Source organism: Ricinus communis, chromosome 10 (genome assembly GCF_019578655.1).
Source record: "Ricinus communis isolate WT05 ecotype wild-type chromosome 10, ASM1957865v1, whole genome shotgun sequence".
Lineage (NCBI taxonomy): Eukaryota > Viridiplantae > Streptophyta > Magnoliopsida > Malpighiales > Euphorbiaceae > Ricinus > Ricinus communis.
The window spans coordinates 19,802,705-19,874,793 of NC_063265.1; the positions used below are offsets into that span (position 1 = coordinate 19,802,705).

Here is a 72,089-nt window from a genome sequence, read left to right on the forward strand (position 1 = left end):
CAAAGGCTGCCAACTATTTCTTTATTCTATATCTCATGGTAACCCCAAAAAAAAAAAAGGGACAAAATAGTAATTAAATGAATAAAAAAGAAAAATTACTAAAAAAAATTATTCTCTTAATAAAATATTCATGTGTCTTTTTCATTCCGTCGAAAGTCAATTTTACGGTACAATAATTGTTATTTCCCTATATATCACTATGCTTCGATTAAAAAAAATTGATATTCCAAACTTTTATCACGAAAATAAATTTTTATCTTAAAATGAAATGAAAATATATTAAATAATAAATTTATCTTGAGAAAAAATTGTTAAATTCTTCCTATAATTAAAGGTAAATTTGAAAAAGAATAAAATGAACAAAAAATTAAAGCATCATTTTAAGTGCAAGTTGACATCTATTTGTGCTGCGAGGGACTCAATTCAAGCATTGAGCAAAGCATTTCCACTATAAAATTCTGATTACTTCTTTTTCTCCCCCTTATTTTGTGGAGGATTGGAGCATTGAGGAGCCAACCCTACAATAGTAGGCATAAATATACTAATAGAAATTGAATGAAATTAAAGTTCCGAATCTCAACACAAGTGTATATATATATACCAAAATCCAGAGGTCATTCAATTATTACTAGATTTAACATTTTTTATAGGGTGAGACCATTTTTGAAGTGAACATTGAATTCAAACTCATTAATCTTTAAATCAACTTTTGAATTTTTTTTTCAACACAAAAATTAACAATATTAGTTATATTTGCTATTAGTTTTTTTTTTTTCTAATAAGATATCAACCTTTTCTGTCCAAAAAATATAAGATATCAAATTTTAGAATAAAGTAATGAATATTTTTGAACTCTGTGGGGGTGAGAATGTCTTTGCACAATAAAGTAATTATAAAGGAACAGGACTAAAATTTCATTCTTTATTGACATTGTATATTATGTTGATTACAGCCCCCCTGTTAATATGATCTTAAATTTCTTTAGATAAACTTAATTATCAAAAGAAAATATTATATTTCGTATTTGTTATCAAATTTAGTACATAATATTTAAATTTTAAATTTTAATATTATATTTTAATAATAATTTTAATTTTGGCCTTTAATAAGATTATCATTCAAATTTATTGACGTGGTATGAACTCCAATAATAAAAAGAAAAAAAATTAAATTAGCAATAGCATTACTAAAATTTTACCATTTAAAAATAATAAATTAATTTTATGTGATTAAATGATAATATTTTAATAATATAATGAATTAATAATTTTAATATTAATTCAATTTCTTAATATTAACTCAAATTCTAATAATGAGTTAATAATTTTAATATTAATTCAATTTGTTTAATATTAACTCAAATTTTAATAATTTTAATATTAACTCAATTTTTTTTGCCGGAAAATAATTAAATAAAAAATTTTGGATAAAATTTCTACTGAAGACAAATATTAAAATATAGTATTAAAATTAAAAAAATAAAAATTATGTGCTAGAATTAATAAAAATACAAAATATAAAACTTTTTTAGCAATTAAGCTTATCTTTTTAATAGACAATGCCAAACAATGTCCCTATAATTAGAATTAGACATTCGTTGCCTAACTTAAATTATAAGAGCATCTTGCTATTGGAAAAAGAAGTTTTGAATTTTATATGCAATATCACATATATCATGAATGTAAGAAAGTAATAATTTATAATTCATAATTATAAAATACATTGCCTTGTCATTAAATAGAGTAAATTAAAATACATAGATCCAAACAATTTCTTCCATTTTCTCGCCAACTAAACAATGAAAGAATTTATAACTTCCCTTTATTATCTCACTACTAAAACATTTTTTAAAGAAAAATCTAACTTTTCTTCATTTTCTCATAAACCAAACATTAAGAAGAAAAGTATTAATCCATTCATACTAAACCAATTCCATTCAACAAATTTTAAATAAATTTCCATCAATGTAGCTCCACCATGTTATTATGATTTATGGCTTCAAATTTTGTATTAGAAAAAAATAGTGAAATAGTAATCAGAATTTGAGAATGAGGTGTTTCCCATGAATTTTCGTGTTTATAAAAAATATAAAAAAAATAATTATTTTTAGTTATATAATTTATAGTCAGTTGATAATATGAATAATTACTAAATTTTATATTTTATTTATTTTATTTATGAAATCAAGTTTATTTTATTTTAAGCTTATTTAATCTTTAATTATTCTGTCAGTGGAAAAGAAAATTCAGTTGAAAAAGAAGAATGGCATCGTTGATTTTCAAAGACGTAACAAAAGCAAATAATTGAAGAAAATGTAAATCTCAATTAAATTTTGGCAAAAAAGAATTGTGATTGGGCGGTGAGATAGACGCAAATAGAAGTACGGGTGGGCGTGAGATTCTTCCCGACCTAACAGGAAAACAGGATCTGACGGGAGAGATTGCGTAAAGATTGATGGGTCAGAAGAAATGAAGAAGGGAGGAGAGGAGAGGATCACTAGATTCTATTCTATTTTTTTATTTTACAATTTTTCGACGGTGGATCTCAATCAAAGACACCAAATGGAAGTTTCCAATGAAATGCGAAATTGAACACGTGGGTTCTTTCTCTTCTTCCTTTTTTGGTTCAATTTAAAGTCTTTTATTAAGTTTAAATTAATTGAAAGGGCAGCTCCAGAGTTTTGACGTGTGTTGTACAGTTCTATTGTACCCAACCCAGCAGTACTTCACGTTGGCTTCGTCCCTATCTAACATTGGGAACAGCGACTGGTGTTGGCTGTGGAGCAGAACTGGGGGAGCTGCGTATGTCTCCCCCTGCTTTTAATGGATCTGGATGGACACTGCATTGACTATTTTTATAGATCCGGTTTAGTTGTCACCAAAACAATTGGTTTCATTTAGGGGTGTAAACCAATTGAGCTGAGTAAATAAATAATTGAGTTTCACCTTTGAAAAATTTTAAAAAAAATTAAATTTTTTAAATTGAGTTCAAATTTAATAAAGTTTAAATAATAATTTTAATTTTTATAAATTTTTTTATTCATATGTTATAAATAAAGTTTATTTAATTTTTTTTTAAAAGATATATTTTGTCTCCTTGAGTGACCATGGTTTGATTTCTAACCCAAAATTCAGTTGCAATCTTAGCCGGTCTCCAAATGTGACCTTTCCGCCCCATTAAGTAACCAGTCTTTTATGGTTTCAGATTCAGTTCTGCATTATTTAGTAAAATATTTTTATTGAATTAATTAAGATAAAAATAGTAAGTTGGTAGACTTTGTTGATTTGAGTTACACAGATTGAAAACAAAAATATATAAATTCATATGAAACAACAATAATAATAAATGTTTAATAAAAGTGAGCGTCCCGAAATGCTGCCTTTTAGCAAATTGTGCGACTTTCTCAACTAAAATAATCGGTGCTTGTCACATTATCTCATTCTCAATAACTACGATATACTCAGGGGCCGTTCAGTGAATTCTTATAATATGGACCACTGCATGGTACAGTTCAACTGATATGTTTTTCTTAAAATATTTTTTATTTATTAAATTTATATTAAATATTTATTAACTTATTTTATTAAATATATACAGAATATTTATTGTTTAATTGTTAAATATTATAATTTTATTGAAAAGATTACGTGTACTGCAATATAAATTTTTATAGTATAATTTTAGCTTCATTTTTTATTTTTATTTATTAATTTTACGTTATGTCTATATATACAAGTTTGAATGAATTAATGACAAATATTTATTAATAAATTGATAAAAATTATGCTTACAAATGATGAATATTTATATTAATTATAAAAATATTTCAATATGTATCACAAAAATAATAAAAAGTTTCATAAAGAACTAATATTTCTTTTAAAAATATTGAAAAGCATTATATATATACATCAATGAACATGGTAGTATGATATAATAAACACTAGTATTAACATCGATTAATAATGTATAAAATAAAATGAATATAAATATTGACTGTAATAAATATTAAGTTTATGGATAATGAGTATTAAATATAAAAAATTAATTATTATAAGATATTACATCTAATGAACATTATACATATAGACAATAAACATTCTAATACACATGTAAATGAACAAAAACATTAATTTATATCCGTCCAATAAGAACTCTTTGACATGTGTTACTATATTTTGACAATAAGATTTTTATTTTGACACATGTATTTATCATCAATACATCAAATTAAAATTTATGTATATTTTTATAGTTTTTTATTAATTTATTGATAATTTTTATATTATTGTACTAATAAAATCTTAAAATATAAAAAATTATAAAATTTTTAACTTATTATTATTTAAAAAAACAAAAATTATAAAATGTTAAAAATTCTATTTGATTTATATAAATTTAATTTATATTATTATTTATAATTAAAGTAATTACAACAGTTATCATAGGCGGTTAAATGTCTAGTTTTCATAAAATTCATAAGAATATTTATTTAAGATATGATTTTAATATAATTTAAATTTTATAAATTTATTTTATTATAATATAAAAATAAAAATCTCATATGTTAAAAATAAGTTTACATATCAAAATAAAAATCTTCAAAATAGTGACATGTTAAAAAAAATTAGCTCAGAAAATATATATATATATATATATATGGAATTAGAATGAATCAAATTGAATTGAATTAGAACGGAAAATGACAATGAAAAATAATTATTTTTTATTATTACTTGTAATCAAAATTATTATGACTGTCATACAATACATATATAAACGACTAATTTTTTTAAATATATAAAAGTTTATTTAATATATAATATTTTAATATAATTAATTTTTATAAATTTATTTTATGATAATTTTAAAAAATAAATTAAAGAAGCAGAAAAAAAACCCACACGTATAATTTAAGAAAAAAAATATTAAAAAGTAAATTATATTCAGAGTGGCTTAACATTTAAAATATAATTTATATATAAAAATAAATTATATTCTTAATAATTCAATATCATATAAAGTCAATTTGTAACTTAATATATAAATCTTTCATTAATAGTTGTTAAAAATCACTTCACTTGAAACAATTTTTTAGATTCTAAATGAGCCTGATTATATAAACATCATCAACAATCTTTTTATTACTTCCAAAAAAAGAAAAAAAAAATTGAACAGCTCCCACACATATAATAGAGATAAACAAAACTTCGAGAAAGAAAAAAATATAAATTTTCACTTAGAATGATATAAAAAATAATATAACGTAATAATAACATATTATAAAAAAAATTATATATAAAAATAGAAAGAAATAAAAAAAAAATTTAAAAAAAAAAAGAGAGAGAGAACATGGGAGTGGCTACCACCGGTAGTGGAAGCCTATATAAAATTAAAAAAAAAAAAAAAAAAGCAATGAAGAATTAAGAAGGAGAAGAAGAAAAAATCCGCACTATCAAGTTATAATGCCCAGAGAGAAAACAAATAAAAATACCACTTGCATCGTTCTAAGATCCTCCACATTCATTTTTCTTCTCTTCCCATGATATGTTTATTATTTTTATTTTATTTTTGTGTGACACGTGTAACTTAACCTTAGTACTTACAAAATGAAGCCAAACTAGATTATGATTGAAAAATCGGTGGATAAATTGGCGAGCTGGTATTAATCATTTGGACCATATTTTAAATTTATATCATTATTTTAATTTGAATTTAATTGGTACCCAAATTACACAAAAATATATCAATTTAAGGCAGCTCTCCAATTTCCGACCAATTGATGTTGATTTGACAATATGATAAGGTATATTCTATTTGATCTCTTGCCTCAATTTGTGCCATGTCCCTAACTTTCTCTAATGACATGGCACATGACGAGAATCAAACGACATGTATTTTCTTAGATTGTTAAATCAGCATCAATTGGCCGGAAATTAAAAAACTGCCCTAAATTGATATACTTTCATGTAGTTTGAATACCAATTAGATTCAAATTTAAATACTGGTATCAATTTGAAATATAGTCCAAATGATTGGTACCAACCGAATAACTTACCCAAAATTGGTAGATGATAAGAGTCAAGAAGATTACGTGGCCTTAAAAAGAGTAGATTTTTTGAACATCGATCTTAAGCATAATAAAGCAAAAGGGGTATGTATCACTGAATGCTATGGTAGGGACATCATGTTCTTGTCTTTGCGAGTCCCATCTTCGCCTACCATAAATATATATAATGGAATGCCTCATGCGCTGGATTATTTAAGAATATTTATTTTTGTCATATGGTACTTTTCTTCTGTAGTCATTATCATAACATAATTACTTATTTCTATTTATTGTGAGTTTTCGCTTTAACGCTCATATTACTTATTTATATTATCAGAAATTATTTTTTTAATTTAGTAATTAATCTAAAATATATTGATAAAATGCTACTTAAAAAAATTCAATGCAACATAATTAAGGCTCAGATAAAAGTTCTAAACAATATCAAAGGTCTTAAATACAAAACCTGAATTTATGATATAATAGTACCCTTCAGCTGTGATGAGGGTCGTCCAAAGTGGTAGAGATTTCCGCTCATTGACCAAGGACCAGTGATCCTTTTGCTCATCTATTGTATAATCCAACAAACACAGATGCTGTTGCTGGCAAGCATTTTCTTTTCTTGACAATGTCCAATTCAGAATCATGTTTCTCATCTGCACAGAACAAGTTCTAAATGAAAAGTCAAGGAGTGCCCAGCTTTCAATGGAGGCTTAATTCAATTATATAGCCAGTGAGGGGAGCCTCCATAATCCGTTTTGGTGAAGAGATAGTGCTAGATACAGGAAGGAAATTTAGAAACGAACAAGTTATAAATAGATGGCAGCCTCAGAATGAGAATGATGTTAAAACTAAATGCAGATACCTCCTTCTCCCTCCCTGCCTTGATGCCTCAAACAAGCATGTAGTGATTTTATTTGCAGATATCAACAGCAAAGTCATGCAACTCTAAATTTGGGATGGGAGCGGAGTCCCTTGCCCTTAGGGAGGCAGCACAGTTTGTGAAGAACCGTAGTCCTTGCACTGCCAGGTTCGAACCAGACAACCAACTCCTTGGAGATTGATTCAGCAAATAGAGGAGATACCTGTTTTATTAAGCTCAAAGCTTAGAGTGACTGAATTGTCCATTCCACTGGATTCCCAAGCCTGGATACATAGCCATTTATATGTGAGTTGCTGATAGCCTGGTTGGTGGACTAGTCCGCAACCAGAGTTATTATTACTTGATATATAGACATCAATGAAGCTAATCATTTTTCCAAACATAATTATCAACCATAAAACTCCATCCCCACGAGTTGAGAATCCCTATCATTTATCATAGGACAAATATTCAAAAATCAATTTTTTTACATGGCCAAGGGCTGCAACCCAATCAAACCATCTCACTTGTATCAGCAAGATATGTAAGGTGATTGATAACCTCCTTTAATTCCTGACCCAAAAGATGATGATATGATCTGTGGCTAAACAGTTTAAACTGGAAAAGAAAAATAAAATACTTGTGGCTAACCAGTATAAACCTCATATAATCACAGACATGAAAATTTTCCATACAACTGACATGGAATTTGTCCTGCCTATGAAGATTATCTATAGTCTATCCATCTAACAAGAATAACCAAGTCAAAATTCTCAAGTTGTTTATTACATTGAATATCGTAATCAACTAAGTGGAAAGAGATTTAGTGAAGAATGCAATAAAATAAAATAAAAAGATAAAGATAGCATGAGCAAATTCAATGGGCACTAACTCTTCTATTGTAGTAGCTCTTACCTTATTCCCTGCAGATAGAATATAACCAGGATCTGCTGTCAATAAGCTGAGCTGCAAAGTTACTGTAAAAACCTCTTAGTTCAGCATCTTGATTATCGTATCTGGGTAGGAGAACAGAGTAACCCTGAAGCATCTGCCCCAACAACAGCAAGATCACAAACAGAACATAACTGCCCTTCCTGGCTTGGCACAAATCGTGAACTACAATATGGGCAAGAGACATCTTTTTGTCCTCTGTAAATTGGAACATATGTTGCACCACATGTAACAAATGGGTTTCTAAAATCGTAATTTAGCTCAGAGGCATCTGTCATATTCCTTTCTGCAGCCTGCAACACTTGCCTGGCCGGCTTTGCCTGATGCTCACTTGTGGGGTTCGTCTCCAGTAGCCGCCTAGCAAAGGTAGCTGCAGTAGCAAGGTTCTTTGCCTTGAAACAAACGGTCATCGCATTTAGAAGAGCAAGCCTCAAATGAGGTATTTGAAGGTTGCAGTGAGTAAAATAGGCAGCTAGCTCCTGTTGGCGTATTGGATTATCTTTCATTTCCCTCCTTTTGAGCTCCATCTGCAAACCCAGAACATATTCTTTGACTATAATAATCAACTCTTTGACTTCATCAACCTCCCTCCTTGAGTCAACCACAATAAATGGAATTGTTTGAAGAATGCTGAGAAATTGTCGAAGTGCCTCTGTGAATTTCCCAGCTGTTGTGGCTTTGTAGCCAGCCTTGAGCTTCTCTTCCAATTGAGAGAAATTGAACACCAGTGCTGGAGGGCCCCCTACATTTGGGCTAGCAGATTCATTCCACCCTCGTTCAACAGCCAGAGATATCACAGGAGTCGATGACAATGCACGTAAATAGGTCTGGCTACCTGTATGAAGGTCAAGAAACATAGATCTCAATGGACTAAAGTTTCGGATCCCAAGTTGCCTGTTGAGCAATCGCATAGCAGTATCAAAATTGCCAGCTGCAGCATGTTCAGCAGCAAGTGATGATCTCTGGATCAAAATCTGACTTACAGGCACACCAAGAGTTGGAGCCACAAAAACAGAAGATCGAGCACTTGTAGAAGCCCTTGGTGTGTCTGCCTCAGGGGGAAGCTCCAAGTCTTCAAGGTCCCATCCTACCTCTCCATTTTCGTCAGCCACTTCCTCATCCTCCAATATTGCTGAAACATACCCATTTTGTAAGCCATCTATATCCTCCGTATCCAGATCCCCTCCCCAATCACCTTCAGGAGTCTCTTCATCTTCATCAACACCACCTCTACCGATATCCTCCAGTCCACCTTGAAATATGCCTAGCAAGACTCTTAGAAGCGGCCAATCACTGCCACACAAAATGGGAGCAGGAGGCATCAGAAGGGAGGGCACTTTACCCTCTGGCAATGATGGAACATCATCTCCTAACTCAGCAGCTAGACGTTCAGCTATATCCTCTAGCCCGTGGACTTTAGCAGTTGTATATGCAAGTGGCAGATGACCAGCATTCTCTAAAATCTTGACACGTTCTTGAATTTCACCCAAATACAGGGCATTATGAAACTGACCCATGACATCATTTTTAACCTCAGCAATTTTCAGCATTTTGGAAAGCTTTTCCAGATTCCCAGTTATGAGATAAAGGAAAGATAACCTCTCGAAATTCTTGGTCCTCTGGTAGGCATATTCAACAATACCCGCATTACCTTGCCGAAGTGCTTCCACTCCCAATCTATACCAGTGATCTTTCTCGTCAATTTCCTTTGCCGAAGCAACAGCAATCTGAATATTTCCACTCTCTAGAGCCAAATTAAATCTACTTCTCTCATCCTTCACAAAATGCAGAGCAACTTCAGGAAAACCCTTCTGTTGCAAATAAGCAATCATTGCCTGCCCGCAAAGCTGAGAGTTCCTAATCATACTCATAACATGGTCATACTTCTTCCTCAAAAGACAAAGTTTAAACATGTATTCTGTCGCATCAATGTCAATATGTTTGCTCTTCCCATCTCGATCCAAGTAAAATATGGTATTTTTAGCAATCTTAGTAATGTAAATCGGGACATCAAGAGTTCTAATCGTGCCGCTATCCCCACTAGGAAGGCAGTATTTAATGTGATTTAAAGTTGTATAGATGAAAACACCATTATCATCCCAGGCTCCACTCTTTACACGGATTGTCTCATGGAGAGTGCACTGATGAACAAGCTTCTTGCTAGCAATGATGATGGCATGTTTGCTGAGCAAGGCAACAGTTTCCATGTCATTAGACCAAACAACATACTTGATCAATGGTGTTTGAAGATCCCCAAGAACAATCCTTTGCTGGAGGTCAAATATGACTACTCTATCCTCTGCCCTGCAAAGCAAGTTACCAGTCCCAGCATAGAATATTGCATCTGCAGCAACAGGGAGGCCGCTCTTTTTAACAACCTCATTCTTCAGGTTTTTGACCAAGACTTGGTTGCTACTCTTTTCAAGCACAGCAAATCTATTCCGAGCCACAAAGACAGCTGATCCCCCAGCACCACCCTTTGCCTCCGGCACAGTGTCACCCCTACCAGTGTTGTCTTGGGGTATGACATACAACTCGTAAGTTCCACCTTCCACATCAGAGCAAATAAGAACAGCATTCTCAGTAGGACTATAAGAAAGTGTCCTTGGACTTTGATTCAGGCTGGTGGTACCAGGTCGCCGGATGGGAATTACTTGAGTATCTCTTTGAGTTGAAAACTGAAAAAACCGCAAAAAGCGTTCTTTGACATAGAACAAATAATCACCACTGACTGCAAAGGCTGGCCTTTCTCTCTCTAACTTAAAGACAATCATGCCACTATCATGACCTGCGGCTAGGAGATTCATCTCAGGGTGAGATGCAAGGATCCAGAACCGATCATGCTCTCGACGGAAATTCTGAATTCCCATTCGTTTAGTTACATCCCAGACACGAATGCTTTTATCCTCTGAATTTGAAACAATGATATCCTGTTTGGCGTGGAACATCACACATGACACATTATTCATATGTCCTCTCAATGCATCCACTTCCCAAGCCTTTGTGTCTGAATGAATAACAGAATATTTAATTAATCAAACATTAAGAACAAGGGGATATATAGAGGTTTCACATTTTGGGCTCCAACATATGGATGCAACTAGTATTTCAATAAGCCAATATACAAACACAACAGAAAGCAATTTACAAGAAATATGAAGATGCATAATTGGTTAACAATGAATCATAAAGGTGAATGGGAGTTAAGAAACATGGTTGCCAACTAACCATTCATGCGCCACAATTTCACTTGACGATCATCTGCTCCTGAGACAATCAAGGGAAGAGTGGGGTGGAATGACGCCCAATTGACTCCTCGGTCATGGCCTTCCAAGACATACTTAACAACAGCATCAACTCCACCAAAAATATCTGTATTCATCTGACTCAACCGCAGAATGTCATCAGCAGGGGACACTGTTTTCTTTCTCAGGGCACCAATATCCCAAACACGAACTGTCTGATCCAGAGAGGCAGAAACAACAAGGTCTTCTTTTGGATGGAATGAGGCACACATGACATAATGATTGTGGCCTGTCAACACAGAAATGCAAGTACGAGACTGCCAGTTCCAAATACGTATTGTCTGATCATCACTAGCGCTCACAATCCAAGGGTACTCGTGATGAAACTGCACAGTACGGATGTAATCAAGATGTCCAAGAAGTGTAAACAGACACCTATGCATCTTGTAATTCCAAACCTTAATCTTGTAATCATCACCTGCAAAGCCATCAATTGCTTAAGAAACAGGTGTCCTACATAAGAAAATAAGACAAACAGATTTTTCTGTTTTCACAAAATTCCAGTTTCTGACATTCTACTGTAAATCTATTGAGGTATTTTGAAGTATTTAGGTGCAAAGTCTCAAGTACGAAATAATAATTGATTCAAATTGCAAATTCAGTTTCAAAAAAATAATATATAACTGATATCCAACCTAGGCTAATATCAAAATTCTCTTTCATTGTAACACATACCTGAAATAAAATCCTGCGTTAACATGTGATGACTGACGAGAGGTTTTGCAGGTGACAATACAGTAAAGCCTCTCTATAGTGATACTCTATATAGGAATAACCTCTACATAGTAATAAAAAATTACGGTCCCAATTTGAGCAAATTATAAATAGAAGTAAAATCTCTATTGTAATTAAGTTATAAATTTTTTAAGTCCCACCTTAAGAAAATATTCCTCTATATAGTAATATTTGTATATATAACTTTAAAAAATATATATTATGCCATGTTTAATCTTACTGTAGTATTGTTTTGTCTCATCAATCTTATTTGTATAATATGACAAGATATTTACTTATCTTATCTTTGGATTCTATCATTTCACCAACAAGATTAAATATTAAATCAAAAAAAAAAAAAATTTAGTATTCAAACCTCCATTAAGTTATAACCTCCTCATAGTCATAAATTTTATTTGGTACCAAGTGTATGAGTATAGAGAGATTTTACTGTATATAGAAACTAACAAGTGGCTTCTCCAACAAACCAAATATAGCTTCATAAAAAGAGTTGCATACGTAAAGACCTAATAAATATGAGCATGTGCTCCCATCCATAGAAGTGTATCATATCAAGATTTTTAAAAGAAAAATCCAGAGTAGAAGATCAACAAATCCAGCTGCAAAATTGGCATATTGAGTTCGGATGCAAGGTGTTGCAACTAAAGTACAGAAACTCTTTGAAGGTAAGTGATGGAGTCAAGTTGTTGATGCTAAAATGCTCCATTTAATCACAGCAGAAAAGATAAAACTATCACCCCATTTATAGTGCTCTCTACATTTTGTTTTACTACGATATCAAATCATTAGCCCCGAATAATACATTCAGAATTCCATTAACCTGAGAACACAAAACATAGGACATAAGGTGCAGTCTACCACAACTTATAACCCTTAACACTATTGTAATTATCCAATGAGTAACTAATATTTCAATTAAACATGATATAGCAAGAAGAATGAGGATCATCCAATATATAGAAAAATTCAGATTTAAAAGAAGTCTATCACAACAGACTAACAAGTAACAAAGATATAATAATGTAAAGATTCCTCATTGGAGATGGTGATGGATTGGAGTTGTCAAATCTAAATTGCACCATATTGATGCACCATTTTCAAGTGATCTCATTATTTCCTTTTACTGAGTTACAAAATCATTATTCACTAAGGCCTTGTTCCAAATGAATCATGTCAGTTGTTGCATGATTTCATTTCTTTCAAAATGCCGTATTGGTTATTATTAGTAATATTTTTCTGAAGTTGAAAGAATTGAATTCTAGCAACCATGATATTTCCAAACGTGATAATTGACAACAAATTTACATTTTTGGACTTTTCGAACACAGTTATGCATTATTCAACTAAACTGGCCACAAATCCTCTAGATCTATGGTAGATTTTAGCGCACAATCAACAAAACAAAAATGCAATTTAAATCCTTCCTCCAGTAAGTAACTAATAACATAAAATGATACATTTACTCAAACAAAAAAGCAAATGCAAGAAAATAGATAGAGAAATAGTTTACCTCCAGAGACAAAAAGAGGCTGAGAATTATGAAAATTGACACCGCGAACAGGGCCATCGTGTTCATCAAACCTATCAATAAGTGTTCCCATTCGATAGTCCCATAGCTGGATCACACCACTATGGAGACTAGCAAGGATCCATGGTCTTTTACAGTGGAAACTCAGTCCTTTTACTCTATTACTCTTCGTCTCAAACTTCGTCAACATTATTCCCCTCTCAATATCCAAACCCTAACGTTAAATAATCCAAACCCATATCATTGATCATTAAGAAATCGATCTGAAAAAGAAAAACAGAAAAAAGAAGAAGAAGATAATTACAGAATCAGTAACTGTTACCTGAGATCTGAGAGGAGGGGATCAAACAGAAGACAGCATTTACAGCAAGTTTAAGATATAAAAATATTTGAAGAAGAGAGATCTAATATCTGTTAAACCAGTAACAGAAGCTTTTGCTCGCTCTAGATTGGATTTGGACGCGCGTTTTTCCAAGGCAATTCATTTTCTCTATTTTGTTTTCATTTTAAACTTTTTATTATTGCAGAGTTACAAACTCAATGTCGCTAATAATTAATAATACTAATTAAAAGTTTATAATATCAATATTTTCATAGCAAATTATACAAAATAAATACATATATTTGATACCAAATAAAAATTATGACTTAGAGCTGAGCATAAATCGGTCCAATTCGGTTATTTATAAATCACCGGTACTATACCAAACCTCGGTTATTTTAAAATTGAAAGTACCAGTACCGTACCAAACATAAAAAGATCCAATACCGTATTGTACCAATTTTACGATTCAATACAGTTCGGTTCGGTGCTATTTTCGGTTCTAAAAAATTTTAAAAATGCAACTTTAATATCATCTTTAATCAAATACATTTAGAGAAAATATGATTACCAACCTAAAAAAAGTAGCATAAAAATCTGAATTAAAATTGCAATCACCTTCTTGAACAACCTGTTTCGCAATTCAATCACTTGCAAATACAATAATTCATTCAATATTCAAATACAAACCATTAAAATATATATTACTGCTAACATAAAAATATTTTACAGACGGAAATCATTAAAATAAATAAATTTATAAACTTTATGTAGCACTAAAATACTTGTCCAAAATTAGCAAAGAAATGTTATTACCTTCCCTCAAAATTAGCACTCCACATTTAATCTTGGCATAAAGGACTCACCAATCTCAGGATCTTAAATAATTTCTACAATAAAAGTAAAAAATTACGTCAATAAGACTTAACAGCATCAACAATAAACAAATATATGTAAGAAGTAAAGAAATGTTACCTGACTCTATGCTTTCAACATCCTCTATTGATTCTTCTAGTTGGATATGTTTATTTGAACTTTTAAGCCAATCTTGACAACAAATGAGAACCCCCGCTGTTGTAGGAAGTAAAGAACTTCTATATTATTAAAAGATGTTTTGACAATTTTTTTTCTCAAGTTTTGTTTGATCATTTTCAAAAAAAAAATTTATAAATATAATTTAATATTTTTTTATATTTTAATATTAATTTATAATATTTTAAAAGTTAATAAATTAATTATTTCTAACTATTTAATTTTTTAAGTTTTATTAGTATAATAATATAAAATTATTTTTAAAATATTTATTTCTTAATTTTAATAATTATATAAATTAATACTTTTAGTATAATTAATATTATTATTCTTAAAATAAAAATATTATATAATTAAAAATCAATTTATTAATAAATATGGTGTAAATAATATTATATTTATATAATAATATATTTTTATAATTTTTACTAATTTATATAACTTTTTATTAAATTAAGTAATTTTTTAATTAACTTGTCAAAAATTTCTAGATAATAAATAAATTTTAAATCTATTATTATAGTATGTATACTAGATTACTAGTATCAATATACTATGTGACATATTAATATATATAACTTATATTTTTATAGAGTATAAAGTATATTATAATATTATAGTAATTTTTAATATGTATTATTTTTGTATTTCGATAACAATTGCTTGAATTATATAAATGATAAATATAAAATATTTTTTATAGAGTATATGTATTATTTTTTTAATATATGTATTATTTATATAATATAAATAATTATTTATAAATATATGTAAAAAATTTTGTTCTACGGTTTGGTCCGGGATCGATACAAGACGGATCGGTTCGGTATGGTTTTTACTAAAGAACCGATTACATCGTAATAGTAAAAAAATTTGGATCGGTTCAATTCGATTATAAAAATTTTTAGTTTTTTCGGTTTTGGTACTTTTTGGTTCGGGCGGGAATCACCGAGATCCATGCTCAGCCCTATTATGACTATTTGAAATTTATAATTTAATAAAAATTTAAGTATTAAATTCTTTTTCAAAGTTAATACTTAGTTTTATTTATGAGATCATAGAAATAGAGTAACGTTAGTATCTTGTTATATTATACAAATAAAATCGGTGAGATAAAATAATATTACACTAAGATAAAATATAATATAATTTATATATTTTTAATATTAGACAATAGAGAGAAATATTATTTTTAAAATATGACTTAAGAAAATTATAATTTATTACAATTGAAAGTTTATTTCTGTTTATAATATGTCTAAATTGAAACCGTAATTTTTTTTCACTCTATAAAAATTAGTCCTATATAAAATATCACTATAGAAATGTTTTATTGTATATTATTTAAAAATTTAAATTTTTTATATGTATTCACAAGTGTGTTAGTTAAATGTTTAATCTTTAGTTAAATTTTAATTTTTAATTCAACAAATAGTTATTTAAAAACTTATGGCTAGAAAAGATTTAAATATTTTGTACCCTCATCTTGTAATGTTTTCCATAATTTTCTCAAATGGAAAAGATTATAATTCTATAAACTTTTATTTTTAAATTATAATATATGGTATTAACGTTCTCTTATAAATTTTAAAGACATAAAATCTTTTTATATATATATAATTTTTATTTTTAATATGTGTACTTATATTTTTAGAAAATATGTGTATTTAGTTTTGGGACATGAAATATAAATTTATATAAATTTATATTTTTATATTAATTTATTGATTATTAAGCTATATTCCTAATTAAATAATTATTATAATTCTAAAAATAGTATTTTAATTTTAATAATATATCAACTAACAAAATGAATTCTAATTATATAACGATTCTAATTCTAAAAAATAATATTTTAATATTATATTAACTAATAAATTAGTCTTTAAATTATAAAATAATTTTTAATCATAAGAAATAATTTTATCGACTATACTTATATTATAGTATTAAGCATAATACTAAAAATAAATTAATAAATATTTTTAAAATAATATTTATATTATTCTATTAATAAAATTTTAAAATATTAATTTTAGAAAAAAAAATTTAAAGTATCTAATTTATTATTATATTTAACTATTATAGATAATTATAAAATACTAAAAAATCTATTAATTTTGTCTATAAACTTAAATTACATTATTATTTATAATTACAATAATAACAACATAGAATGAGGTCAGTTCTTTAAAAATGTATTAATTGCTAAAATTATTTATTATCTATATTAAGTATTGAATAAGAGAGTTAATTTTTAATTAGTGTATTAATTAATATATATAAATCAATATTAAAAATGTGTACTTCTTAATACAGGAATAATGATTTAATCGATTTGTTGTATTTTGTATTTTATAACTAAAATTGACTAATTTTTAAAATTTTTAAGGTGCCAATATGTTTGAATAATTGATAAATGTAAACATATTTTGTCTTTTTTTTAAATATAATGCAAGAATAACGATCGAGTTTTAATATAAATAAATTTTAGCTATTTATATGTTAGACATATATTAAATTTTTGATAAAACGCATACTGAATTTTTAGCCTAATACTTTTTGGGAATTGTATTTTGTCTATAGTATGTATTAAATACAAGTGGAAAATGAGGGGATAAGCAAATTAGTAAGAAATTCTTGTTCAATTATTAGTACATATTTTTGTAAGTTGTTTTGGTGATTTATTAATTAATATATTAATGAGAAAAAAGATTTTCTAATTGAATATAGACTATAATTTTCATCTTAGTTAAGAATACTTACAAGATTAGCTTCGGGGTATATAATATACAATATAATTAGGTTAAGAAAAAAATATGTTTTACCTCATCATATAAAAGAATTTAATTTGATTTTAACTTTTATAATAATAATAATAATAATAACAACAACGATAGTAACGACTATAATACATGGTGATATTTTTATCAGGAACATGTATGAATTTTCTTTATTATGATATTTGATATTAATCTCATAATTTTATTAATAATCATATTCTTATTATTTTTTTTTTTTGAAAAAATTATACTCTTAATTATTATGAGATTATTATGAAGCAATTACAAAAGCTAGGGAGTAAACTTTGAACTATAAAGTCTCAACAGACCAATAATTTTATTCTACAATAAATATTTAGAATATTATACTTTCAATAAACAAATAATATATGGATAAAAATAAGAATAATATCTGGACAAAAATAAGAATAAGATATATAATTGACTAAGTCAATATTATGAATTCAAAATACTAATGTTATTTGTATATCTTAAGGGCACATAGAATTATATGAATAAGGAATATCAAAGTCCTATCTTTTATCAAACTTGACAATATCTATTCTAAATGTATTTATTGTGCAAGGCTGGGGAATACCAACTTTTTATTACCCTAACTTCCAAGTCTTTATCATCACTAATAAAACACCATTTTGAATGGAGAAAAAAATTCTATTAAACCAATGGATAGAATCTTACCCAAATAATCAATAGGATATAATTTAATACTAACTCATTGCTTCAATTGTTTGGCCTTTGTAATTCAACTAAAACTCAAATAAATGAAAAGAGAGAAAAGAACATGACAGTGTCTTATCTATAGAGATTAAAAAGAATTATAAAGGCTCCATTTGCTTTCTCAACAAACCATTTATTACGCTACTAAACACTAATCAAAATCTCATAATTGTTAAATTTTCTAATCACAATAAAAAGAGTATTCTTTTCTTCTGTTTTTTGTATCTAAACAAATAATCGAAAAAATGTGATTAAAAGAAAAGACATTATGATCCATAATCTGTTGATAATTAAAAGAGCAATTTTGTCTTTAAACTCCATTGGAGCCCCATGATGGTAAGTTCAATTCTACCCAAATCACACATGTTAATGGCCTGAAAAAGTCATGAATGGTAAAAATGAGCCCTCAATTTTTCTCTTTCATTTTCCATCAATTCGCGGTTACTGCCACCGTCCACGAGTTCGTCCACATTTGCTCTCCATCCTTAATATTACAATTTTAAGTCCCATATATATAGCTTTTGCAATTAACACTCCAAAATAAAAAAGGAAGATTAGCTTATAAAGATTTGAAAAGAATTTAGATCAACATATATTACTAACATATCAAGTAACTTGCTAGTCTTGAGATTAGAGATTCAGTGTTCTTTTCTAACGAGGAATATGATAAAAGAATTCTTTTTATTCTTTATTCTAATTGGCAATTTTTATATTATTTTTAAGTGAGACACATAGTAATTGATGGTAAAATAGACCGACATGTGATTTGTATTTATTTATGTTATTTTAGAAAACTTTAGAATTTATTTGTGCCGAAATCGAAAATTCAAGGGTTCTTTTAGCCCAACCTTTATCTTACAAAATGATTTTTTTTTTTTAATTATTTTTGCCATTGGAATCCTATATGTGTTTTCATTAACTTGGCCTATATAAAATGATTGTGTTTTAATATTGATGAATGCCAAAACATCTTCTGAACAACCCATCCAAAACATTTTCGTCACTAGATTAGGGAATAGGGAAAGAATGTGCAGGTAAAGACAAAATTAAGTAATGTTAAAATCACTCTCCATACTAACCTATCAAATTTATTTTTTAAGCTCATTATAGCACGCATTCTTCGCAATTAAGCAAAAAGTATAAATATAGTTTTTTTAACTCTTAGCTTAAGTGAAATTAATCCTCTAAACTTCAAAATAATTAAATTATATTTCTAAAATTTAAAAAACAGAAAAATTATGTCCTTAAAGCTAACTTCATCTATTTTATCGTGTAATAGCAATGGTGTAAGCACCCTTTCTTCTGAATTTTGAGGAATTAAAGACGGCCAAATCACAGTTTAGGGTTGTGAATAATTAAATAAAATATTATTTTTTGAAATCAATTTAGACTAAATTGACAGAAAAAATTAAGTTTACGGTATAAAATAAAAAATTTGAAACTTCAAGGGTCAAATTGTAAAAAATTTTAAAAATTCCAAACCTGGAGCTGATTGGCTATATTCTTGGACTTTACTGTCAATATGGAGTATTTCTCATTTTAAAACACTAAAGATAATAAAAATGTGTAATCTATAAGGTTTTATTGATAATTATATGATTTTTAAATATTTTTATAATTTATTTAATGTTTTTCGTTCAACATATTTTGATAAGTCCAAATAATTAATATTAATTATTGGTAATTATCAAACAATTAAAGAGACGTGCATCCAGACCTCTAGGCTTTCCTCAAACATTCTCTATAAATAAAAAAAGAGACCATACTCTAAGAGGTTGGCAATTATCAGTAAAGAACGATAGTAAATTTTTAAGGCAATATACATAAACTCTCCAAAACTAAACACATAGTCAAAATACTTTGGATTCCTACTCAATCTTTGATTTAACTTTCTCGTCTACTATTGAGACTCAAGGATCTACATAATACGGTGACAGCTTGAGGATTTTATAACATTCATATCATCATCTTTCTTCTTCTTTCTAATTCTTTATGATTAGTAACATGTTAAGATTATTGTATGACTACTAACATGATTTATGTGCTTAGATTTAAGATTATTATGATTTTGAGTATTTTCCACGATGGTTATGATTTTTGAGTATTGAAATGGATAGCTTGTTTTTTTCTTCGATTTTGGATTCGATGAATCATATGAATTGATCAACATCTTAAACTCATTTTTTATTGATAAATAATTCATACGTTTGATCTAAGTTATGTTATAGTTTAGGAATTGTTATGTTTATGCATGTTTAGTTACTATAAGTTTTCTTTTTCATCAATTTAAATTTTCTTATCTTAAAAATAGGTTTATTTGTGTATTATTTGATTTTTTACGTGTTTCCATACATGTAACTCACATATTTAGGAGTTGGAGCACCAAAATTTACAAAATCTGACCTAGAAAAATTCTAGAGCTAATCGGCTCTATGACACAGCTGATTGACTGTTCATATAAAAGTCGTCACTTTTACTATTTCAAGGAATTTTGCCACTATTTGCCAATTTTAGCCAATTTTCAATTTTTTTCTAGTTAATAGTTGTAGGAGAGTTATAATAATTTAATTTTTATCATCTTTTCTTATTTTGCTTTAATTATACTTTATATTTTTATAAATGGATGGACAAACGGTTGTTGCATGTTGACAGTTAAAAAAATGGATATCTAGACCTAGATCTTATAATTGGACTTTAGCACATAACTTGTAGCCTATTATGTCTTAAAAGATGGTAAACTGGGCTTAAATTATAAAATCTATTTAGACTTGAGTTTTGCCATATTTACTTAATAAACTAACTCACTTAGAATAGGAAAATTGAATCAGACTTAGGAATGTAAAATACAGCTCATTAAGGATAAATACTTGATAACTGAAGCATAATTGTACTTCGGCTAGACTAGGTGGGCCTTTTGTACATAATTGAATAGTTATTTAGGCTAATCACATAAATGAGAGATTGGGTTAAAAATGGCTAAACTTAAGTGGACCTTATATGTTGTAAAATGTATAGAAATTACTATGTTGTATTTATACAGAATGAACTATTAACTAATAAAATCAAAAGTAAGAATATATAAATAAAAAAGTTGGCTTCTAAATCCATCTTTCGATGTGGCAAAGCTTCCCTATGGAATTTAGTACGCCACTCAATTAATAAAAGTGTTCTGAAGAATTACTCAGGTGACGACTCTCTTTCTCCTCGCTAGTTTCTATGATAAATTAGCGTGTTCCTAATTAAGTTAAAAAGTTTTGCAATGCCGTAGTCGCTAAAAACACTTGTGCGCACCCAAAAATTTCGCCTATGCATGGGGCCTAATATAGTTTTAAGCCCTAAAATAATCACTTTAACTCATTTCAACTCATGTTTTTTACATATGGGCAGGTATTAGTTATGCCTTTTAGTAAGTAAAAACCATTAAATGATAATTTCTCATTCACTTTAACAAATAAAAATTAACACTATCATCATTTATTAAGAAAAGAGTTAATTCAAAGGATATAATTGTTATATTTTTCAAACCTTAAAGATGTAATTGAACTAATTTAAAGTCTAGAACTTAATTGCATTTTAATAAAAATTTTAGGGGTTTAACCTGACAAAACAAGATCTTTATTGTATTTAATATTGATTAATACACGCTCAACATCAGGTACTATAGATGAAACTTACCCACCAAGGTAATATCTGGTCGCAGTGTTAAACCCCATGTATTATTGCTACGAACCTTTCCTTAAACCCTGAGAAGCAGCTCAGACCAGACACGCCTGAAACCATGAAGCCAGACACAAAAGAACCTGAAACTGAGATTGAACCTCCATTCAAAGATGACTCAGATATCTGCAACCAACTATTCTCCCGCTACTCCGCCTCCAAGGCCGTCCACCATCGCCACCTCCTTGCCACCGCCGCCGCCATCCGCTCCATTCTCTCTACTGACGATTCCTATCCCCTCACTCCGGTGGCTTACTTTGCCGCCGCAGTCGATAACCTCTCTGATTTAAAAACCCTAGATTCCGCTGCAATCGCGGCGCTTTTGTCCTTTGTTTCGATACTAGTCCCATTGATTCCAGAGAAGGAGATAAATAGTGATCAGGCTAGCAAGGCAGTGCAAGTGTTGGTGGAAGTTATGGAGAGTGAGGAGTTTGAGTTAGGAGCGGCAAGTGTGAGCGGTGTGGTTAAGTGTTTAGGGATTCTGATTGTTGGGTTTTGTGATTTGGAAGATTGGAGCTCTTTGAAACTGGGGTTTGAAACTGTGCTTAAATCGTGTGTTGATAAGCGGCCCAAGGTGCATTTTTTTTTTTGTCTTAAATCATTATCTAAGAAATTTGATTGGTTAAGGCTTTGTTTGAATTAAGTTATGTTTAAGGATTTAATTCAATTGAATCTTGCTGGATCATATGTTGTGTGATGATTTCAATTTTTTCAAAATGAGAACGGAATAAATGCCAACTGATTTAAACTATTGTAATTTTTGACTTTCTAAACACTACAATTTGAATTTTGAGTAATCTGTTAGCCAAACTGGATATTTAAACTACTAATTTTTTTTCCCAGGTTAGGAGGGGTGCTCAAGATTGCCTTGAGAAGGTTTTTAAGTCTCTTCGGTATTCTACTGTTATTGAGGAATCGGGGAAGTTGGTGTTTTTAGCACTCAAGAGTTACAGGGCCATTGCACTTACACTAAGTGAGTTAAAGGTTGTGGATGATTCTAAAGATAAAACACTATCAGAGCCTAGAAATTTAGAGGTTCTGCATTTGCTAAATTTGCTTAAGCTTGTTGTTCCATATCTCTCTGTTAAGTTCAGTTCGAAAGTTTTGTCGGAATTACTTAAGCTCATTCGTCCTAAGTTCTCACCTTTGACAAGGCATATTTTTAGAAGTATTGAAGCATATTTTGAAAATTCAAGAGAGGAAGTATTCAGCCCACATTTAGAAAACATTATAAGTTCTCTCTGTTTATATGTATCTGTCGGGGAGAATCCAGTGGATACTGTCATTTCTGCAGCAACTTTATTAAAAGTTGCTTTAGACAAACTTCATGCTGGAGGATCAAGGTCTTCGTGGATGAGGAATGTTCCTAAAGTTTTTGGTACTGTAGCAGGTATGCTTATTGTATCTAGATGACATACTTGATGACTCTCATTCTCTTTTCTTATGGTGGGTTTTAATATTATTTATTTGTTTGTTAATTCTCTTGATTATTTCTGCTTCTTTGCTCTGTATCACCTATCTTCTAGATATTGGTTATTCTTTACCTTTCTTTTATCCTTTTTAAAATATTGGATATTCTAATTTGTATTATATTTGACTTGCATTGCACGAGACATGTAAATCATGTTGCCTAGTGAGTCTATAGGTTTTACATTATAGTTTGTTCCTTAAAGCTGCTTAATTTGTTTCCTTATGATTATTATTATTATTGTTGTTGCTAAATCATCATCATCATCATCATCATCATCATCATTGGTATTATTGTTGTTATTTCCAAATGGTTCGAAATTTTCCATTTGTTCTGTTAAACTTTAAAGCTATTGAAGTTCCAATACATGTCACTTCTCTGTTTACCATCTGTCAGAAATCAAGGACATACCTTAACTTAATTATATCAATTCCTATTCTATGATACTTTGACAGCCTACAGGGGTATCATGGCATACTAGTTAATTGGTCAGCCATCAGTGTATTAGTTGTCACAGTTCCCATCTATTCTCATAATGTTTTTGATCCTTACCAATCGACTAGATCCTTTAAACTCCACATATTAGTTGCCATAGTTCCCATCTATTCTCATAAAATTTTTGATCCTTACCAATCCACTAGATCCTTTAAATACTGCACCCTATTAATTTCATCGTGTAATTGGCACATATGATTGTATAAATTTCAGTGTTGCTTTTAAGTGCAATAATTTCTTAAGATACCATGAAATAAGTATTTAAGGATTTAGCAGCTGTCAAGTTCAGATAGAAAGTGTTTGATGGTGATTTCAATGTGATAATTCGAATAAGCTAGAATAGAAGGCTATGCTCAGTATACTTTAAATTAAGGTTATCCATTTTTCAGTTTACTATCATCAAGTCATTGGTTTCCCACCTCAAATTTGTTGTTATTTTATTGGGTTTATGAATAATAATCTTCTAATGGTTCAATTTTTATAATAGGCATTTTGGTCAAACATTTTAGGCCTTCTGATATGTCTTAATCATGCTGATTTAGGTCATTTGACTTGTGAGCTTCTGACATGTCTTAATCATGCTGATCTAGGTCTTCTGACTTGTGAGACTGCTGCTGCATCACAGGCTTCCAATATCATGAAGGAGATGATCAACCATTATATTGATAAAAAAAAGCTCATGACTGATGAAAGCCTGTCTTTTGAAGATGTAAACCAAGAAACTGTTGAAGCAGATGTGATAAAGTTGACATGTTCTGTCTTTGAGAAAACTTTAAGCTCATGCAATGGGCTTCCCAGCGAGCATCTTTTGGAAGTCATATCTGCTTTATTCTTGAACCTTCGTACGTGTATTTGTTTCTCTGCAGCTATTATCTTTAAGTTGATTTATGTTATAATCTATGTCATAATTAATCTTTCTTGCAACTGTCTGATAATTTTAAATGTTGTGGTAGCAGCTTATTAGGAGGTAGACTAATTTAACATTGAGATTCTTGTGTATGAATTGTTCTAGCCAGCTGATTTGTACAATTAAAGGGTGGTTGAATGACTTGTTGGTTTCATATGGCATGTAATACCACCATTAAGCAGGTTCAAGTTCCCTGAAATGCCATTTTAAAACTAAAACGTCCAAAAGAATATGTACTCACTGTAATCTGTTGAGTCGTTAGGGTGGTTTGAATATTTAAGCTGTAAACCATTCTATTCAGGATTTTTTGACTGCTATTCTACTCCCTATTTATTGTCTTATACAAGATAAACTAAATAAGGTGCCCTCTTTAATATGATTTTGAGCTGGATTGTAACCAGAAGGAGATGCGAAATAGCCGCCGTTTCATGTTACTATTTTTCAGTATGTGATCTTCATGTGCCCTCTCAAAGCCCTCGTCTCTGCTTCCTGCTTCCCATCTATATGTAATATTAAATGAAGATCCTTTTCCTTGTTAGGTATCTTTGGACAAATATATATATATATATGTATTCTGTTCTTTGTCAATAGTTTATGTCATACTTAAAATTAGACTTCTCGAAAGAGTTGACACATTTTTGAGTTCTCAAATTTTAACATCATAAGAGAAGTTCCTATATTTCAGAATCATGAATTCATGTTCAAGTGTGATTTTTGCAATAACTTTTGTGCATTAATATGGCTATTATTTATTTTGTACTTTTCTTTGATGTAGGGGAGGTCTCATTTATCTTCATGAAGAATCTTGTTCTCAAGCTTGCTGACTTGATGAACAGTATTAGCCAGGATAAATCTGACATAAATTATGTGAGTTTTTGTGAATGTTTGCATTATTTATGGTATTTTTCATATAGCTGCTTGTAATGGCCTCACACATTTGAATTTAGAACTGATTAGTCTGCCAAATTCATCATGATGTCTGACTTTACTCTCAACCATATCATGGTGGCAGTGTTTCCTTTCTCCTTTTCCCATACATGTTTCTGGTGTAATAAGTGTTTTAGGATTAGAGTGAAGGTAGCTGAAGCTCTGAATTTTGTAAGTGCAGTTGTCAATAGCTTGATATCCTAAACTGAGATTTCTGGTTCATAAGCTGAATCAATCTAAAAAGTTACTTTAACTGTTTTCTCTGAAGTGATGTCAGTTGTCTTACAGATTTAACATGATCATGTCACACCCATGTGGTGTCTCATTAGAGGAATCATAGTAAATATGAGAAGCTATCTCATGTGGTGTCCTTTTTCTTTCATTTTCTTTTATTTTAATGTAGTTAAATTTTAAATCAGATATGTCTTGCATAGTGGGAGTAAATAATTTCCTTAAAATAGCATTTACTTATTTGACTGGTGCCCTTTATTATTAAACTGTGCAGCTTCAGAATTGCATTGGACGTGCTGTAGCTTCCATGGGGCCAGAGAGGATACTTACACTCATACCCATCTCTTTCCATGCTGATAATTTTACTTGTTCGAACGTCTGGTTGATACCCATACTGAAGAAACATGTTGTTGGAGCATCGCTAGGGTATTACATGGAGCATATTGTGCCTCTTGCAAAATCCTTCATGCAAGCGAGTAAGAAAGGCATGTCCTGATATATGAAATTGATTTGAATTAGAATCTTTTCTTTTCTATCTAAGCCAACATTTAAGTTACAGATGGACAAAAAGATATGCTAAGAATTAAGATAGAAGCATAGCGCAAGCGTGTGTCTACATACTTGTGCAACTCTATATGCATTTATGTAATGTTGAATCTAGAAGCTTTATTGCATCCGAAGGCAATACTGACTTGCCACATCAATATTTATCTTGTAAAGATGCAATCTTTAGAAATTCAAGCTGGTTAATATAAGCTTTGTTTATTCTTTTCCCTAGAAGCAAAGTTTTCATATAATCTGAATTGTAATTGAATCTTTTTAAGTGACAAAATTATATATATATATATATATATATATATATATGAAGACAGAATAAATTTGTTTATCCATATAGGCTGGTCAACCCGTTTAAACCTAGTTTTTTTCCCCGTGTTATGACCCGAACTTGTTTATCCTAAACCCAAACCTAAACATGTTTAATGACGTGTCCTGTTGTGTCGTTTAATCAGGTCATGTCAAAAATTGCCAAGCCTACTTTGTACTATGATGTAGATTTCTTGTAATACTGAAGAGTTGGATGCTTTTGTTGTTTGGTTTGATATACAAGATCTTTGTGAATTAATATGCTGACTAATTGATGATTTGAAAACTATAGCTCATAATTGATTTACCAAACACTGCTGGGCGTTATAGCTTGTATAACTCCTTTTCGATTTTAACTAGTCCAATGAGTTGTTGAATGATAAAAATTGTCGATTAGTTTTCTGGTTTTCATTCTACAATAATTTGCAATTACACGAAAGTTTACCAACCTTAGGAATTTGTTAATATTTATCATTTATTTTATCTCCCTCTTTGATCCAGTTAAAAAGTCAGTAATTGGTGAAGATCTGCAGGCTTATGCTTATGGTCTCTGGGGACTGCTCCCTGCCTTTTGTCACTATCCTGTCGATATCCACAAAAAGTTCGGGTCTTTGGCTAAAATTCTAACTGCCTTTCTGAATGAAGATTCTTTCATGCATCAAAATGTTGCTGTTGCCTTACAGGTGTTCTCTCTTTCCCTTTCTGATGTCAAGGAGAAGGCCGTTTATTTTCTCTCTCCTGGGCTGGGCTAATTGTTTAAGACTATCACATTATATGCTCATTTTGTCTTTGGGATTTACTTGTTTATATATTTGTTTTGTATAGGCTCTTGTGAATCAAAATAGAAGTGCAGTTGTCTCTAAGAATACTGCTGGCGAGTCACATATCAATGCAGTGAAGGATGCTCTTTTGGAGTTCAGAACTATACCCACTTATTCGAAGAAAACTGCAACCAAAAACATCAAGACTTTGTCGTCATATTCAACTGAGTTGCTTCAGGCTCTAGTGGACTTATTTGTTGATTCTCTACCAGAGAAGCGCCTATATATAAAGGTTTTTCATATATAATATGCATATTAATCTTTAAAATTATTTTTAGAACTCGTTAAAACCATTAACATGTTTAGTACACGGTGTTTTATTCTCTTTTGTAATTGGTGATTTAAAATTGTACAAACCTCCTATATTTTTGATTGGGTATGATGTTAATTGGACAGGAAATCCCTTTAATTGTCTTACCTAAATTTTGTGTAGTCTTCAGGATGACCTGATTTTTGCTAGGTAGATATGGTTTGATCTTGAACCATTTATTGTTGTGAGGGATGAGGTTGGGTTGCATTTTGAATAATCTCGGGTTGGTTTAGTTTTGGTTATTCATAGTGAGACAGAAGCTTGTTGGATTGTGTTGTTCAACCTATGACCTGATGTGGATATGGCTATCTTTGGTTTTAGGTGAACTCTATTAATTGCTTTGCTTGAGCAAGTGATACATGTTGCTCCTTGTAAGGAACAGTGTGTAACATTTTCTTGTATCAGCTATAAATTTTGCAACTTCTCTTTTCACATTTCTTGGTTTACATGAGGCCTCTACTCCTGAGGGGATAGCACTCTAGAAATCATTTGGTTGAACTGTCTCTAGAAATCATTTGGTTGAACTGTCTGGAATCTCTTTTTCCTGATTGTTAAGTTGTATGTTGTATGTTGTGATACATAATAGCAGTCAATGGAGTAAGACATTTTTTAATCTATTTTCTCAGGATGCTGTTGGATGCTTAGCTTCTATTACGGACTCTTCTATCACCAAGAACATTTTCATGTCACTGCTGGAGAGGTTTCAGCTTGTGAATGACAGAGGCGAATTTGAACAGCTGGTTAACCATGGAGATGAATTGATTGAACCAGAGCAAGGCAGCTTTAGGGCAAATGAAGAAGATGGAAAGAGGTAATTTGGAAAGTTTTATTCTGTTATACTGAAGCAACCCCATCCAGAAAGAAATACTTGGGATATCCAAGGGAAAATCATTTGAGGCGGATGTGGTTCTCATCTACAAACGAAAATTAAGTGAAAGAAAAAAGAACTACTGGCCTCACATAGGATCAAACAAACTCCTATTAAGAAAGCTGAGATCTTCTTGCACTGAGATTGCGTAAAGCAACTCATGAAGCATAATTGCTTGAAAGAAACTAATAATTTGTTTCTGCTTTTCCTTGGAGGTGAATAACACTGAACTGTTAATTCATATGAGATTTGTATTCTTAATTTTGAACAAAGTCCACTCTTCATTTAACAACCAGACCAAGTAGGTTTTCTGATGGTATTAAGAACGATCCAACTGAATTTAGTCCCAAGATATTGCAGCGGAAATAGAAGTAAGATGGCATAAGGTGGATTTACCTCTCTGATGTTTTTTTGCAGCTTTTGAGCTCATAAACTCGTTTAGAATAGTTTTTACCAGTTAGGCTTTGTCTTGCCCTGATATTGTAGTTTACTTTACTTGATTTTGGGGGCAGACTGTTGGTTATCCATTGATGTGGTGCAGTCTTATCTTTTATTTCATCTTCATTGTGGTGACTTGTCAAAGAGTAACATATTTTCTATGCCTCTAGGCCTTCAATTACCATGTTAATTTACTTTTATTTGTTTGGGAGTCAAGACTACTATTATTTGGTTCTCTCTTGACCAAGAAGCATAATTTTTAAAGCAAATTTGCTTATGAGCTATGGAAAAAATGTCTCAGGAGTCGCTCAAGTGAAATATTTTCCTAAGTTTTGAAATTGTGCAGGTGTGTGATCATGGAGTTAGCTTCTTCTCTCATTGAAGGAGCCAAGGAGGATCTTATCAATCTAATATATAATTTTGTTATTTCTGTATTTAAGGTAGATATAACTTGGGCACCATCGCATGTTTATTTTCTCCTTACTTCATTTGGTGGCTGATTAATGCAATCTAAATACTTGTTTGTGAATGTTTAGAATACTGCTGTGACCAGTCATTGTGAAGCATACCACACTTTAAGCAGGGTTTTGGAGGTTTGTACCGTCATCTCGTTATACAAATTGCTACTAGTTTCAAGGTTTTGTAACTCTTGTCATGTTTTGCAGCAGGAACATGCCTGGTTCTGTTCTGCTCGATTTGCAGAGTTGATAGAGTTGTTAATTGGTCTGAAGCCTCCTACTGATGTTGCTTCTTTAAAAAATCGATTTGCTTGTTTCCAGATCCTTATGATTCACATATTGGAGGTGAAAATGATTCTACTCTCGCTCTCACTCTTCTTCTTTTCTCTTCTTCTTTTTTCGCTGTATTTCCCTCTAATTTCCCCCTTGGATATTCATGATGAAAAAGATATGGAAAAATCAGTTGATAATTGATTATAACTTTTGTAAAGGTTTTCTTTTCTTCCTTTTCTGGGCTATCTGTGATGTAACAATTTCAAGATACAATCTTCAGCCATCCTATATAGGTTCGGATAAGGGCTAAAAGTACTTGTACTATGTCATGTTACGCTATCTTAAACCTAGATCTCTCATTGACTTTCCCCTTCTAGTTTTTCTTTCTTTCTTCTTTGATTAAATATAATTTGTTGTCGGGAAAGTGAAATTCTATTGTTGAATATAATCCGTACAGAATGCCCTTTTACTAGAAAAAACTAAAAAGGATTTCTGAGAAACTCTGCTGATAGTGGAGATATTTTCATGTTAAATGTTAGCATCAAAGTCATTGTTACTCAAATAGCAACGGAAATAAGTGTGATAATCCACTTCGTGCGGGTTCAATTCCCGTCATTCGCCCATAGTCATAAATAAAGGAAATTTTAGTGAATGAGAAAAGTTAGAAAAAAATTTAAATTTTAAGATAAAACTAATAAATATAAATAATTTTGTTCTAAATTACTATTACTCTAAATCTAAATTACAAAATACTATTCACTATTCAGATATCTATTTCCCTTTTAACTTAAACTTTTAAAATGAAAGAAAAATAAAAATAAAAATTTTATTTTATTTTTTTAATATTAATTGTATTTTTTTTCAATTTAATTTAATATTTTTAGGGACTGCAAACAAGAAATAATACTAAGCCAGTGCTGTTCATGTGTTCAGCTGTACTAATCCACCTTGGGGGAGATGGAGAGCCATATAATATGAATATTAGTGAAGGATTACTAACTATTAACTTTTAAGTTAGAATCGTAGAACAGCCACTTGAATGTCTTCCCTCTCATGCAATGGAGTTTCTTGAGAGGGGCATTATTGTTACTTCCTTTATTCAATACAAGGCATCTTAATAGCTATTATAATGACTTGTTTATATAAATTATGCTTGGATGCTTCTGTTTTCCTATGCAATTTAATGGAAATTGTGGTTACAACAACACATGGTGAAAATTGAAATGAGGTTTTCTAGAGGCTAAGGGCACTTCTTTTTTTTTTTTTAAATCCTTGGTAGTTTACCTTTGAATTTACTAGGCCTAAAAATAGTATTTTGAAGAGTAATTGGAGACTAAATTCCTATTAACTTTAATGTACGCTGTGCAGGCATGCTTGGAGGAGGAAGATACAAAGGCTTTTCTTATGCTCAATGAGATCATACTCACTTTAAAGGGTGTAAGTTCTCCCAAATAAGAATTCTATGATTGCAGTTGCTTTTCTTAGTTGCCCCCCCTTTTTTTTTCTTTCCCTTCTTTGGGCTTTCATGATAATTTGTGTGCGTTAAAATAAGCAATGTATGTATGGTCAAAAAATTATTGCTACAAATCTCTCTATCTGTCCTGGATTTTCAATTTTAAGACTTGTAAGGTGAGGGCGCTAATGATTTTAACATCAGTAAAGAATGTAAAATAGCTTTCCAGTTGGAATATCTATAGCTCCACTCATATGGTCTTTTTCATTCAAAATGAACTCTATTGGATGCTACACCTAAATTATTCAACACTCAATCTTGTTCTATTACCTGCCATTTTTAGACAAAGAAGTTAAGTTCTCTTGGTAGTGGCACATAGGGATTTTAAGAGAGCCTATGCTGCTTTTGTAAATATTTAATCTATTGGTGTAGATGGTGAAATTTCTGACTTGGTTGTTTTAGTCAATGTGGTTGACATTTAAAATTAATTGTTGAGTCTAAAGACATTATTTATTGATAAAACTTATATGCAGTTATTTGTTATTATGTAGGCGGATGATGAAGCTAGGAAAGTGGCTTATGACACACTCCTTATGATAAGTTCCTCCTTCCGAAATTTATCATCTGCAAGTTCTGGTGAAACTTATCACAAACTGATAAGCATGGTTAGTGCCTCATTTTTCTTTTCCAAGTTATTTGGTGTATCATTTTGTTGTCCACTATAACCCACTTTCTGATATTCATTCACATTGCTAGTAAAGCAACCAGCTATTTTGTTCAATGTTTTAATATTGTAAATCCTTGATGGATGGGTATTAGCTACGGCGCAACAACTGGTGGAAGTAATAATTCTGCAGATATATGGAGGCAGTCCAGATTTCTTTTTGGACAGCAACTGGTGCTCTAGAAACAACTAGGAGGCATATGTCCAGAATGAGTCCAGGAAATGACTACTTGCATTTTAAGAAGAAAAGAACTAAACTCTTTATATAACCCTTCTAACTCCTGCAACTTCCTAATCTCAGTCATTGTCAATTCTCTTAGTCATATGTGAACATTGTATATTCCAGCGCTAAAGTGACTGGTCTATGCCAAATAATAACTGATGACTTTCTTTGTTACTGGCTTTGCTCAATTAAGTGTTGCATGGGAGTTCCCACTAACTATTTGCTGTTCTATCCCAGTTGCATCCAGGCTATTCTTTGGTACTTTTTTGCATGTCTTTTTTTTTTTTTCCTGATTTTAAGCAATCATGATCCTTATGTACTTAATAATTTCTTTCAGCCAACGGTTCTAATTGAATAGTTGATTTAAAAAAAAAAAAAAAAGAAAAACCTATTATGTGATCTGTCTCAAATGTTTTTTGTTGTCCGAGTCAGAGCTTCATCTTGTAAGTGGACATTTGTATGAACTAGTGGGCTATTTCATTCGCTTTGCTGGATTACCCTTTCATTAAATGCTAATGTCTGCCGCCTCTGTGTCTTATTTATGTTAATCTGTAATGTAACTTCAAAAGAAAAATGCAGTTTTGTTTCTTTGGCTCTTTAAACTAGCCAAATAATTGGGACATCCAACAGGTAAAATATATACAAACATTTTTGGATTGATGGAATACTTGATTTATATTAAAATCTGGATAGCATGGTGTCTTGTTGTCAATCTAAGGAATGCATGGTCTTGCTGTACTATCAATTTTGATTTGAACTTTTAAGTACACCAATTTCCATGTGGCAGTACAAAGACTACGCTATCTACTAATATATCTTTTTTCTAATCACACACAATTTGCAGATAATGGGTTATCTTTCGGGTCCATCCCCTCACATAAAGAGCGGAGCAGTGTCAGCACTGTCTTTACTGGTGTATAATGATGCAGACATCTGTCTCAAGATGCCTGAACTTGTTCCTTCACTCTTATCCTTGCTGCAAAGCAAAGCTGTGGAAGTCATAAAAGTAATATTTTCTTCCTCATATAATTTACACTCTCCCTGTTACTTTCTTCTAATTATAATCAACTGAGTTGTACCACATGAAACAGGCTGTTTTGGGTTTTGTGAAAGTACTAGTATCATCCTTGCAAGCTAAAGATCTGCAGAATCTTCTATCTGACATCACCAGCAACATACTCCTGTGGTCAACTGTCTCTAGATTTCATTTTAGATCTAAGGTATATGGATTGATGATTTCACTTGCAAAAGTGTAGGAAATAAGACTCTGTGTTGATGCCTGTTATTGGTGTCTGCGTATCATTGTTTCCTAGTTTTTTACTCATTTCTTGTAAGGTACTCATACATGTGAATATTTGTTTGTATGTAGGTGACAGTTATACTGGAGATTATGAGACGGAAGTGTGGTTCTGCTGCAGTTGAGTTAGTTACTCCAGAGAAGTATAAGAGTTTTGTTAAAACTGTTTTGCAGGTGTTTTATTCCTCTCTTCTGTTCTTTCAAAATTTTCCCAATCCATATTCAATTCATTTTAACTTCAGAAGTATTCATTTGATTGCATTTTAACTTGCCTTGTGTAGTCTAGTCTCTAATATTTTGTAACCTGAAACGTTTAGGTGTCTTAGTAAGAAAAACACATACATTGTGTTCCCATCAATGGTGAGGCCCTGTTTCTATAAGCAAAAGGCATAACCAAATTAAGTCATTAGATGCCTCCATCTATTAAGCTATGCACTGATCTTCCAACTTTCAGATTCAAATTACATGAAAAGATCTTTCAGACCTGCTTCACGTAGGAGTTGTAACTTGCAAGTTGCAATAGAATCTTTCTGTACTTGTTCTTTTGCTATATGATCATAAACTAATTATATGGTCTTAACCATGAAAAAACTATAAGCTAGCTATTGTTTGACGTGCTTGATTATTGCCCCTCTTTCCTTTTGCTATGTGATATTTGTAATGTCTCCATTCTACACATTAAACTTTTATTTCTCCTGCGTAGGATCCATTAATTCAGTGAAAGAAACAATTTATGGTCATTCATACTTGGTCCACAGGCATGGCATTATTGGTCCTGTATAGATGATTCCTACTATTTGGTGTAGAAAGGAACAGATATGCTGAGTAGTAAAATATTTGGTCCAACATTGTTGTCATTTATAATGAAATTGGCTTATTCCTACTTCTATGCCAATCTTGTGCAGAATCGTCATCATAACACAACATCAAAGGAAGGCTCAACTGGTATGGAAACAAAGCTTGCATATTCATCCTCCAAAAGGTATGCTATCTCTTTGATTTTTCTATTTCATTTTTCATATTTAATATCTTCCATGTCCTAGGTTTATGTCCCATTTTTTTCTTTTACTTGCTGACCTGTCCCTTCCCTCTCCCCTGTTTCAGAAAAACTGATAATAACTAGTAAGTGCTATTAAACTTGTTTCTTACTAGGATTGACAAGCGGAAGCACAAAGAATTGGGTTTTGTATCTGAGGAAAAGGGAAGGAAGAGAAAGAGAAATAATAAGGAAAACAGGAACCCTCCTACTTTCGCAGAGCCGGGTGTATCAAGTGGTGATGGTGGTGGACCTGAAGGGGCTAAAAGAGAGTGGCATTCTAAATATGGAAAACCTGTAAAGGGTCGATCAACTGATAATGGAAAAAAGAGGAAATTTATCAAACAGCCTGCCAGTGGTGGAAAAAAAGGGGTGGAGCGGACGATCATGGGCAAGAAAGGGGGAACAGTATTTCATAAACCTGCTTCCACTCCCAAATTCCCTAAACACAATAAATTTGGGAAGAAACACAAAGGTTAGTGATCAGTTGCGTGCATCATAGAGTTGGTTTTGCTTCCAAAATGCACAGATGAAAAAGTTGAAAGGAAACAGAAAACTAACGATGTCAGATGTTCGAGAAGCCTGAGCAGTTGCTTCCACAGCATTGGCGTGAAGCCTCACCTAGGACTGCTATTTGACAAGAGACGTACATCCGCTGAAAGGTGAGATTTTAAAGTTTTATTTTAGGGCTCTGCTATTATTCTAGGGCTTTCGAATTGCAGAACCAGACGCCGGAAAGATAAGCCGGGGGAGTCATCCCCAGTACAGAGAAGGAAAGCATTCTTTAATTTCTCAAAGAAGCAATTGGGATATTCATAGGTTGTATGAACTCAGTGGAACTTATAATTTTGTACCATCTTAAATTTTGAGGAATGTCTAGTTGGTTATTTATGTTCATGGCACCGTTGTCCAGGTAGTATAGAACTGAAATTCGGACACATCAATTAGAGTGGAAGTGCTTTGAATGTGCTTCAGATTCTCTAATGGATTATTCAAAAATAAAATGAAAATTGAATAATGTTGGGCTAATTTAAACATTATAAACTGTGCCTAATTTTCAAGCATTAAATGAAAATAAATCAAGTAGAATCACAATCCCAGATAAAAGAATATATATAATTTGAATGTTATCTATAGTCCCATACAAAGCGGATAGATTTTGCACTATTATTAATTCTTCGAGTCTCCTCCTCTCTTCGCAAAAAGAAGGATAGATAAGAGCAGTTAAAATATCAAATGGGAAAGTGAATTACTATGTTAATTTTAAGGAATCATAACTTTTTCTAAAAAAAATTGCATATGTTATTTTCACAGATATTAATTATTTATATTCCTGATATTTATTTTAGCTTTTATTTATGAAGAACTTTACTGTTAACTAAACTGTGTTTCCCGCTAGGGGTGAGTAAAATTTTGGAAAAACTGAAAATCGAACCGTACAGATTCTTGTTCGGTTTGGTTATTTTTTCTAAGTTTGGTTTATTCAGTTTAATTTTTTTCAAAACCAAAATAATATGGGTCGATTCAATTTTGTGCTAAAAAATTCAAATTAATTGAAATAATCAATTTTTTAAATTATTTATTAAATTTTATTTTTATTTTTAATATAAACTTCAATTTTTAAAGTGATTTTAGATTTGGTTCAGTTATTATGATTTACATCCTAATTGATCCGGTTCGATTCATATTTATATATAATCTAGTTATTTCGATTTATTTGAAAAATCGATTTCGATTCTTTTTATTCTTAAAATTAATTCGATTTATTCGGTAGACCTAATTCAGTTCGATTCAGAACCAAACCGACTGAATGATTATCCCTACTTCCCACCACCATCAGCAGCCAATAATCAACAATAGCTTATCCTTGCTGCCACTGCAAGCTACCCACTAGCCAACACCAATTTATTCCACTATCGTCACTGTAAGCTACCGATCAACATCACCTTACCCACTTCTTTCACTGTACTGATAAATAAAACAAAAAATAAAAGAAATTTCCATCACCTCATCGCACCAGCTAAAGTCCCATTGCACATCGAATTTGTAAAAGTGCTTTTCAGAAAAGAATTTATTTTGAAGCTTTTTGAATTTTAAAAATTGGTTTTGGAGAAAAGTAGATAAATTGATTCCTTTTAAAGCAAATTTGATAAAAAATAGTTTATGAAAATTTAATCAGTTTATTAAATCAGAAAATTTATAAATTAGCATTTTAAACACCTAACAACCAGTCTCGAATCTAGCATTTTCACTGCTAAGGCAAATTTACAATGAGATGGGAATATTTGCGTGGAAATCTTCTTGCAGACCTTCTCCTTGGTATCATAACAATGATTATTTTGGAAGGTGGTGGAAGCATCTGTGGAAGATGTGGATTCTTAACAAGATTAAAGTTTTCTTTGGAAAGCTATTTCTAATGCTTTACCTACAAGAGTTGTGTTGCATCACCGAGGATAGAGGGAAAATGTCCACATTGTGGTGTTTTTGAAGATTCTATGCTTCTTTTCTTTTCTTTTCTTGTCCTTATGCTTAGAAAATTTGGAGATCATCATCTTTAGGTCTTATCTCATCTCAGCTTGGACATGACTTTTCTGCAAACTGTTGGGATGTTATAGTGTAGGAAATTTAGAGCTAGGCATCATCATCAGAGACCTTAGAGGTTTTTTTCTTTCCTTCTTTGGTGGATTTGGCGAAGGAGGAATGATGCATTATTCAATTTGAAGTATCGATTGGTACAGGAAGTTACTCATCTTGCTTATCAAGATCGGAAGGAATTTTTTGAGGCTAATCTACTAACTCCTTTGCTAGAAAATCCCCAACCAGCTAGATATCGAAACTTTAGTCTTGTAAGTCCTCGAGACTAGGTTAAAATCAATTTTTATGTTGCATCCTCTTCAAAATATAACTGTGGAAACAGGGGTTCTATTACTAGTTTTATTGTTGGAGTTAGTTTTCCCTAACTTCATTTGATGAGATCTTTAGATTTTGGAATCATCTTGATTGGAGTGTGTTTTCTTGCATTCCATATGTATCATAACTAAATAGTTATTGGGTTGTATGGTTGCTAAGATGATGATTTCTTATCATCAAGGATACTAGAAATAGAATATGATGTCGAGCTGCAGAAGCCACACTTCGTAAGCCCGAGTTGGTGTAGAATTTTTTTACTTTGATATAGGACCATACTCATTTGATTGAGGGACTATGCTTGTTTGATTGAAGGACCACGCCTACTTGATTGAAGGGTTACGCCCGCTTGATTAAAGAACTACACCTATTTGAATGGAGGACCAGACTTGCTTGATTGAAGGACTACGCCTATTTAAATGAAGGACCACACCTATTTAATTGAAGGAGCACGCCTATTTGATTGAAAGGCTACGCTTGCTTGATTAAAGGGCTATGCCCGCTTGACTGATTGATTTCATACTTCGGGATGTTGAAATTGATTTTGGATTAACAATCTCCACTTTAGGATGTAATATGACTGCTTGTCTTCTAGGGACTAAACTGGTAATTTGTTCGTATGGGGATTAAAATATAGTTTTAGGAGGTCAGAGGTCAAAATGACACACTTATATATATATGTATCTCTTTATCCATTATTTTATCCATTCTCTTTTATTCTCCTTAAACTCTTTTCAATATTTTCTTTGATTTCTTCCTCATTTCTTAGTCAAATCCTGCAAAATTTATCTTGAAATGGCTAGTTGTTCTTCAAGATTCGTAGAGCGCACCGCAGGGGAGGAAATCTACATTTTCACTAAATTGAGCACCCATCGAGCTTTTTTGCTTGTCGATGATATATTTTCTTCCACTAAACACCTTCTTTTGACATTTTTACACTTAACAAACGCGTAATTTTATCAAAAATAGCAAAAAATGAAGAAAACTAATAAAAAATATCGTGCCCTAGCCTGTAGAGTCGATCAGATTGGGCGCGCACAGGCCAAAATTAACTATTTAGCCACCTTTTAGCAAAAAATCTTGAAACTAATTAGTTTACTATTTTGAGCTTTAATATATATGCATTATATTTTTATACATGTTTCTACACTTTTCAAAGTGATGTATTGATTCAGTTCGCTGGAAATTTCTACGGTGCTCAGGAGTGGTTCAGTGCCGAGCTTTGTCTAGGTTTGGATTAGTGATACTGGGTTCCACCGATTCTTTGCCACACCACCTTCTATTTTTGGGAGGACTCATCACATCTCAATATATGCACTACTCGAGAGGTGGATGGATATCCCCCATACTTTCCACACTTACAGTTCCTCCATACTTTCCACACTTACAGTTGGAGAGCTGATGTTGTCTTCGCTATCCTTTACTGACATCACCAATATTGACTTTACAGGTACCCCTATACCTTTTGATGATGTCATCCACGATCGACGATATAAAGCTTGGGACCAGTTTATCATTAATCTGCTAAGGTTCTTGCCTACGCGCAAGATCACTCGGTATTTAGCTTATTAGAGAATTTCCCTCCACTATAGGGGATTCACCCCTCGGTCCTCTTGGGAGGTGGACCAGATGGCCTAAGCCTTCCTCGTATACTTGTTTGAGACCACTTTGTTCAGCAATTTGTGGAACTCATTGAACCTCCACTAGTTAGCTCTTTTGAGGGATTTGGACCAGGTCTCATCCTTCAATTAGGAATCCACTACTTTTGCGTATTTGTACTAGTAGATGGACATCAAATCCGTGAGAGCAAGTGGCTCTGCGGTTTCTGGTATGCTATATATGTAAGTTTTGCTTTTTGTTATTGATTCTTGCTTTTTATTTATGCATAAGTTATGGACTGTTTGAGTGTAGGTATGGGCTCTAGAGATCGGTCTTCTAGTGGGCTCTCACCTATTAGTACTTCCCAAGATTTCCTTCACTTGTGCCACTCGGGTTCGAGCAGGAGTGTCCTGGTTGAGTGGGCGCAGGTCCATGTACCTTCGCATTTTGCAGATTTGCAGTGACTAGCTCGGTGAATGTCGCTACTAGACTGTATGAAAATCATATATTCGACTTTAAGTGTATAAAGTATTAAAATACTTACTTTTTCTTTCCTCTTGATACCATAAAAAGCACGAAGCTAGTCTTCCACACAGATTAATACTTGGACTGTATTTGCTCCTAAAGAGGCACGATGTGGATCAATAACCATTCCACTGGCACTAAAAGTTGATTCATAAGCCATTGTAGTTATTGGAATTAATAGTACATCACAAGCCATCTTTGGCAATATCCTAAACTTCAAATTGTATATCCTCCGCCAAGCTAATGCATCGAATTCGCTATCATCTTCACAAATAACTACTCCTTTATCTAAATACACTTCTAATTCATACTTCACTTGCTCAACAATGTCAACTTTCTTGATATAGCTAGCAAATGGTGCTCTCACTTTACATTTTCCTTTCCATCTATAGTACTTGTAGTACTATAACTTTCTTCTTGAAATTCTTTTTCGGTAATATTAGCTTTGTGAGCCTCCACATACTCATTGTAAAGCATGCATAAAGTCTCATGAATTGTGGTGTGTGCTCAATTGAATCAGCTGTAGAATATATCTCTGGAAAATACCATTCAATCGACTTCATCTTATTCCTTGGATCTAAAACAACGGCTATGGAGATCAACAAGTTACAATCACCCTAATATTTATCAAATTTAGCTTTCTTTTTTTTTTCCTGCCATGTAAAAACCCTCACCCACATTTACTTCATTCAACAACTTTTTTATGTTGTAAAGCTCGGTAAGAAACAAGTTTGAAGTTGGATATTCACTACCTGAAATGAGATGGATGACTTCATTAAACTCTTCAAGAAATGAACAAACTCTAGAGACCTTTTTCCAATCCTCCTCACTAAGTAAAAAATGGTAGGTTGAATCTCTTAGTGGATATCTTAGAAACACATTTTTGAATTCTAAAGCAGCTGATAACATGAAATATGTTGCATTCCACCTTGTGCAACAATTCAATACAAGCTTCTTTGAAGATAATTTCAACTGTTTTGCAATTTCACTAAATACATTAAGATGATACTCAGGACCGATTATGTACTTCACACTTTCGCATACATTTATTATTATATTTTGAATCCCGGATAACCCATCTTGCACCAAGAGATTTAAGATATGTACACAACATCTTACGTGAAATAATTTACCGCTAAGAGGAATATTATTTTTGTAAGAGAGGTTTTCCATTAACACCCAAACAATTGCATCATTTTAACCAGCATTATCAACTGAAATTGTCCACACCTTATTTTTAATTCCCCACTCAATTAAACATTTATGTAGCACATCACAAATGAAAACACCGGTATATGAGATAATGGAACATCATGAAAACTTTAAGTGCGCTTCTGTGAATTCCAGTTGGGGTCCATATAATAACAAGTGACAACTATATAAGAAACTTTCTGATCCGACTTCCATAAATCTATAGTTACACTAACTCTGCTAACATCTTGCAGCTCTTCCATTACTTTTTCCTTCTCCTTCTCATAACTAGTAAAATAATCTTTTTTTATAGTGGCTCGACTAGGCTTCTAATAATGTGGAAAGGCAGTTTTTATCAATAAATTGAATATCTCATATTTTGAAAAAATAAATAGCAACTCATGAACAATAATCATGTGGGAGAGGATCTCTCTTATCTTTGTATGATCATATTTATAACTTTGAACAATATTAACGGTCTCTGATTCAGCTATTGTTATAGAGATAGTAAAATTTTTCTATCCTTTCTCACTAATTTGCTTCCTTACACAACCTTTGTTATGCCTAAGAAAATGTGACATATAACCATACTTGTTAATTGTAAGCCGATGTTTGCAATGGACACATTCAGCCTTCACTGTCCTATCCGGAAGACTCATTTCTTTAAAATCAGCCCGTGCTTTGGATGTACGCTTTCTTTCTTTGGAACGTATGGATTAGGGTTTTGTGATTTTTTTTGTAATACTCGGAATTTTTCTTTAATATGATAATATAAACAATAATTAATAATTGAGTTTTTATTTAAATTAATTCTACTTTATTTTTATTTGGTTTAATTGGAATGATTTAAATAGAAATTTTAATGCTAGAAAAATAAAGGAGTTATTTTCAATATCCAATTAGTTTGATTTTTAAGAAATTAATTCTTTGAGAAATAAATTATATTTTTGGTTATTCAAATTTTTTCCCAAAATGAATATATATAAGTTAAATTCTATATTTGAGAGTTATAGAAGAATTTGTAAAGGATATCTTATAAAAGAATTATTGGGGAAAAAAAGGCATTTTAATTAGCTAATGGTGTAAAATTTTAATTAAAAAATATTTAGAAAATTGATTAATTAAATTAATTGTGTGTTAGGACTAAATTGGAAATTTATTTTGGAATAAGGATTAAAAGTATAATTTTACTAATATGGGGTTTTAATGAAAATTTGTATGTTTGGTATTTTTATAATTAAATATGTCGGCAAGGGCTTTCTGGTAATTTTACATTTAAAAGCAAGGGTAAATATGTAATTATATATTTTTAATAATTCTAATTTGGCCCAAATTAAATAGTTAGGGGCTTAATTGAAAAGTTAAAGAAAAGTTTAAGGGTTAACCAGAAATTTTGCAGGACAAAATTGTTGTAATTAGAAAAGTTGAGGGGCAAATGGTAAGGAAGTAAAGTGCAGGGACTAAAAGTCGATATGGAAGGAAAAGGAAAGAAAAGAAGAAGAAGAAGAAGAAGAAATCGGGGAGAGAAGGAGGAAGAGAAGGGGCGTCATGTTGAGCAGCGGCCTGAGAGTAGTTTGCTCCGTTAAAGCAAAAAGAAAAGGAGAGAGAGGATTGTCCGAAGCTCATGGCGTGTCAATCGAGAGTGGGCTGGGAGTATATGCAAATGGCTACGGAGTTGGAAGTTCGTGGTGGAGAGAGAAAATGGGTGGCAACCGACATTTTTTGATTTTTCTGGCGAGCTCCAGTGAGCTTTGACTGATCGGAGGACATATCCGGTTGTCATCAACTCAAGCTTTCTAGTGGCACCGGTTGCGTGGCGATCGAACTCCGTTTGAAAATCGACGGCCGAGATCGTTCGTAAATCATTACGGATGATTGGGGGTCGGATCAGAAGATCGGAAGCGGGGATCTTCATCAACGCGTCATTTCGATTTCGTTGGTGCATTTGGATCTCGACCTGGCGTATCTACGATAGACCGCCCAGCGTTTAATCTAAATTTTCGGCGGCGCTGCTGGTTTTATGTGTGCACTGAGTTATTAGGAATTTTCGAAATGAGTTGAACCTTAGAATTATTGTTAGTTAAATAAAACTATACGAGTTGAACCCTAAATAATGAATCATTGGTAGAGTGAGTCGTCGAATAATGAATGATCCAACCCGACCGACTCCCATCGCCTAAAATAAATTGTTGTGGTAGTCGAAAAGAATGTCTTGAGACCCGACCCCATTAAAATAAATTGTTGAATATTTGCGGCCCTGCAGTTAAAATAAATTTGCTTTTAGCATAAATGTCTGCGCAATGCTTTAGGGGAGGTCGGATTTTTCAGAATACGATCAGTTGACGAGATCGAGATTCGAGATGGACAATGGACCGTCACAGGATCTTAGGAGTCTGAACCTAGGACCTAGGATTAATTGTTAAATGTTTCAACATTATTGATTAATTATTTTTCGTGATTAGATAATGCAATTCCTCACCGCCCACCACACGAGGCATCGATGCGAGCCGGAGGTTGTCAAAACTGAGTTAAAGTCATATGTCTGTCATTTATATATGTTATGCCGAGATTTTACAAAATAATTCGACTACATGATTTAATATTTTAATCGGTTATTTTAACCGCTTATTTTAACCGTTTCATCGCCGTGATTTTATATGTCGGGTGACTCGGGACTGACAGATCAAGAACTGAACATGCACCGGTATCGATGATATGAGATTATAGTAGATAAGAAAAAATAAAGGGGTAAAGGTTTGTAAATTTTAAAAAGGTAAATTAGGGAGATTGCCCTATTGAGCCCTCTGAGAGAGAAGTTGCTGAGTAAAGAGGTAAAGGTCGAGCGTGCATCTGAGTAAGGTCCACAGGGGCCACAGCTTATTCTCGCTTATTTGACGACTCACGCTATTTGACCTTAGGACTCAGCCAGAAGGACCCTAGTCGAGTCCTCTCTGCCTCGACGCACCTGATGCCTTAGGCGAGATATCGATAAGGAAGTAAATGCCAAATGCTAATGCATGATACTGTGAGTGATAATTACCAGATTTAAGACTTTAAACCCTCGATGCTCTCCCAGCCGCGCATCAGTAGTTCGTATAATAGAATAAGAGACGAGATGTTCGCCGAGATTAGTTCTCACTGAGGTACTACATCATCAGTAGTATGTGAAAGTTATATATATTTTTTATTTAAGCATGACATGACACGTATATTTTTATATGATTTAATGTTTATTTCAATTTAAATAAATGTGTTATTGAAGTGTTTGAAATCGTTTTTGGATATATGATTTAACTCATTCTCGAGATTGACAGTCTCATTTTCACTATTTTTCAGGTGATTGTTAGTCTTCCCGCAGTTCTTATCTAGCAACCCAACTCCTTCATCATTGGGTTGATGTAATTGATTTTGGTATATTTGACTTGTAAAAATTTTAGATTCTCCGCAGTAGAAATAATAGACTTATTAGTTGAAATTTAATGTAAATTCGACTCTTGCCTAATTATACTGGCAGACCGAATTTAATATGTACAATTTAATGGTTAAGATAAATTATGAATCGGTGAATCCCAGAATTTCATTTGTTTGAGTTGCAGTTTTGGTGGGCTTGCCTAGCCTATCCCACTCGTTTCGTCACGAGCTAGTGCCCAGTCGTGATATTTATTTGTTTAGTATATCAAAACTACGTAGTTTTTTATTTAGAGTTTTACTAACAATTATGGAGATTATCTCGAGACTACATATTTAAAACTACATAATTTTACTTAATAAAATATATATATATATATATATATATATATATATATATATATATATAAATCTAGACACTTATGATAAGAGACTAAGTATTTTTTAATATCAAAACTTAATATTTATATAGAAATATATATATGTATGTATGTATATTAACAAAATACTTATTTAATTCGAATATGATACTTCTATTTTTATATAAATAAATATTAAGTTTTGATATTATAAAAATAAAAATAAAAATAAAAATAAAAATATATAATATATCCAAGTTTAAAAAATTATCTTATATTTCTAAACATAATAACACAATAGATATACTTATTAATACTTTATCTTAATAGTAAAAGTTAAAATTTATTAATTAAAATTAAAAACTGAAGGTTAAAACTTAATTTCTACTACATAACAATATGGTATAGGATTCTTTTATATAATAATATAATATTAGTTAGTTAAGAGACATAAAACTAATTAAGATTATTTAATAAATATAATTAATATCATATTAGCACTATATAATCATAAGTTAATAATGTTAATATGTTAGATGTACTATGTGAATAAACCGTTAGCAGTCACGATGATTGATGACCTAGTGTTGATTTTATTAGATAAAAGATACATTTCTTCTAAAAAATATTTAATAAATAAGATTATATATATATATATATATATATATATATATATATGATTAATGCTGATATTAACACTACATAATTATAATTTTAAAATGTTAATAGATTGGAGAACAAAATGACGAAGATAAAGTGATTAATTAGTTAAAAAAATATTAACGACTTTAGCAACTTATGTATTATAATAGAGACAGTAAAAGCTATATCCTTAATTAATTAATTAATTAATATATATACATACTTGGGTCCAATTCAAATCTTTAATTAAATTAAGATTTGCTCAAAGAAATCATATGGTCCAACACCGACACTCCACTCTATTTAATCTAATATTTGGGTTGGACAAATATGAGATATCTAATAAGTGAAGAGCATGAGATAGAAAAGAAAACGCTTTATATTAAGGTTAAGATATATATAAGATTTCGCTATAACGACAATATAATTGACTATATTCATTTAGACATAATGTTTAATTGTTTTTTTCTTTCCATGCTAGTACCTAGTTAGTCATTATCTATTATATACTAATTAGTGTTTTAATAGTAGATAATTTTTTTATTAAATTAGTATAATTAGAGGATGTATTTAATAGAATAAAAGCTGTAACAATGGCTCAACTTTATTTTATTTATCTCAGAAAATATTTATATATTAAATTGTTATAGAATAAATTTATCTATTATTTATTATTTTTACTGTAATTTTTACTAATAGTAATAGCTTCATTTAAATGTTATGGTTATTATAATAATATTGTTAATGTTATTATTATTATTATTATTGATTTCAACTCGAGCTCGAGCTAATAGATAAATATGTTCACAAACTTTATAAGCGCCAAATCCCAATCAGATGCTCATGCTCACTGCTCTGATGAGCCTTCCTGACTGTAAATGAGCCAGACTCACAAGCTCGAGCTCACGAGCCTATTCGCAAACTTGTTTACGAGCCATTAAACGAACACATTCAAAGCGTCCAGACGAACCCAACAGTGACTTTACCTACCTCTACATACGCCTCGAAACTTTTGTTTGAAAGCGCTTTCTTAACGGCCGGCGTAAATTAATGAACAAACTCGAACGAGCTTTTTATTGACCCGAGTCCCGAGTAGCTCACGAGAAGTTTAGTTTGTTTACAGCCTTGCACGCTATATAATAACATATTTGGCAAAATTTAAAATTTAGATTTAATTAGTCCAAAAATGACAAGTATTAAATAAGTTAAATTTCAACCTTTTAAGGATTAAATAAATCAAATTTTAACTTTTTAAGGATTAAAGAAGTCAAATTTCAATGTTTTTAGCAAATATGCATACAATTTTTGGATAATCAAATTTGAATTTTAAATTTTGTAAAAAAAATTTATATAACATATCACTAGATATTATATCGGTAGATTAATAAAATAAATATTATTTTTAATATATATAATTCAATTAAAAGCTAAAAATTTAATATTTCTTCACTCTTTAAAATATTTAAATTGAATGTACTTTTTGTTAAAAATGGATCTATTTAATTATTAGATATAAGTTCAGATACTTATTTATAAAATAAATATAAATTTAATGTATTTGACGTTTTGCTAAAAAAATATTTAAATAAACGTTTAAATTGAGCAATTTGACTCTTGAAATTAAAGTTAGGGGGGCAAATTGGACCAATGTCCTTGAAATTTTATACGTCAAAATAACCCGAGATATCAAAAGACTCCCACGATTTATGTACATATAGATGAACGTTTATCCAATCCATTTGCCGCTCTAACGCTCTGTTTCCACCGAGAATGGCGGCCATAAACTACCTCTGCCACCCTCCTCTAGTTTCCAACTTTAAACTCCATTGCAAAAAGTCCAAAAACGACGTTGCATTCCAAGAGAAAAAATCCGGTTTCGTCGATTACGATACGGGCCAACACCAAGTTTCCACTCAAGTTACTGGATTCAGGAAATGCGACCTCCAGAAACGTTACCGTTTAAAAGTTGGAGGCGACCGGTTTCAAAGGGACTGGACTCTATCTCAAGTCGTCAGCAAAATTCTAGAACTTAATCCTAAATACGACGATGTTGAGGTTGTACTTAACCATTGGATTGGCCGTTTTGCCCGAAAGAATTTCCCTCGTTTAATTAAAGTATGTAGTTTATCTCTCTTTGAACAATTTGGAGTTTCAGGATTTAGGGCTTTAATTGTATTGACACAAATGCTATACCTTGTTTGGAAAGTCTAGAATATACCAGAATTCGATTCAATCGAATTCTATTTAGTCAATTCTCATATTTCGGAAAGTTTATAGTTGCTAGAATTTAAGCCTTCCAATTTTTTTAAAGGCATTCCTTGAAAGGAACCTGCTTGTTTGGAATGAATCATGTGTAAGAGTTGATTTGATTCTGGCATTCCTTTTAACATGCTTTTCTTTTTTCCTTTTTTAATTGAATGAATTGAACTCTACATAAATATGACCTTCCAACACAAAAATTGATACTACAAAATTCAACTCAACTGAAGTCTTGCATTTCAGACTTCCCAAAAAACTGTGAAAATCATGTTAAAGGTGATATGATTTTGCAAGAATTCAATGGAATTTAATACTTGTAGTCTTTTGTTAAAGAAAAGAAGAGGGCATAATGGTATGCATGGAATCTGTTTGGTCATGTAGGAGATAACGCAGAGGGGCGCTCTGGAGCATAGCAATTTAGTGTTTCGATGGATGAAATTGCAAAAGAATTATTGTGCACGCACTGATATGTATAATATGATGATCAGGCTTCATGCTAGACATAATCTTACTGATCAGGCGCGTGGTTTGTTCTTTGAGATGCAAGAATGGAGGTTTGCTTACTAAATACCTTGTTTTCAGAGGTCAATTATTAATAAGAAGGTTTGAAGAAGTTAATGTTTTGATTCCATATTAACCTTTTCCATTGCCAAATGCCAGGTGCAAACCAGATTCTGAGACTTACAATGCTCTTATCAATGCACATGGAAGAGCAGGTCAATGGCGTTGGGCCATGAATATAATGGAAGACATGCTTCGTGAAGCTGTGTGTATTTGATTTCTTCTTTCCTAATCAATATTAGTGGTCTATTATGATGTGAGCTTCCTTCTTTTTATTTCTATGTTGAAGTGGCATATTTAGGGAAATGTCTGCAACACTGTCTAAAATATAGCTTTGAAGATTACTTCCAGTGGAGCTTTCTGTGGACATATTGGGTGGGAACAGAAAATAAGTTGTAGCCTTTTCTTTCATAAACGATATGGAATCACTTTAGCCCTTCCTCTTTCTTTTTTCTCTCTCTCTCTTCTTTTCTTCTTTTGCACCCTTTTCCTCTTTCTTTTTCCTTTATATATTTTTTACTGTCTTTATGTATGACCTATTGGTGGAGACAGACGATATGGAACTGATACATCTGTAAATCCTAATCCCCATCCCTCAAAGCTCTGTTACCTAACACCCAATGCAGGACCCTTACATATCAGCTGTTATTTGAAACCTTGGTAGTTACTGGTCAACTGTAAAAGGAAAAGAAAACAGAAGTATCCCATCATATTGTTCTTCTGTTTTTGATTTGTGTGTATATATGAATAACATTTAAGTCTTAATCCTTTGCATGCATTCCATGTCATATGGAGAGAAGATGTCTTTGACGTTAAAATTTTCTTGCAGATTCCCCCTAGTCGATCAACATATAATAACTTGATCAATGCTTGTGGATCTAGTGGTAATTGGAGAGAAGCTCTGAAAGTAAGTAAGCAAATGACTGAAAATGGAGTTGGTCCTGATCTGGTGACTCATAATATTGTTTTATCTGCATACAAGACTGGTGCTCAATATTCAAAAGCTTTATCTTATTTTGAACTAATGAAAGGAACAAATATTCGTCCTGATACAACAACCCGAAACATTGTGATATATTGCTTAGTGAAACTTGGTCAGTGTGAGAAAGCTATTGATATTTTTAATTCCATGAGGGAAAAGAGGGCAGAATGCCGGCCGGATATTGTAACTTTTACAAGTATAATCCATCTATACTCTCTGAGTGGGCAGGTTGAAAATTGTAAGGCTGTTTTCAGTACTATGCTTGCAGAAGGTTTAACGCCCACTATTGTTTCATATAATGCTCTGATAGGAGCATATGCTTTTCATGGAATGAGTGAAGAGGCATTATCAGTTTTTAAGAAAATTAAAGCAAGTGGACTTCTCCCAGATGTTGTGTCCTATACATCCTTGCTCAGTTCTTATGGGAGATCAAAGCAACCCAAAAAAGCAAGAGAGATGTTTAACATGATGAAGAAGGCCAAGTTGAAGCCAAATGTTGTTAGCTTTAATGCCCTGATTGATGCATATGGATCTAATGGTTTGCTAGCTGATGCTGTGAAAGTTCTGCGTGAAATGGAGCAAGATGGCATTCACCCAAATATTGTCACCATATGTACTCTTTTGGCAGCCTGTGGCCGCTGCGGTCAAAAGGTGAATATTGATGCTGTGCTTTCAGCAGCTAAAATGCGAGGCATCAAGTTGAACACAGTTGCATGTAATTCAGCTATTGGAAGCTACATGAATGTGGGAGAATATGAAAAGGCTGTGGCTTTGTACAACTCCATGAGGAAAATGAAAGTGGCACCTAATTCTGTTACTTATACAGTCTTGATAAGTGGTTGCTGCAAGATGTCAAAATATGGTAAGGCAATTGAATTTTTTGCAGATATGATGGAATTGAAAATTGCTTTGACCAAGGAGGTTTGCTCATCTGTGATATGTGCCTACAGTAAGCAGGCAAGTGCTTTAGCAAGACTTGAGCTGTTCCAGTTTATTTATAACTTGATAGAGAAATTCTTATCTTCTCTTTCTGTGTTATTTTATAGGGCCAAATCACAGAAGCAGAATCTATTTTCACTATGATGAAGATGGCTGGCTGTTGTCCTGACATAATTACATATACCGCAATGCTGCATGCTTACAATGCTGGAGGTATGAGTTTGTTTATTAAATTACTGGTGTGTGCATTTGTTGTTTATGATGTTATGGGAAAACTGTTTTGTTGATTGCCAAAGTATCTTGCATTGAGCTGCTTACTATAATTAAATAGGCAGGTATGCACATTAAGTGATATGTAAATATAGGTATTAATATATATGTAAGACAACTATGAGTCTTTTGAATCTTCTAGATTATTTTTGTTTCTATTTTGACAAAATTAGCAATATTAGTGTGCAGTAATAATTTCTCTATTTCCAAATTATTAGAAAAAAATATGACCATATCAACAATTATCATCATCCAATTTAGATCGACCTCTCTACTATCCTAGTCTTTAAATTAATCTTTCATGCATGCTTTTTAGCTCTATGCTTTAGAAGCTTTTTTGGTATATGATTCCAGAACACTGGGGAAAAGCTTGCGATCTAATTCAAGAAATGGAAGACTATGATATCCAACTTGATACTATTGCATGTTCAGCTCTGATGATGGCATTCAATAAACGAGGCAACCCATCACAGGTTCTTATTCTGGCGGAGTTCATGAAAGAGAAAGAAATCCCCTTTAGCGATGCTATTTTCTTTGAAATGGTTTCAGCATGTAGTCTGTAAGTAGTGGCTCTTATTTTGTATCATGCTAACGGATTAAACTATTTAAAGATGCATGAAGTTTGTCTTTTCTGGAGAGTTTTATGTATTTATCTATTTTATTTCGAAAATCATCTTATAGACCTGAGCCCTGACTACTGCATGATTCAACCCTTGCTCATCCAAGTATTTGCATGACTGATCTATGCATTATAGTTGGAACCAGATCATGTTGTTTGCTACCTTTCTGATACTTCTTTCATCCTGTAGTGTTCTAGCAAATACCTGCCTATCACCCAGAAAAAAGAAAAAGATATTATCCACTGTTTGAAGGTCAAATACTCCTTACGGCATTAAGCCTTTAAGATGAAACTGCTATTCTTACGTTCTGTTTCATGTAGTTAAATTAGCAGAATGCTTGAAGGAATAGACTCCTTTTTTTGTTCATTTCATGATACACAAATAGATCTAGTAAGTGACAATAAAGTAATTAAACCGATAAGCATCAAGTGACAGAAGTGAGTGCGTCAAGCACCTTATTACTCGGCCAGATCTAGATGAGGCTTTTATGCTGCGCCTCAACTCACTAATCCACAGGCTTGGTTTGGAAAATCCTGAATATTGGGTTTGCAAGAATTATAAATGAAAGAATAGTCTTCCATTGACCAGCTGCTTTGATGTTCTGTGTTTTCTGGCTCTATAATGGCAAGTCTGCTTTAAGCTCTGAAAATCCACTAGCAGTTTCATATTACCGGTTTCATGACCACATGTGCATAGCAAGCATCAGTCCGCCTCTTTTTTTGACTTTTCTATACAAGTGTTGTTGAACATCATTTATTTCCAGCTCTTTTTAGTGGGTAGCTTACTATGCTTTTCTAAATGGATAATATTTGGTCTTTGGTTTTAGATTACGTGATTGGAGGACTATACTTAATTTGATGAAATTGATGGAGCCATCATTCTCTGTAGTATCAATTGGACTTTTGAATCAGCTTCTTCATGTTCTTGGAAGAAGTGGAAAGATTGAGTCCATGATGAAGGTACTCACATATTCTTTTAATACTTGCTTGATAGTTATATTTCGTTTAAAGAACATTTAAAGCCAGCTATAATACTGCTTTCTTATTCCCTCATTTGATTTCTTGAATATAGTTTTTTTCGACATGTAGTAAATGATCCTAGCTTTGTGTGCATGTTGATGGGTGGCTGATGTACTAATAATTCTTTCTTTCTTGATATCTTTTAGGCTAATCCTGCACTATCCTTTTCTTTGCTTGTAAATGCAGTTATTTTACAAGATTACTGCATCGGGTGCTGAAATCAACTTCAACACTTATTCAATCATGTTGAAGAATCTTTTGGCTGTTGGAAATTGGAGAAAATATATTGAGGTAAATAATTTGTCAAATATTATTTCCTTCTAAAATATGTAATTTAATTCCTGTAAAAATTAAGTAAATAAATAGATAGCAGAAATTTTCTCAAATTTCAGCTTCAATTCTGAGCTTTAGTTTGACAATTATGCTGTTTCACTAGTTTGTTGCTTTGAATGTTGTTAAATATCAGTGCAGGGTGATTAATGCATGTGATATAACGACAGAAAAGTTTAGTCAATCAAGGAGTTTGATAGTTGTGTGTTATGTGGCTTGGCGTAGGATCTAATCACAGGTCTAGACACGAAAGGGCCCTTCTTTAAATCTGATGAATTGGTGAAGGCAGACTCGTCCTTGACAGAGCCCCCTCCTAAGATTAACTTTGGAGAGAATGAAATGCTTGCTTCTTATTCAATAGTGAAGGCCTTTTATAGGCTACTGATAACAAATAAAAGGAGATCCTAAATTATAGGCTCTGATTAGGATCTTGAGTATCAAAATCAAAACAATAAAGCAAACGAGAACTCTTAATTAGGTAAGCTTGTACTGGCAGCAATCACTGCGTATAGCCATTTACTGCCGTTGACTTCTCCGTTCTTTGATATTACTATCCAACAAAAGCATCCATAATGACTTTTAATTATAGATCTAAGTCCCTTTACATTGTGAAGATTAAGCATCATATTTCATAATTGTAGTCGTATCAAGACAAAATTATTGCTTATGGATGTTGTCAATGTTTCAGGCATGCAAGGTTAGCTCTTGCCATATTTCTGTCTCTTCCTAAAAATTTTTTGGGAAACAAAACATGGTGATATCCCTTGTTATGTTATCCAATTTCTCTTAGAACTCAGCAACTTTTGCAATGCAGGTATTGGAATGGATGGAGGATGCAGGAATCCAACCTTCAATTGGAATGTATTATGATATATCCTCCTATGTGCAAAAGGGTGGTGGAGCTGAATATGCTGCTATCATACAAGAAAGAGTTGGTACGCAGATTTATCTCCCTTAAAGGAGAAGCATAATCTTATTTAGTTTAATTGCAGTTATATACTATACATTGAAGGTTATTTTATCCGGCCAGCCACCTTCTCCTCTATTAGTCTACCGTTAGCGTAGCCCCCATTGGGTTTTCTTTTGGCATTCTCCTCAAATGTTACAATAGACTTGGCAACATGTCACTTCCAAAAATATTCAGGAAAAGACAGTTGTGTATTTATAGTTTTGAACTTCTGCACACGTAATATGGAAGAAATTGGTGGGGACCAATTGGATACCAAACTGAATACTTTGACCTTTTTCTTCTAGAGCTTCAGCAGATCTCCTACCATAAAACCTTAATTTTGTTTGCAATTATTTAATGCCTTGAACAAAAATGATAAGCTTATATCTGTAGATGTGTGTGCGAATACCACATGGTGGATTTGAACTGGTCTAATATCAGGAAATGATTCAAATATGGAATTCTAATACTACTACACAGAAAACTCTGGGGAATGGGTTGGGTGGGATTACTCGGTGCTTGACTTGTAGTTGGAAGTTTCCCTGGCTCCTTTCAGGGCAACTGCTGGATAAATCGCGTCTTGCATTATTGTGTCGAGTTTACGTATTTACACCCTTAAAAAGGCATTGGTGCATTTTTGCAATATTGATTTTGGAACTTTTTCTAGAAAAGGTTTTGAAGATAATGCTTTGCAGAATCTCTGAGAAGAAAATGTGGGAGTCAAATATCAACAACCAAGGTGTGAGATGCTAGTCCTTCTAGCTTCAGACTAGTCAATTGGGACAGTATTCATCGATTCAACAATTTGCAAGGTTTGTCCTGCCACACATATCCAGATGATGGCAAATATCGAGTTCAGCAAAGATTGGAGCTAAATAGTCCCAAATTCCTTATATGAGAAACCAGTTGCTGCGGTAGATTTTCCTACTGAAATTTATTGGTTTTGCAGCAAGCTTTTCTGAGGACTTCGGCTAAAGCTATGAATGCTTCATCCTGCATATTTGAGAGTGATTGCCTTTTTTGCTTAAAAAGGTTCTCTCTTGTACATTTCCTCCTTTTTCTCAAAGATGGTCTCTATTGTACAAATCCTATCTCTTGGGAGATAGATGTTTTAGTGACATGAGTTGTATTTTTTTATTCACTTTTCAATCCCTTTAGTTGATAGGTCAGGAAAGAGAGTAGCTGATCGGGTTGCTTCAGCTACTTTAAAGCAATGTATTTCTACTGTTTGAATTACAAGGATGTGTAATTGTTCGAAGATCTTTCCAGTATCAATGAGTCTACACGATACACTTAAAAGTCTAACTCAATTGACCATTTTAAGCAGGGTCGTCTTTTTCATATTAAGCGGTCTAACTCAATTGACCAAGGTGATCATTATTTTAAGTGGGTTCGTCTTTTTAATACTGAGGGGTTCATTACTTTTATGGTGAGCATCATTATCATTTTATATGATGATTTCTTTTTTTTTTTTTGGGTTATGATCATTATTTTAGTTTTTAATGGAGAATTTTATTAAATAAAATGATTTAATATTTTTCCTGTGTTATACGTTAGATATCTTACCATGTAGGCCAAAGTGCTTACCTTAAATTATGAATGTGCGACCGAGAAATGTGAACCCAACAGCATCTCCATCTCTTCGCTGCAGAAATTACTGGAGCCCCTACATGGATGGGCCTACAGAATGGAATAAACAATAATTACGTCGTCGTTTTGCCATTCTCACTCAGACGCCTTCGCACTTCCAAACAGACCAACAGCAGACAAGTGTCATTGGTTTTCACATGCCACCACTCTGCCAAACACAATCTTTCAAACCCAATTCAAATTACTATACTACCCATGTCCCCATCCTAGCCGTTACACCCCCTTTTCACCCTTAACGACCCCACACTTCGACGCCGTCATTCCAAAACCCATTAAGGGCATTTCAGTCACTTTCCACCAAACCGAACCCCCCCCCCAAAAAAAAAAAAAAAGCAAACAAACACACTCTCACTTGCAGTGTCAGTAATTTGAATTAAGGAAAGCATTTTGAGTTCAATTCTTCTCTCTAGGGTTTGGTTTTGTTGATTCAACCATGGCGTCCTCTTCTTCTGATCCTGGGTTGAAACCAGAACTGGGCGGGGGTAGCGGCGGAGAGAGTTCAGAAGCAGTGATAGCAAATGATCAGTTATTATTATACAGACAATTAAAGAAACCAAAGAAAGAGAGAGGTTGTACTGCTAAAGAACGTATCAGTAAAATGCCTCCTTGTACTGCTGGTAAACGTAGCTCCATTTATCGTGGAGTTACCAGGTAATTCCTTACTAATTTACATATCTGTCTTTATGCTTTTGGTTATTTGATTTAAAAGTTTTCAGCTTTTTGGTGAATTTGATCTGCTCTTAACTGTTTATGTTATACTATTAATTTGATGTAAATTAGTGATTTTAAATTTTGGATGCCTATTATAAGAAACAATGGATTTTGACTTAAAGGGTAATATTTGTAGAGAGTAATGGTTTAAATTCTTTAGGCATAGATGGACTGGTAGATATGAAGCTCACCTTTGGGATAAAAGTACTTGGAACCAGAATCAAAATAAAAAGGGAAAGCAAGGTATCTCTCTCTTTCTCCGCGTGTGTGTTCAAAGTGACTCGCTTATTTTGTATTTATATTGGGTGATACTGATTCTGTTTTTCATTATTGTACATGGAATTGTTGCTGCTGTTTGTTACGCCAGTATACTTGGGTGAGTTGTTAGCTTGGTATTATCTATTTCTTACATGGTCATGTTTTTCTTTTTTCTTTTGCTTTGGCATTTGGTTGAGATAGATGCATCTACTTTCAGGAGCATATGATGATGAAGAGGCTGCAGCTAGAGCATATGATCTTGCTGCCTTAAAGTATTGGGGTCCTGGGACACTCATTAATTTTCCTGTAAGATACTCATGTCGAACATTTTCACTTCTAATTTTTTCTTCTCTATTTAGTTTTATGTTTAACAATTAGAAGCTTGTTCTGTACACTTTGAACTTCGTGGATGTATAATGTTCTGTAATTATAATTGAGTTCCCTATTGATATGAAATGGTAAGTATTGGAGTATGTTGCTTTCTTTTACTTTTCTAAATATATGTTTTAATTTCTATTCATGCGATTATTTTCTTCTTTATGCACCTTGTAAAGTATAATAGTTGTGGTCCAGGTCACTGATTATAGTAGAGATCTTGAGGAAATGCAGAATGTGTCTAGAGAGGAATACCTAGCATCTCTTCGTAGGTACATTTCTGCCCTGAAAAATATGCTTTAAACTGTGTCTCAGCTGCTTTAATAAATTATCGATGTATTCTGCAGAAAGAGTAGTGGGTTCTCTAGAGGAATATCTAAATACCGGGGACTTTCTAGGTACGCCATTTCTCTTGTGCAACTTATTTATTTGCAAAAACAGCTGTTTGGGTTCAGAGGATTAGATGATACATCTTTTTGGTTTTAGGAATTACTACTTCTTGAGAAGAAATGGTTAGTGCAAATTTGTTCTTCACCTTGGATGCCATAATGCTTCCTTCTATATTTTATTCTGATTGTGTTCTGTGCTTCAGAAACCACTTGAGGTTGCAATATTGTTGCAAGTTGACTATGTACTAAGCTTCCCTAGTTCATTATTAGCTATGCCAACCGCAGAGATGAATCCTAATTCTACTAGTCAAATGCCATTCATGTTCCTGTATGACAATACAAGTTTTTGCTGTTAGTATGCCTTAGAGCTGTCTATGTTTTTTCTTTTTCTGACATATAGAGATAGATACCTTGATATTTCTGTGCATGAATTACTTTTGATATGTGTTTGTGTCTTTTGTTCTATACTCTGGATATCACAAAGCAGCCAGTGGGACTCATCATTTGGTCGTATGCCTGGATCTGAATATTTCAGTAGCATAAATTATGGTAAGGTCTGAATTTCTAAGTTCAAGGAATTTCTTTGATCGGCAACCTTGTGTTAGAGTTGTGAAATCCTTTTTTTTTTTTTTTTTCCAAGAATCAACTTTTGCCAAAATAACTGGCAACTGCAGGATTCTATATATTTCTTATTTCTCCTTCCAATTTTCCTCCAGAACCGGTACCATCTATCTAATGGTAATATCTCATTATAAGGTGCAGCTGATGATCCAGCAGCAGAAAGCGAATATGTTGGCAGTCTTTGTTTTGAAAGGAAAATTGATCTAACAAGTTATATCAGATGGTGGGGGTTCAACAAAACTCGTGAATCTGTCTCCAAATCATCAGATGAAAGAAAACATGGTTATGGTGAAGATATCAGTGAGCTTAAATCATCAGAATGGGCAGTGCAGTCTACTGAGCCTTACCAGATGCCCCGTCTGGGCATGCCTGACAACGGTAAAAAGCATAAATGCTCCAAGATCTCTGCCTTGAGCATTTTGTCACACTCGGCTGCTTACAAGAACTTGCAAGAGAAGGCGTCAAAAAAGCAAGAAAACTGTACTGATAATGATGAAAAGGAAAATAAAAAGACTAATAAAATGGATTATGGCAAAGCAGTTGAGAAGTCTACAAGTCATGATGGCAGTAATGAGAGACTTGGAGCTGCATTAGGCATGAGTGGCGGATTGTCTCTTCAGAGAAATGCGTACCAACTCGCTCCTTTTTTGTCTGCTCCACTTCTAACCAACTATAATGCCATTGACCCCTTAGTAGATCCCATCCTATGGACATCTCTAGTTCCTGTTCTTCCTGCTGGATTTTCTCGTAATTCTGAGGTAGGGTATCTTCACTCCTTCTCTGTTTCCTTTAATTTAAGCTTGTCCGTTCCTTTATGCATATTTTACACACACACACACGTTCGAAAAAAGCATGAGGCTGGATCACAACTCTCTTGACAAAAAAATACATTAATAGCCTGTTTCGAGGTGACAGAACCCGAGTCTGCAGCTTCCTTAGAAGTTTCTGTAGAATTATTTGATAAAGTTCGGATGTGTAAGAGGGAGCCACAGAAAAGAACTAGTTTCTCTACTGTGATTTTAGAATGGCTGTGAAGTACTTGTCCATCAGAGGAATAGGAAAATTAAATGAAACAGGAAGGTTTGATATGATATAAATATGAAAGGAGCTGACATGAAATTTTATAGAGAGATTTAGTAATAGATAAAGATTGTGATATTGTGTCTCCATTATGTGAAATACAAAATGAAATGTCATATAGAGTTAGTTTACTTTCTGAATTTCACACAATATAGTTTTGCAATATGTTGAACAGGATGGGGCTGCAAATAGTGTCTTGTATGTTAACTTGTGAAATATCACATTCTGGGGCTTCAACAATTTCATTACCTACCTGATTGATCAAGGATAAACTGTTTGTGGTTATGGTTCTGGCTTTTATTGCACCACCATCCATGCTCGTGTAAAATACCCATGAAAGTAGAGTGGTAGTGGAAACAATTAACTGGAGTTAGAAGTTAGAACTCTACTATGACATTACACAAACAAAGCCTCTTTCTTTCCTTGGATGTATTTATCCAAAACTTCATCTCATAGAATCCTTGCTTATTGTGGTGCAGGTCACAAAGACAGAGACAAGTTCAACTTATACCTTCTTTCGGCCGGAGGAGTGAGCACATTCCTGCTTCTGGTTGTACACTGGAGGTTCTGCTGATGAATGAAAATATTAAAGTAAAACTTCCTGATCATTCTTTTTTCCTTTTTTCACTTTTCTCTTAACAATCCATATTTAGGACAATTTTATATAGGACAGGAAGTATTATGTACATTGATTACATGTAGAGGTTTCAACACATGCTGATGTATTATTTCCTGATATGTTCCAGAAAATATATATCAAATATGTATGAGAGTTGGATGAGCATAAAATTATGTTAGAACAGTCAAAACATGTTTGTATAGAAACAAAAAAATCATCAACTCCTCACCATTTACAAAATTTAGCCAGTGATACAGCTAAATTTTTAGTTTCTGCACTACTTGCTCTTGGCTGTTCAAAAGAAACTTTGGTCAATCTGAACTCTGTTTTTGTTGCTCTCTTTCTTTGTTTTACTTCAGCAAATTTGTCCCATTTACTTGTTTATCAATGAATAGGATATACTTTTTTCTGTCAAATCTTAAATGAGATGATGTAGTAAAGGAAAGCCAAATTTAAGGAATTACATATTTGGTTTAATTCTTAATTATACAAATCCATTTTCTTCTTATAAGTAAAAGCAATTGAACTGTCATTAGCCTGAAAGCGACTGCTACTGGTAGTAGCAACTCCTGTTGAATATGATCATACAAAACTTTCTTCCATTGCAGAATATCTGAAAGGCTGTACTTTAATTTGGGATGGATGCAATCTAATCAAAGTCACTTTAAGGCCAAATGAAGGAGATCCAATCAAAGCATAACTTGTATAGTTCTTATATAAGATATAAGTGTTATAAGAACTGTCCTGTAGGAGTTGAATTCAAATTTTGAAAGCTTTATAGTTTTTGTATAAGATATTTATGTGTTTTAAGAACAGTCCTCTAGGACTTTGAATCTAAATTTTTAAACTTTTAGGAAAGCGCTTTCAACCACTAAGCTATCACTTTCGGAATTAAAGATTCTTTATTGTGTATTAATATTGGAAGCATTTCTAATTTATACTGTATTCTTTCTCAGTAATAAAAATCTTTATTTGTGTATTAATATTGGGAGCATTTCCAATTTATACTCTACAATCACATTGCTAAATGGATAAAAGTTGCTCTTAGGATAATAGGATAGTAGGTATTTTAGTTTTTATGTTTAAAGATTTAATGGTGCCAATAATCAACAACTAAACGGATAATCAAATTTTCTCAAAGCAAACATCAATTGCATCAAGAATCTTTCAAGATTCACAAAGATTGAGATAAGTAAGCATAGCATCTAGATTGATGGCAGAGATTTACAACTCCAATTAAATCTTTTTGATGTGAAATACTAAAATCACACAACAGGGGGGTGAATTATAGATTTGATAAAGAATTGAAAAACTAAAATGATAGAAATTGCAAGAATAGAAAATCAAGGGTTAGAAGATAGGAAAAGTAGAAAAATACTTGATTTATAAAGGTTCGACTCTTTTAGCCTACATCTTCTTCTTAATCTTTAGATTTTTTTGGGTAAAAAACAAAGTAGGATTCCTTATTATTTAGAACGCAATTGAGAGTAAAATCTACTAACAATTCATTTTAGATAGAAACCTTTTTGATTCACAAGCTCACATACAACTTATATCAAAGTGTCTTTCTTAAATGTCTAACACTCAAACCTACGATCTAAAACACTCAATCTTAATACAAGAGCAATTAATTCTTTATCCATTCACTCAAACTCACTTTTGAATTTTGAACAGAATAATTGAATCACTCAACTATCCAAAAATCAAGTTTGAACTTGAAACTTGATTACAAGATGACAATAGAAAATTTGTGTGGTTGTCGAGAGTAAATATACTATGAGGCCTAATATAAATACTCTTGTTAACCCTAGAACAAATAGAAATGATGGTTATGTACTTCTAAGGAAAATAATCATTTAATTTTCATAGAAAGTGTAAATAGCCATTCAACCACCATAATAATGAAACTTCATGGGCGTGAAGCCTTAGCACCAAACTGTTGTTTAAAAACCTGGAAATTCAATCTACCCATGAATAATCGTTCACGGCTAGGAATCTTGGTCTTTACGAGCATAAACTCAATGTCATGGGCGCGTAGCTTAATCTTTATGGTTGGGACTGAAACTCGTGAAGTCTTTTGTCCCCTCTCTCCCAAATAGAGGAGACCATTCTTCACGACTAGGACTAGAAGGTGTGAAGTCTTTTGTCCATTTTCTGTCTTTCTTTGATTTTGCTGCTTTACGGATGGGAGGCAATACTCACGGACATGAATAACAATTCTTCACACATTAGAAAAATTATTCACGGGCATTGACATTGCTCTGCTTTACATTTACTTGAAATTTGAAAAGAATTTTCCTAAAGCTTGCAAGAGAACACTTAAAAGCAAATTGTTAACTCTATTATAATGTTATTTTTTTATCACCAAAATAAGTTCAGAACTCTCAAGGTTCAATAAGATGTTTCCATCCCTTCTTGGATGCAGCAGATTTCTATAAAACAAGCAACAAACCTTTTTTTATAAGCAAAAAATAATATTATTATTTGAAGGAACTTATATAAATTGTACAAGTATAAGAAAACCCTTAATAAAACTAGGAATAAGTACAAAAAAATTCCTCGTCGTTTTTATTTTAGACAAAAAAGTGTATTGGTTACAAATTATGACAAAATATAAGTATTTCATCATTAAAAAGTTTTTATTCACAAGAATGCAGTCGTCTGTACTTCAATCAGCCACCATTATCATGTTGCAAGAGCTTAATAATGTTTAATTTTATTGTTCGACCGCCAGATTAATTTTATTAGAGTATTAACTTTTTCAAGATTTGAGGCAAATAACTAAACTTAGACTTGTTAAGCTCTAAAGCCATGTTATCATACATGAGCAACATGATAATGATGATTGAGCGGAGTAAATACGGTTAAATCCTTATGAATCAGAAATTTTTTTAGTAGTAACATACTTATTTTTGTTATGATTTGTAATCACATACAGTTTTATCTAAAATAAAAACACATACTTAAAATGGGTAAAAAATAGAAAGGAGATAGAACTATTTCAGGTTTTTACTTTTGATATTTTGCTGGCAGTTTTGGCATATTGTTGGTTACAAATTCAGGTTTTTAGTGATTGTTATAATTTAAGTTTTAGGAAAAATGTGCACTTTGACCACTAAAGTTTACCATCAGGAGCGGATTGGCCCTTATAGTATCTTAGGTGCATACAACTGAAAAAGCAAGCTTTTTTGTCATTTTGGCCCCTCCACTAATAATGGCTCCTTAAGCTGGAGACATATATTTCCTCTAAGCTAATGTGGCTTTATTTTCGGACCGTTAAACTTGTTTTGGGACCCAAAAAATACTATCATATTATATTTCATTTTCTCTCTATATATATCTTCTTTATCAGCTTCAATCTAATTCCATAAACTCTAAAATCTCACATTACAAATTTTGTTAAGAGAAGAAAATCTAATTAATCGATATTCAACTTTGTTCTTCCTCAAGAAAATCGACATGGCTTCGTTGTTTTCATCATCTAGAAGCTCAAATCGGAAGAATTGAACAAATATGGAGATATATTATGAGGGACCTCAAAAGCTCTGTAAAAACAAATATTTGGGTGTGAAGGTGAACCGCTAGACATCATGGACTGAAGAAAATTCTAGCCGAAGATTTTATGGATGCCCAAATTACAAGGTAAATTTCATGCCTAATTATCAAATGAATTTTTTAATTAAATTGGTTATGTGATATATGGGTTTACTAGTTTGCAAGGTAGAAGTTGTGGGTACTTTATATGGCATGATCCTGTAATGAGTGATAGAAGTAAAGAAGTTATCAATGAGTTGAAAATGGATAAGAAAGTATTACTAGCTGAGAATAAAATATTAATGGCAATGAGCAAGAGATGTGAAACAGGTAAAGATGTAGAATCTGAGATTGCAGATTTGTAGGAAGAGTTACAATGCTTGAAGAATCAATTTTATTGGAGTTTGAATCCTCAAAGAAAAAGATGAAAATAGCTTGTGTGCTTTTCTTTGTGTCTTGGATGTTTTTCTTTATTTTGCTATTAATGTAAGATGAAAGATGAAAAGAAGTTATGTTTGATATTTGGATATGATTAAGTTGATGTAAAGCTGTAGTTCTGCTAATTGGACACAAGAAACTTGATGCAGCTTCTATCATTTATATTTTGAATGAAATTGCATTATTTGGGCACATTTATGTATATACTTTTGTATTTAAGTTGTATATGTTGTGAAATATTAGTTGGGGACATTTGCATTATTCACATAACAACAACAAAGTTATTTTAGCATAAATAGATACTTATAACATAATAAGATACCATCAACAGCTGACTTTGCAAATTGCAAATTTGTAACGAAAATAGGATACGAGGTATATACTCTCAAAAGAAACTTGAAAATTACAAGTTGCAATAAAAATATAACTAACAAATAGCTAATATGTTTAAGTAGCAATTACATGTAAAGTACTAAAACCTATGAGAATTGTTGTTTTACAAACTTGACTTCCTTCTTTTAACTTCCTCAAGAATTGGCTAGCTGTTATTGTTGGTCTACCTGGCCATTCTAGACCTTGAGGCTGGAATGGAAGATTTGTTGCAAATCTCACTTGTGAGCTATCTCTTGTGAAATTAATTGACCTTATTGACCCTTGGGAGGTATATGTTGATTGTTATTGTGCTTGTCTCAGCTTTCTCTTGTTAGGTATAGGAAATCTGACAATAGGATCTGGTTGAATATGCATTGGTTCCTCACCCTCATTTATAACAGTCTCATATGATATTCCAGGCTATGAGTAAGCATATGAAAACATGACATTCAATAAGAAAATGCATAATAGAATAAGGAAATGCATAACATGGCATCAAAACTCAACTGACTTTGATACACTTTTACTTACATTAAAAGTTGTTCTCCCCGTATTGAGGTCAATATGGCATCCATATCCAACTGTTTACTTCTTTTTTGTCTTCACACATGTTCCTCCTAAGCTCTAAGCAGTATTTTCTTATCTAGGCTGAACATAAGATCTCTGAGAAGTGGTTGCACTCTTGTCTCTTGTTGATGCATTTACATTTTATCTTAAGGTGGAGCTTTCTTGAGCATCGCAAACATTATAACACAATAAAAACAACTATTAAAAAGTTAATTTCACTAAAATTTATCATTAAAGATAAAGAATAACTTTAATGTCACTTATTTGGTTCCCTTTGTTTAGATATCCAGACTATAACAACCCGAAACCAGATCACATGAGATATTGTCCGCTTTGGCCCCCACTAGCCTCATGATTTTGTCCCTTTAGTGGGTTTGAGAACTTCCCAGAAGGTCCCTCATCCTAGAACTTCTCTGAACCAAGCACGTTTAACTTTGGAGTTCCTACAACTCTACGGCCAAATAACCAAAAAGCACCTTATGTGATTAATTCTAACTCTTTAAATATATGTTATCAACCATTCCCTACCCCACTTCGATGTGCAATTCAATTCATCCATATACCTCCGTACTTTAGAGTGTTGTCATCCTAGAAGCCTGCTAGAAGCCGCTCATGTCCAAGCATCTTATCTTTGCCCCGACGTTCACTTTTCGCCCTCGTCGGACCGCTTCTCTAGGTTAGGCTGTTATATGCCCACCAGCTTCCGCCTAGTTCGTCCTCGAACCACACATCTACTAGAGGGGTCTTACTCTTATACTATTTTATAACAACCGAAATCAGATCACATGAGATATTGTTCGCTTTGGCCCTTACTGGCCTCACGGTTTTGTCCCTTTGGTGGGTAGAGTGCTGCCATCCTAGAAGCCTGCCAGAAGCTGCTCCTTGTCCAGGCATTTTATCTTTGCCCCAGCGTTCACTTTCCGCCCTCGTCGGACCGCTTCTCTAGGTCAGGCTGTGACACAGACCTATTGTGTCCTTACTGCTTGCATATTCCACATGATTGCTTTTGATCTTTCCTACTTAATTTAGTACTTTGATGTTGTTGTGTTGTTTCATTTATTATCCTAACACTATTCTTTTAGATGTGCCACTCATTTTAGGTACTGATAGGGGTTCTATAGGTTGAAATTCATCAATTCTCATAAATTTATACTGGTAAGCTGCCTGACAAGTTGATTTGTGGTAGTACTTAGATATATAAGATTAAGGGTTTTGTTTTGAGTGGTATAAAGCACAGATGCCATGAGGGCATAGGACTCTAGTTAATTCCTATGCCCTACAAGTATACAGTTGCCTATAAAAAAAAGGGCGTGTTTATCATCTCCTTTCCTAATTTCATATCTTACATCTCCATTAAAAATCACTTTACAACCATCTGCTTTCTCTTTATTGTCTTGGAATAGCCTCATGCATAAAGGACTCTACTTATTAAACCATTTTTCAGTAGAATTTTTGTTGACCCTCATTTTGGACATACAATGCAATCTAATGTCTTTCAACATACTTACAATAGCCTTGTGCCTTACTAACAGAACCTAGGAATTAAAGCTCTTAAAAATATTATTGTCCACCATATAGCTTCTGCATCTACTTGAAAAATAAGCTTTGCACCAGTTAATGGAGGGGGTACCACATTAGATCTTTAGCTACCTTCTTACTTAATTGTCCAAGATCATCTACTTTCAGCTTCAAGTCTTACTCGAATATGCTCTAAGCACATATCCAGAATTTTTTCTTAAACTCTCCTTCATGCCACTTCTTAGACCAATTGGCAAATATATGCCTAGCGCACCACTTGTGCGCTGCTTGGGGAAGAATTAACATTACAGTATCAATCAAACCTTATTATGATCACAAGCATTAAACATTCATGCAGGTAATTAAATAAAGAATTGACATTACAACATCAATAAAATGTCTTAGAAAATGCTTAAGAGGTCACCTTTTGCATGTCTGAGATTAGTGTGAATCCACCCATCATCAAGCTTCAACTCCTGTTTAAGCCAACATAAAAATTACCTCCATTTAGCTTATTCTCCTTATCAATCAAAGCCTGATCATCCCGTCAACCCCAACAATTGTAAGCAACTGCCCTTTACAAACTCCTTTGAGGAAGCAACCATCTAAACTCCTTTCCAATTCTTCTTATAAGCATCAAACATCAAAAACATTCTACTAAAGACCCTTATGCCAGCTTGTAAAGAATCCTTGCTCAGTTTAATTTATGCTTTACTTCCAGGATTGCTCAACTTTAATGCTTCAGCATATGCAGCCAAATATCCAAATTCCACCCTATAACTCCCATCTAGTTCTTCAATAATCTTTCTTTTAGCCCTTCTGCACTTATGAAAGCTGACATTGAATTTCAAATTAGTCTCAGCTTCTTTCTTCATATCTGCCACCTTGTAGTTAGGATTCCTATATACTTTTCTTTTAAAATACTTAGCTAGGAACTTAACTGTGGTACTTGGTATTGAGAAATGCCTAAAACATCTATGCTCAGAGACTAGTGTCTTAATTGCCAGACCAGGATTTTTTTCATCTCTTGAAATGAATAAATGGAATGGACACCCTTCTTCATTCACACACTCCATTCTTAACTTAAAAGGTTCATTTGGATTTGTTTTAAGCTTTTAACCAAACTTTATACCATAAACAACAATTACTTCTCTTGCCTCTTGTGCATTTACAAATGTCATTCCAAGCACAAAATACCCCTAACCATCCTCCTCATTATACTGAACCTTCTTTTCAAGTGGTTGGACAACATCTCCATCAATAGACTGATCACTAGATTCCTCTACTTCATTAACTTCACTCTCACCCTCATCAGTCACATAGCCTGTTGGATGCATATAATTGTTTAATACTATATCACTTGCATTGAACTAACTACTTTATGTTGGAATATAATTATTTTCATCAAATCTAACCCTAGTTACAGAACTACCTGCCTCATTTTCTTCATTGGCAACCCTACCTTCATTAACCCAAAAGCTAGGTGGTAGCTCACCTTCTCCAGCCCATGACTACCAAACTGAGCCACACCTTCAGGCCCAACTTCATCAATCTCAGACCTATCTTCCTGGCCCCTATTGCCTTTAGGCCTAATTTCATCAAATTCAACTCCTCTCTCACCAGAGGCTCACTAGGTGAACCTTCTAATTCAAGAACCTTTGTTGCAAAAATAGAAATATCTACTTCATGGTCTGAATAGAACTCAATTTCACCAATCTAGCTATATTTCCTTATTAATATAGCACTTTCTGAATTTTTTCATCACCTTCCTTTAAATACAGGCTATTTTCTAAGTCTTGTCTATATTCTAACACATATATATTCCTAACATTTTTCAAACCTAATTCTATTTCATATTTAGGCTTAATCCCAACAAAGTTTAAGAAATCAGGATCAAAATCAGTAACAATTAGCTGGTCACCATCAACATACTTTATTTCAGGTTCTAACTTCTAAGTACCCCCATAGTTAAATATAAGATCAATACACTCTTCCATTCTTTTGGAATATAGCAGTAAAATAAAGACTCAAAAAACCTAACCCAATTAACTATAGTCATTTTTAACTATTAAACTAATGCAAATTAACCAAAACTAATAACAAAATAAAACATATTTAAAGCTCTAAACTTAAATATATCTGCATGCAAACAAGTTTAAAACATCATTAAAGAATCCCCAACACTTTTTCTACTTACCTTTTACTTGTAGTTATCTCTACTTTGTGTCAGCAAAACCCAGTTGAACAACAGTGATGAAGCGCCCTCGATTTCCTTTCAACTTCCCATCACAATGTGGTTTGAGAAGTAAATAGCATTGCACTTTAGGGTTAAGAATTTCAGAATTGTCAAATTTGGAGATTTTTACTTGCATAAGTTGGAAGTTACTGAGTTAGAGGGTCTAAAGCTTTTAGTAATATTCTCCCGGTACATTTAATGCCATGTCAGTGTTTTTGTGTCTTAATACAAGTTTAATAGTTTGAAAGTAAAGTCACATCAGCTTAGAGAAAACAGATACCTCCAGCTTAAGGAGCCACTGTTAGTGGATGGACCAAAATGACAAAAAAAGCTTGCTTTTTCAGTCATATGCATCTAAAAATACTACAAGAGCCAATATGCTCCTGATGGTAAATGTTAGTGGCCAAAATGCATCTTTTCCTTAAGTTTTAATAGGTTGGAATTGTCTTTGTCTTTTTTTTTTCTTTTGGAATATATTTTTTTATTGTATTAAAAAGAAATAATTGAACAAGGAAGATAAAATTATTATTTACTATGTATAGGATGTCAATAGCCATAGACGATGTAAATTACGGTTAAGTCTTTCATTATAAAAAGAGATATGGATTGAAAGTTTTTGATAATTTAAATATCTAATTGCATCAAAACATAATTTTAAGTACTAATGTGCTTCTCAGTCTAAATGTTAAAAGTAAAAATACATCTTTTTCCAAAATAAAACCACATGATATTTATTTTTTTTAATCTCATTCGTTAAAACTAAGCAAAAGAGTTGCTATAACAAGAACAATGTCTAAAGCTTCTAGAAACAATACAAACACAACAAAAAAATAATAATAAATTCACTTAAAAAAAGAAAAAAAAAACTAAATTAAAGAAGTTATTAATTTAACTAAAAAAATATTAAGACAAGCATTAATTGTTCAAAAGTTACTTTTACAAGAGTAAACCTACTAGTATTTATGTTAAACAAGTAAACAACTAAAGTACAATATTTAACGACACTAATTAATTTTGTACAAGCAGCTATAGCTTAGATACAATATATATTTTATACAATAAAAGCTACTCAAGCATTGACGAAGACCAATAGACCAAATCAACAACAACAAAGTAAAATTCAATAATTATCCGAATATTCACCATAACCAATAAAACTATAAGCTTAACAACAAATTATTAAAATAATAATAATAAATATAATTCAATAAAAATTTAAATACATAAACCATTGCAGCAATTATTAACCCAAACAGAAATAACAAATCGACGAATACAATAGGAAGAGAATAATTAGAAAAAGCGATACTGATTGGCAAAGCACAGAAGAATCATAGCATTGCATATAACAAAAGACACAGTTGTAGACAATTTAGCAAAAGAATTACAAGTTACCAACATAACATAACAAAAAACACAGCACAGTAGAACTTACATTTTAGAGATATACAGGTTATCAAGAACATAGAGCTAAACAATACAACAAATATTGTAGAAGAATCAAAACAGGTACATTAAAGAACCATAAGTCTTTTAGTCATTTAATTACTTTGATTTCTTAATATTTTTTTATTTAATTTTAACAAAAACATAAATTTTGCTTTTATAACATTTTAAATACTTTTAATTTTCAATTTAGCTGAACAAACAACTAAACTATATTTTTCAACAATATTTAAACAACTCGTGAATGTTTTAAATGTGTTTAATAAAAAAATAAGTTAAAGTGTTCATTAAATTACATTAAAATTAAAATATTAAAATAACTAAATGATCAAAGTTTAAATATACAAATATCCATTTGGGTAAACATAAATCATCTTTATTTTATTTCTACGATTCATTAATTGATTCAATTAGGAGCATCGCATTAAAATTCTCAATGCTAAAAATCTTCTTTTACTTTCTCTTAAAATAAAACTTCTCAATTATGGACCCTTTCTTTCTAAAGTTGATGGTTTTGATTTTCTTTATTAAGAATTTATTTAATTTCCTTGGTTTTATATAAGCACAACTGCTGAGGTTTGTGATTTTTTCATTATTTCTTGGTTCAGAAATTTTAATATAATTTGAGTTGAGAGGGATTATTTTTATTATTGTAAAAGGAAAAAAAGAAAAGAGGAAATGGTTCTGGGCAGAGAGAAGAAAGAAGATATGAGAAGATTTTGATTTCCAGTTTTAGTGTTTGCTCCTTACAAAAAGAATACCGTCCCTGTTCTCTAACACCATTATTCTTCTTTCTATTACCACCACCTGGCAAATAAACCCAATTTGTTAACTTTTCTGTTAGTAGTGGAGCCTAAAGCCAATAACATACAGACATGTGGATTAATCGTTCTAATCCAAAAATATTACATAAAAACCACCTTGCCTTCACTGCTGCCCAACCCATCCACACTGCCCCCACCATTATTCTTCTTTCTATTGCTACCACCTAAAATCATGATAAGAACATAGTAATTCAACACTAAACCCCACAAAATATCATAAAGAAACTATTCGAAATCTATAAAATGCAGAATAAAAAAATTTCATTGCAGAAAATCTATAATAGAAAAATTGCAGAATAAAAACAAGATGAAAAATGTTATTGTCGATTGATGGCACTGTGAGAGAGAGATATGGATAAAATCGCTCGAGAATCATATCATTTCTCTTATTGTTTCATTGATTGTAGTTGTTGATAATCGATTTCAATAGCGAGTGCAAGAGACCACCATCGCCAGTTGTCCTTATCGTCGCCTCAAGCTCATCGCTTGAAGTTCATCATGTCGTTCATTACCTGCCGTTCGTCACTCATGTTCGTTCGAAAAAAGAAAAAGTGGCGGTGGCGATGCTGCTTAATGGTTAGGTTGGACTAGGATTTTCGTTTTTCAATCTATATTTCACTATTTGATTTAATTAATTTAATTTATTTTTTCATTTTCATTTTTTTAAAGCACAAAGAAAATGACAGTTGTCCTTGGTTGATATTTATAAGGGACCCACTACTAACAGAAGTTATTATTCTGTTAACAACTGGATTTATTTGACCTTTTAAAAATTTAAGAGTGACATTGAGCTATTTTGAACAATGAAGATTTAATTGCGCATCCCAATTATTTCAGAGATTTTCTTTGTACCATATGCCAAAATAATAAAAGTGCAAATGGCTAAATATGTATTTTTCCATTAAATATTGAAAATAGAGGTAATAATCTCATTGATACCAACATTTTAACCAATATTTTTAATTAATATTAATACTTTAATTTTATTTTTTTACCGAAACTATTACTTAAATTACATGTTATATTATCCTGGGAATCCGTCCAATTATTGATGACGTGGAAGGCGGAGCTCTATATCAGCATTCTACTCATCGTTCATGTCACGATTGATTTTTTGATAAATTGTGCTGTTGGTATTAAAACTTTACTATCCAAATGATACCAATTCTTTAAGTTATTTCTTTTTAGTATCACATTCATTATTTTTATCCAATCTAAGATAGCTGATGAAAACTCATCTAAAGACAAATTACTGTGCGAGTTAAGAACTCACCAATACTTAACAGTCCGCCTAGACCACTTACTCGATAGGCGAACCACCATTCAACACACTCATAAAAGTACTACTTCTGAATAATCGGAACATACGTTCCTTTTAATTTTTAGGATCGGACTAAAAAAGAAAATGACTAACAATTCTCTTATAAACACCCACCTAAAATATTAATGAAAGGTTAATGCTAATATAACCCTCCAATACTCTTCTTTTAACCCTTAAAATAATTACATTGTTATTATCTTACACTTTTGGTGACACTAGTACCGATTGGAATTTCGATATTTTTTTCTGACGAGGTAGCCGGAAATTTACCTAAGCATGAACTAATTATTAAAACATTAACAAAAAAAATCATTAGAATTCCAATAGCTACTATTAATTGAAACATAAATAATGAATGTGGTACTAAAAAGAAAAAAAAATTGAAAAATTAGTACTATTTTGATAAAAATGGAAAAGATTCGATACCAACAAGGTAATTTTTTTAAAATCAAGTATGACATATACAGTGAATGGAATGCTGAAGTTCTATCATCCACGTCATCAGAAATTAAACAGATTTCCAATGGGTACCATCGCCTTTAATAAATTTAATATTGAAAAAAGAATTAAAATATTGATCCCAGTTGAAAACACTGATCATATTTTTTAGCATCAAATAGAGCAATTTATCCATTGGAAAATGACATAACTATCCTTCGTTAAGGACATGAATAGTATAAAATAAGCCTTTGATCCAGATAGAAATGAGCCAACTAGACTTTCCCCATATATATACACAGCAGCTACATTTGGAT

General features: G+C 32.1%; 5 protein-coding genes across 20 annotated transcripts in view; 4 read left to right on the plus strand and 1 right to left on the minus strand.

The window, feature by feature from the left end:
- Nucleotides 1–6,448: 6,448 nt before the first annotated feature.
- Nucleotides 6,449–13,938, minus strand: LOC8287664 (coatomer subunit alpha-2). Of its 5 annotated transcripts, none has more exons than XR_001535982.3 (6): nucleotides 13,753–13,938; nucleotides 13,413–13,644; nucleotides 11,091–11,585; nucleotides 7,827–10,869; nucleotides 7,135–7,195; nucleotides 6,449–6,705 (listed from the first exon to the last, which is right to left on the minus strand). XR_001535982.3 is itself a non-coding variant. In XM_015725588.3 (4 exons), the coding sequence occupies exons 2-4, from the start codon at nucleotides 13,618–13,620 to the stop codon at nucleotides 7,919–7,921; spliced, it is 3,654 nt and encodes a 1,217-aa protein (XP_015581074.2). In that variant the 5' UTR covers nucleotides 13,621–13,644; nucleotides 13,753–13,938; the 3' UTR covers nucleotides 7,561–7,918. The 5 variants fall into 5 exon arrangements, 1 of the variants encoding a protein (XP_015581074.2); XR_001535980.3 differs by having other exon boundaries at nucleotides 6,915–7,195; XR_001535983.3 differs by lacking the exon at nucleotides 7,135–7,195.
- An 8,012-nt stretch (nucleotides 13,939–21,950) lies between these two features.
- Nucleotides 21,951–35,712, plus strand: LOC8287665 (RRP12-like protein). 3 transcript variants are annotated; one of them, XM_015725589.3, is made up of 19 exons: nucleotides 21,951–22,596; nucleotides 22,866–23,412; nucleotides 24,576–24,827; nucleotides 25,668–25,759; nucleotides 26,325–26,535; nucleotides 27,416–27,597; nucleotides 27,740–27,967; nucleotides 28,672–28,856; nucleotides 29,698–29,791; nucleotides 29,888–29,944; nucleotides 30,017–30,154; nucleotides 31,451–31,519; nucleotides 32,087–32,200; nucleotides 33,327–33,488; nucleotides 33,574–33,702; nucleotides 33,852–33,953; nucleotides 34,685–34,761; nucleotides 34,932–35,290; nucleotides 35,385–35,712. In XM_015725589.3, exons 1-19 carry the CDS (start codon nucleotides 22,084–22,086, stop codon nucleotides 35,399–35,401), a joined length of 3,528 nt encoding a protein of 1,175 aa, XP_015581075.2. In that variant the 5' UTR covers nucleotides 21,951–22,083; the 3' UTR covers nucleotides 35,402–35,712. The 3 variants fall into 3 exon arrangements, with proteins under 3 accessions (XP_015581075.2, XP_015581076.2, XP_015581077.2); XM_015725590.3 differs by having other exon boundaries at nucleotides 30,020–30,154; XM_015725591.3 differs by having other exon boundaries at nucleotides 26,325–26,526.
- Nucleotides 35,713–47,141: 11,429 nt separating this feature from the next.
- LOC8287666 (pentatricopeptide repeat-containing protein At2g41720) lies at nucleotides 47,142–54,680 on the plus strand. 4 transcript variants are annotated; one of them, XR_003080456.2, is made up of 11 exons: nucleotides 47,143–47,561; nucleotides 48,087–48,259; nucleotides 48,366–48,471; nucleotides 49,096–50,205; nucleotides 50,295–50,400; nucleotides 50,812–51,016; nucleotides 51,904–52,036; nucleotides 52,283–52,387; nucleotides 52,652–52,904; nucleotides 53,241–53,361; nucleotides 54,071–54,680. XR_003080456.2 is itself a non-coding variant. In XM_002529460.4 (10 exons), exons 1-10 carry the CDS (start codon nucleotides 47,217–47,219, stop codon nucleotides 54,118–54,120), a joined length of 2,454 nt encoding a protein of 817 aa, XP_002529506.3. In that variant the 5' UTR covers nucleotides 47,147–47,216; the 3' UTR covers nucleotides 54,121–54,680. The 4 variants fall into 4 exon arrangements, 2 of the variants coding, with proteins under 2 accessions (XP_048236012.1, XP_002529506.3); XR_003080457.2 differs by lacking the exon at nucleotides 52,652–52,904 and having other exon boundaries at nucleotides 47,146–47,561; nucleotides 54,071–54,187; nucleotides 54,325–54,680; XM_002529460.4 differs by lacking the exon at nucleotides 52,652–52,904 and having other exon boundaries at nucleotides 47,147–47,561.
- Nucleotides 54,681–55,331: 651 nt separating this feature from the next.
- LOC8287667 (AP2-like ethylene-responsive transcription factor At2g41710) lies at nucleotides 55,332–59,418 on the plus strand. Of its 5 annotated transcripts, none has more exons than XM_015725579.2 (9): nucleotides 55,332–55,676; nucleotides 55,897–55,979; nucleotides 56,104–56,112; nucleotides 56,212–56,300; nucleotides 56,568–56,641; nucleotides 56,717–56,767; nucleotides 57,243–57,307; nucleotides 57,515–58,137; nucleotides 58,939–59,418. In XM_015725579.2, exons 1-9 carry the CDS (start codon nucleotides 55,459–55,461, stop codon nucleotides 58,990–58,992), a joined length of 1,266 nt encoding a protein of 421 aa, XP_015581065.1. In that variant the 5' UTR covers nucleotides 55,332–55,458; the 3' UTR covers nucleotides 58,993–59,418. The 5 variants fall into 5 exon arrangements, with proteins under 5 accessions (XP_015581065.1, XP_015581067.1, XP_015581066.1 ...); XM_015725581.2 differs by having other exon boundaries at nucleotides 55,333–55,676; nucleotides 57,521–58,137; XM_015725580.2 differs by having other exon boundaries at nucleotides 55,333–55,676; nucleotides 57,246–57,307.
- Nucleotides 59,419–72,055: 12,637 nt separating this feature from the next.
- LOC125368667 (B3 domain-containing transcription factor VRN1-like) overlaps nucleotides 72,056–72,089 on the plus strand; it is a 2,092-nt gene continuing 2,058 nt past the window's right edge. For all 3 annotated transcript variants that reach the window (XR_007214393.1, XR_007214394.1, XM_048370029.1), the window contains exon 1: nucleotides 72,056–72,089. This exon is cut by the window's right edge and continues 139 nt beyond it. The gene's annotated coding sequence lies outside the window, so the exon portion shown is untranslated.

Coding starts and splice junctions, on each gene's coding strand:
- LOC8287664 (XM_015725588.3), bottom strand. CDS start 13,620: ATGTTGACGAAGTTTGAGACGAAGAGTAATAGAGTAAAAGGACTGAGT. Junction 11,586..13,412: donor GCCTCTTTTTGTCTCTGGAG/GTAAACTATTTC, acceptor ATGGCTTTGCAG/GTGATGATTACAAGATTAAG. Junction 10,870..11,090: donor GAAATTGTGGCGCATGAATG/GTTAGTTGGCAA, acceptor TTATTCATTCAG/ACACAAAGGCTTGGGAAGTG.
- LOC8287665 (XM_015725589.3), top strand. CDS start 22,084: ATGAAGCCAGACACAAAAGAACCTGAAACTGAGATTGAACCTCCATTC. Junction 29,945..30,016: donor CTTTAAGCAGGGTTTTGGAG/GTTTGTACCGTC, acceptor CATGTTTTGCAG/CAGGAACATGCCTGGTTCTG. Junction 33,703..33,851: donor GATTTCATTTTAGATCTAAG/GTATATGGATTG, acceptor GTTTGTATGTAG/GTGACAGTTATACTGGAGAT.
- LOC8287666 (XM_002529460.4), top strand. CDS start 47,217: ATGGCGGCCATAAACTACCTCTGCCACCCTCCTCTAGTTTCCAACTTT. Junction 47,562..48,086: donor ATTTCCCTCGTTTAATTAAA/GTATGTAGTTTA, acceptor TTGGTCATGTAG/GAGATAACGCAGAGGGGCGC. Junction 48,472..49,095: donor AAGACATGCTTCGTGAAGCT/GTGTGTATTTGA, acceptor ATTTTCTTGCAG/ATTCCCCCTAGTCGATCAAC.
- LOC8287667 (XM_015725579.2), top strand. CDS start 55,459: ATGGCGTCCTCTTCTTCTGATCCTGGGTTGAAACCAGAACTGGGCGGG. Junction 55,677..55,896: donor ATTTATCGTGGAGTTACCAG/GTAATTCCTTAC, acceptor TAAATTCTTTAG/GCATAGATGGACTGGTAGAT. Junction 56,768..57,242: donor AAATACCGGGGACTTTCTAG/GTACGCCATTTC, acceptor GATATCACAAAG/CAGCCAGTGGGACTCATCAT.